This window comes from Oculina patagonica, chromosome 6 (genome assembly GCF_052425735.1).
Source record: "Oculina patagonica isolate OP01 chromosome 6, crgOcupat, whole genome shotgun sequence".
Lineage (NCBI taxonomy): Eukaryota > Metazoa > Cnidaria > Anthozoa > Scleractinia > Oculinidae > Oculina > Oculina patagonica.
In genome coordinates, this window is record NC_135763.1 from 35,310,660 (window position 1) to 35,382,081 (window position 71,422).

The 71,422-nt window shown below is 37.7% G+C and overlaps 5 protein-coding genes and 2 pseudogenes across 8 annotated transcripts in view; 5 read left to right on the forward strand and 2 right to left on the reverse strand.

The window, feature by feature from the left end:
* The first annotated feature begins 5,244 nt into the window (after positions 1-5,244).
* LOC144657415 (uncharacterized) lies at positions 5,245-6,168 on the forward strand (annotated as a pseudogene).
* A 1,749-nt stretch (positions 6,169-7,917) lies between these two features.
* LOC144658851 (uncharacterized) lies at positions 7,918-9,046 on the reverse strand. Its single transcript, XM_078519331.1, has one exon. The coding sequence runs from the start codon at positions 8,630-8,632 to the stop codon at positions 7,931-7,933; it is 702 nt and encodes a 233-aa protein (XP_078375457.1). The 5' UTR covers positions 8,633-9,046; the 3' UTR covers positions 7,918-7,930.
* Positions 9,047-13,703: 4,657 nt separating this feature from the next.
* LOC144655869 (uncharacterized) lies at positions 13,704-14,908 on the forward strand. The gene is made up of 2 exons (XM_078516042.1): positions 13,704-13,751; positions 13,942-14,908. Exon 2 carries the CDS (start codon positions 13,957-13,959, stop codon positions 14,803-14,805), a length of 849 nt encoding a protein of 282 aa, XP_078372168.1. The 5' UTR covers positions 13,704-13,751; positions 13,942-13,956; the 3' UTR covers positions 14,806-14,908.
* A 4,610-nt stretch (positions 14,909-19,518) lies between these two features.
* LOC144657100 (uncharacterized) lies at positions 19,519-28,466 on the reverse strand. 3 transcript variants are annotated; one of them, XM_078517395.1, is made up of 10 exons: positions 28,303-28,466; positions 26,380-26,593; positions 25,757-25,795; positions 24,059-24,170; positions 23,275-23,426; positions 23,012-23,128; positions 22,517-22,601; positions 21,642-21,785; positions 21,089-21,334; positions 19,519-20,716 (listed from the first exon to the last, which is right to left on the reverse strand). In XM_078517395.1, the coding sequence occupies exons 2-10, from the start codon at positions 26,590-26,592 to the stop codon at positions 20,676-20,678; spliced, it is 1,149 nt and encodes a 382-aa protein (XP_078373521.1). In that variant the 5' UTR covers position 26,593; positions 28,303-28,466; the 3' UTR covers positions 19,519-20,675. The 3 variants fall into 3 exon arrangements, with proteins under 3 accessions (XP_078373521.1, XP_078373522.1, XP_078373520.1); XM_078517396.1 differs by having other exon boundaries at positions 23,275-23,423; positions 26,380-26,622; XM_078517394.1 differs by having other exon boundaries at positions 26,380-26,622.
* A 5,995-nt stretch (positions 28,467-34,461) lies between these two features.
* On the forward strand, positions 34,462-41,280 carry LOC144658058 (uncharacterized; annotated as a pseudogene). Its single transcript, XR_013571638.1, has 8 exons — positions 34,462-34,555; positions 34,822-34,959; positions 35,300-35,501; positions 37,657-38,969; positions 39,536-39,676; positions 39,913-40,049; positions 40,605-40,767; positions 41,114-41,280. The product of XR_013571638.1 is annotated as an uncharacterized LOC144658058 (transcript).
* Positions 41,281-45,574: 4,294 nt separating this feature from the next.
* On the forward strand, positions 45,575-57,057 carry LOC144657237 (uncharacterized). Its single transcript, XM_078517547.1, has 9 exons — positions 45,575-46,651; positions 48,686-48,788; positions 49,478-49,618; positions 50,022-50,226; positions 50,629-51,908; positions 52,720-52,854; positions 53,849-53,985; positions 54,782-54,944; positions 55,518-57,057. Exons 1-9 carry the CDS (start codon positions 46,568-46,570, stop codon positions 55,661-55,663), a joined length of 2,394 nt encoding a protein of 797 aa, XP_078373673.1. The 5' UTR covers positions 45,575-46,567; the 3' UTR covers positions 55,664-57,057.
* Positions 57,058-68,184: 11,127 nt separating this feature from the next.
* Positions 68,185-71,422, forward strand: part of LOC144657242 (uncharacterized) — a 9,743-nt gene continuing 6,505 nt past the window's right edge. Inside the window, exons 1-4 of the mRNA XM_078517555.1 lie at positions 68,185-68,318; positions 69,550-69,653; positions 70,381-70,455; positions 71,156-71,369. Coding sequence (XP_078373681.1) covers positions 69,563-69,653; positions 70,381-70,455; positions 71,156-71,369 — 380 coding nt within the window. The 5' untranslated portion in view covers positions 68,185-68,318; positions 69,550-69,562. The remainder of the gene's footprint in view (positions 68,319-69,549; positions 69,654-70,380; positions 70,456-71,155; positions 71,370-71,422) is intronic.

Genomic DNA, 71,422 nt, shown 5'->3' on the forward strand with positions numbered 1-71,422 from the left:
CGACTGTTTCAAATGGTTCTCAAATCTATCAGAGTTACTTTCATCCCTATAAATAGGATCGAAGTGTAAATAATATAAACGGGTTCGGGACCGGAAGGTATCGATTTTTTTGGATTGAAATAGCCGAGTCAGAGAGCACGTCAAATTAAGTTGATCAGTCGTGCACCAAGTGGTGGCGACTATGTATAACAGAAAGGTCATCAGTCAGGCATGTAGATACCGGAACGTGCACTCTTTCAGCCACTCCAATAGCCCCCTAAAGGTAAATACGAATCAACAGAGTACATGGAATAAACTCTTTGTCGGTGCGCTGTCTGCTAGAAAAGAGTCTGGCGGAAACAAGCAAAGAAATACTAGTAAACTGTATTCGGAATAATTTCCACAATTTCAGGAGTGATTCTAGTTGCAGTTACAGAGGTGCAATTTTGCCAAGCGAGAGTTGGAGTGCCCTAGACTTGCCTATAAGTCGAGCTCACAGAGCGCGAAGCGCGGGGTCTACTACCACCAAACCGGAAACGAGAAGCAAACGACTTTGAGAAAGTCTAGGACTGCCCATGATTGCGAGTCCCCAACTTGAATGAAAGATTCCTTGTACCGGCTATCGTGCACTCCGAAGTTGCATAATTGTGTATCGCGAGTGAAGCTGTGCAGGTTTTGAGATATCTAGAACGGCTGTAGTCCCCGAACGTGTATCATTGCCATTCAATATCTCAGGCTGCTTAGACTGCTTAAGATCACGTTCCAAGCCTCTAGAGAAAGCTTGAAACTTTCTCTCTTCTTGAGTTCTAAAACTCCCATACGTCGCCTTATTAAACACAGGCGCGGCTACATCGGCACCCTTATTTCCCAGTATATAAGGAAGGTATTGACTTGGCGTAGTTCGTCGTTCCATGGGAGTCGCACTTTTATTTTTGATGCTGTTTCCATCGTGAATTGTCTTTGTTTGAATTATGTCGACAGAGTTAACTCTCGTCAATCGCAGAACCTCCCGTGATGCCAGCCTTTCGGGTTCGCGCAAACTTGGGTTGATTATTTTGTCTGCATTTACCGCCTGTGCGTTTATGACCTTTATCCTGTCATTGTAGCAAAGTCTATAAGGTGTTCTTTTCTCGTTATTATCAAAATCAACAGCACATTCTTGGTCAAACTTTAAACTTGAATCCATGGTCCGAGTGATATTTTCTTCGTCGTTCAAAATTTTGATCGTTCATTAATATAAAGCAATGCCTTGGCGAATTAAACGAGACACCTATTCAGTGTTATTCTAATTAACCGAACTGATTTTTTTTATTGAGTGCACTTGATTGGTCGGCTAGGGACAATTGACAGTTAAGTCATAGCCGCAAGCTTTAATTGGCTTTTAAGAGTACGTAATGGCAAAGGTCTTGGGTTAGTCTACATGCAAATTGAACATTTTTTGCAACATATTTCTACTGCTATTTTAAATTGCCTCGGATTGAGAGAAAAATTGTTGTCTTTAATTTATGATCATGCAGGGATAGTTTAATTAATTACTCCAGCGAGAGCAAGAGTGAAGTTAATAAACTTAACTGCTGTTAAAGAATTAATGTATCAGGAGATTAGTCTCCAAAGAAACTATTATCCTGCGCCGGCAGGCAAAAGAAAACATTTAGTTTATTATCGATCAACTATATGAAATTGTAATCACCACCGTCTGAAATTCACAGGTGAATTTTTGACATGTAGCTTTTGGAAGATTGTTCACCGTATGAAGGGAGCTTCTTTTTTAATCGAAAACTACACAAGATGATTACCTTTAGTAATCAACTAAACTTCATACACTTGAGAGATTACATTCGTTACGATGTTAGTATAACAGTAGTCTTCTGAAAATCGACCTACTCGGACTTTGTGCGAAAAACCCAGCCGTGTTAACTTTAACAAGTTTATCACTGCTATGAAGGGAGTTTTAATTTTCTGCTAGTATCGTTGCTTATTTTTAGATTAACACTTAGCTTTAGTACTCTTGTTTTTTTATCTTCACCGAGACGTAAAGAGAATAAAAGATTTGATGACACTTTGAAAAGGAGTAATCCAGATTTTACCATATACATTGATACCAAGCAAACGACCGCCACTCAATAAATGCATCGTTCTGTGAATATAAGAAGGGAAGGGATATGGTAATAACGTTAACCGTGGACACTGAACACAGGAGCTTTAGAGGTTAATTAAGTTATAACTCTATGCCTCTCTTTTACAGATCACAAACAAATAAATGAACTTTTGTTTAGAGCCTTTATTGTTTGGCCACTTGATAAGTATGGACCCAAGGGAGCAGAACTGAGGTAGGAATTAACAATGTTTTGGCTTTGCTGAGAGATATGCAAACACCAAAGCTTCACCGGGTCGGTGCAGGCAAACTCTATTGTACACTATTATCTTCTTGCAAAAGAAATCAGGCATAGTTTTATTCCAAAAACTAACCTTTATCTAACCTGCCCAGATATAGGGACAACGTTCAATTTTGTTGTTTTATGATATTATTAATTGGAAGCTTAGAGAAAATCCGTTTTCAATCATTCAACCACTTAACTAGCACAGTAAGTTTTAGGAGAATTTGCCTAGAGAAAGTACAACTAAACGCAATGTTTTCAGGGTTTTATTTCTATATTACACTATTACAATTGATCAAGCACCTAGTGAGACTATCCTGTTGCCAGTCTATTTAAATAAAGGCCCAGCTGGTTTAAAAGATAATTGTGCTAGATTCACTCAGTTGTTACTCTCCCGTGCATATCGGTGACACTGGAACCAAAACGAATAACTTGAAGCCCCGGTCTTGAAGAATTAAAAGTTCACACTGTATCATATACTCTATTAAACTCAATCATTTCTGTCAGCTGCCACTACTCCGCTATACTAACACGGACAGGTTTACTTTATCCTCGTGGAAGACGTAAAACTTAATTATACGTGGCGTAGAAAGGACGGAGAAGAGAGGTAAACGAACGCGAAGCGCAGAAAATGATAGCGCGTTTTGCGTGGATCATTTTCCTCCTTTTCTCACGGCCTTTCGGCACCAGCCACGTGCCCATTGACAGTTCAATTGGTGTACGCGTTAATAAGAGTCGAGGTTGATAAAGTTTTATACGGCCACTTTACCTTGTTGAAACTGAGTAGCCTTTATACTGCCTAAAATTCGCAGAAACACACTGAGTGTGTTTCTGTGAATCTTAGGAAAAAAAAGAAAAACTAACCAGACTTTGAGCTGGCAGTTCTATGATTCACATCTAAAATAACAACCTTTGGCTTAATTAACTGTACATGAACGTAGGTTAAAACATTTACATATAGTTATAGTCTCTGATTAACAACGTTAAGGTTTGTCAACTTTGGCAGTTTTAATCTCACAGATTGTGACTCTGTCTCTCTTCTAGGTTCACTGCGTTCACTGTTCGTAAATCCATTCTCTTCGCCTTCCAGATTATCGTTTCTGAGCGCTAAAGAACATCCGTAATGGTGAGAAGTTGCTTTGTTCTCTTCGCCAGAACGACCATTGTTGGTACGAATTTCGTCTGATAACAATTCACTACCTCCAGTATTGTACATTGCTCTATGTGCTTCTGGATTCGTAATGCAAGGAAGTTCGTAAATTGGCGGGAATAGAAGTTTGTTGGTTGCGTTATTTGGGCGTTTGTTGGCAGCTATGTCTTCATTCCGTTCGCTAAATGGAGCAATATCTCTCCAAGTACACATTTGTCTTTGTCGATTCTTCTGTAAGCGCTCCAATTTTTTCGGCTCGATTTTACCATAAGAGATGCAATGGCAAAATTTCTCACTTCTCTTCTTGTTTCTCATCGTTTTCAACCTGATAATATTAAATTGTCAATAAATCTTAGCTTGGTCTCTGCGTTTTCGCTTAGTGTTTTTACTTATTATGCAACCATGCGGTCGAAGGATGTCTTTTTGCTTTGCGGAATCAACTCTCTGAATAAGAGACAGTAATGTTCACTGTTTCTCTTTCTACGTTAAACTGAGCACTGTGACGCTGTCAAATTGATAAGCAGTTTTGTCTATGGTTCTTGTAACAAACGCTTCCCTTTTTCGACGAGATTTGGTCAGCTGGTTAATCCTTTCGCTGCAGTCATCCAAAAATGCGAGTAACTAAAACTTGCGTTTTAAGGCTTCATAATATGTCTGAGACCAAAGTAAACGGATTGAATGATGAGTGAACTATTACACGTTTGGTAGCCAGTGCCTCAGATTCTTCGATCGACTTCACTACTTCATGATTTTCATGTACATTCGTGCCACAGATGACGATATATGGATCAGCAGGTCGGTGCCAATTTAAAGTGGAATAGTGGTTTGTTTGTGCGCAATTGTTTGTACATTCATATACACCAGATAAAAGAGTGGAGGCCTCATTTGTCCAAACTGCGTCAGTAGAATTAAAACTAATCCCGCGTGATCATCAATTCTCGCTGATGTCTTTGTTTCACTCGTAACCAAGAAAACATACCTGACCGAATCACATTAAATTTTAATTTTGCGTTAAATCTGCAAAGCGGAAGACATTAAACGAAACACAATGATAATGAACCAAATACATCACGGAAGTATAAACTACAGATTTCTAAAGACGGATATCGTCCAGACTGACATTGGCTCCAGCTTAAGTTAAATCGATGAATTGTTGGTTATGAAATTTGTCATAACTTATTATAAAATTTGTCATAACTTGGAAGGCAATTTTCAATATATATGGATAGAAATTATGTTTTTTTCTTCAAAGAGAACTTTGCCGCCGACATATGCATAGATAAGTTGAATTGGCATATTTTCAACGTATACGTCAAGGGAAAATTAAATAATTATTCCGCTTTTCAGCTAGCCTGCGAGAGCATCCGACTTTTTATTGCTTTTGTCCGAAAAAAACAGGATGGTCTCACAGGCTACTTTTCAGCACGATGTCATCATGATTCAAAATAAAAATATTTTTTTAGGGTTTTAAAAACTTTAAATCTTAATTGCTTTTGATTTTTGTTTCTAAACAACGACAAAGTTCTTAGCAGGCATTTATCTGAAAGCAAATGAAACCAATGTCAGGTTTAAACTAATCTTAATTTCAAATTTGGATACAATTCTGCCGAAAAATAGTTTAAACAATGAACTGGAAAATTATTGGTTAAAAATTGCAAGAGCAAGACAAACGAAATACCGCAAAGCAAATGTTCAGGAGATTCTAGAAAAAAATGTCAGGTAAATGGAAAAAAATAATAACAGTAACAATCAAGACAAGAACTTCAAATGACATAATTCATTAGAAAACTTTTATGACCAGAGGAAGAAAAAATTGATACCAGATTATTGCCTTGACCTGAGTGGGTTTTTCTCTTTCGTGAAAATGATGGTTTCTCATTTGATGACGCCAGAAGCTTTCTGTAATCATGGAAACCGGTTTTTGTAAATCAAAGTTGACAATGAACGTTCGCCACGCGTAACTACTTATAAGCGTCAATTTTCAAGGAATTAACGGGAAAAAGGTTTTGTAAAGGCGTTCATGGAGAATAAATCGTCAAGGAAATTGCCGGATAAACATGGCGGAAGGCACGAATTCGAAAGTGAGAATTATCACAGCGAAAACAAAACTACTACTGTTGATAATAACCACAAGAGCGATCAAACAAGCTCCCAGCATACGTCTGGCCGCGCAATCTCAAATTTTCGACACTTAGTTAATGTTTATCACACCATTGAGAAGAATGGTTTCACAGTTGATAGTAAACCATCCCAAGATGCTCCAGACAATTCTGACACGGAATGCGAGTCTAATGATGAAACACAAGATCACAAGAGACGAGTTGTGTTAAAGGGAGCCGATTCAAGCGAAAGGGACTCTTGTGTTCTCAGCGAATCTGTCAACGTCGTTCGTATTTTTATGAAAGGAATCCATTACTCGATCCGAGATTTACCCGCCTTATCGAGCAACTTGTTCCTGTGAGGAATGGGATACAAGTAGACAAGAAGAAGTTTTCCTCTGTAAGGAAAGAAAACGTTTCTGATAATAGCGACGGAATATGCTTCAAAGACCTCTGCCTTAACGAAACTTGTCGGTTAGTGTTTAAAATCATGAATAAGGGGAATGATGATCATCCCAAGAAATGAAATGTGCATGCGACAAAATTATTAATTTTAGTGAAATGTTTAAGCTTGCTATATGTTAATCAAGTTCATAATGCACGCGGGAAACAAGGAGAGCACGAGAGATACCCTGGAGGGAAGTACTCCCATAAATTTTGGATAGGGGTGGGTCGCGAAGGTTCTTAAACCCTGACCCTATTTAAGGATAAAGAAAAGAAAAATTGATACCCTTTTTAAGGCCCAAAACCGAAAAATGACACCTTATTCAAGGGGAGGAGAAGCGTTCCATGACGACCCAAATAACGGCTAACCGCGCACGACAAAACACAAATCTTTATAAAATTGCTTTACTAATACTCGTACGGATAGTTCAGTGTTAAGATACCTGTTTTTTCGTTCGGGGCGTTTATTTTAGCTGATAGAATTTAGGTACCCTATCTAAGGATCACACCGGGAGCACAACGCCAAATGGAGCAAAAACCATACCCTATCCCGGCCAGACGCACATACCTATATAGCCCATATATGGGAGTACCCCCTCCCCCGGGGGAATCAGTCTCGAACTGATTGCCATGAAAGTGAAAATTTAAAGTTTCTGTGTTTCTAATTTAACGAAATAGTCCGCAAAATTAGCACACGTTAGTCACCAACACTGAGCCGTTAGACGAACGAACGAAGTTGCAGAAGAGACCAAGGTTGTTTATCATTTACAAAAACAAAAACAAAAACAAAAAATTCTGGAAATTTCTGCTCGGAATTTCCGTTCGGTCCTCTTTAAAGATTCCCCGGAGAACCCGCCTTTTTTGTTGAGGCACAAAACTTAACATGGCCGTTAATAGCAGTTTACGAATTTCCATTTGGAACGTCCCAACTAGGAAAACAGAATACCTGTTCTCGATAATTTAAAAAAGCTGAGTACATTGATTTTTATTCACTAGCCCTTTATTCGTTAGTTATTGTTTAATCAGAAATTGCATCACTTGTAACATATTGTATAACTATAAGGTTCAGTTGCAAGAGATCTTTGAGTTTTTCAAAGATCCCACACATTACTAATAAAAAAATTACAATAAATGGGCGCTTTTTCAAGTTACATTTGCCATCCTTAATATTACAGTCTTGTGCACATCTATGTAAATGATGCTGTATTTGCTGTATATTTATCTTAAGCAAGTTTTTATGCCTATAATAAAATGTTTTATTTGTTAGATTTTCTGATAGATTGTTTCTTATTTGTGCTCCTCTGTATCTTTCCTGCAATTTTAGCGCCAGGATACTGGCGATGCAAAGTTTTTGCTTAAAATCGGGGACTCGGTGACTCTAGATAAACGCTAGATTGCAATTCGACCGAAACGTATTAACAGACTAATTCCGCTGAGTGAGGTAAATAAATGATCACGGAATTTCTAATGAGCCATTAACCGAGGTGGGAATATGACGTAATCTTCAAGAGCCAATTGATATGTATGTATTAACACATTTCGACTGTTTTGTGGGAGCCCTGGTAGCCTAATGCTTAGTTGGTTGGACTTCGTATATTGAGAGTTGGTTGTTCGAGCCTTACTAGGGCCCGAGTCACCCGAGTGTTGTGTTCTCACAGTACTCTATCTACCGAGAGGTATAAATAGGCACCGACGAAATGACAGTGCCGGCAACCTGACAGAATGCTGCGTGTCGACGTCTGTGATAGAGCAACATCCCATCCGGAGGGAGTAACTTGAGTTTGGCCGCGACAACTTCATACTACTTGAGTTAAGCGTCCACGTTTTGAGCTACCATGTTCCGTAAAAGAATGCAGACACGGTATTTTTAACATGCATGTTTAGCAATCAATAGGTGCCATAGGTGTCAGTGAGCGTAACAGGCTTTGAAATCTTGGGTCAAGTTTTGCATCCAATGATGAAAGTTGACTCTTTACTTCGACAGCCTTTGATATTGTACTGGGCCGTACATTGGAATGATTGGATCTTCCTCTTGCAGGAATCGAGTCCGCACCTCTACGGCTCATTACGCTAGCTACTCCATTTGAGGACTCCTTCAGTTTGAATTCTTTTACCGTTTGGTGAGTTTCTAAGTTTTTCATCCAAATGAAACTCTCAGACTTCTTTTCTCTCGTGTTAAAGAGTTTAAGCTTTCCAATGCTTAATACTTTTCTCGTCGGTTCGTTTTTCCAATAACTTATGCTAACGGGACTCATTCTCTCTAAGTATTCTAAATATCGTAACTTTTCTCTGTGAAACTTCCAGCCATTCAGCTTCCTTTCTTCAGCTCCGTCCTTCTTGAGTTTAGCAAGACCCTTTACTTTCTCTAATCGTTCCTCCTTCGTTAGATTTTTGTCAGCACAATCCTTACGCTGTTCACTTATCTCATACATTAATGGACGATTCCTCGCTATTTGCACGAACCTCAGAACTTTGAGAAGTTTGTTCACAACATGTTGAAACGATTTTCTTCTCTTTGGTTTCGGCCAAACAGGCGAAACATGCACAACAGATTTAGAATTTGAACTTAATAACTCTGCCATATTAAAAGCTTTTTCGTACACGGCGAGGTCGAGTAATGAAAACACGACTACTTATCACGAAGGCCCTTTTATTTACCAGATGTACGTGTATTGGACTGACATCATAAATTTGGCTTAATCCTTTGTAGCATTATGTTTTGGTAATCCTCATTAAATATGCTGTTGTCTTCTAATGTTTTAACGCTCATTTAAATAAAAAATATTGGTGACGCAAATGAAGTAAGCACGTAATATGATTTAGACATTTATGAGTCAAACTGGCAAACAATTTCGCACGACTTTATCAGTATATATTGCATCTTATCAAAGACCTTTGGTAATAAGGCTTACCTCTTGCGTTTGTTTGATCTTAAAACATCAAAGTTAGTTTCAATATCCACAAATGAAGGGTCTAATTGTAAAGACCAAAACAGGTCATATGAGGAGCACATGCTCATATTTCACCGGAATTACTAGACTTTTGCGGAATGCAGATAACTAATAGCCCTTGTATAAGGCTTTTACAGAAGACTAAAAACTCAGTTAAGTTAGTATGATAGGAATACAAAACATTTTGTATTTTGGATTGTAAATTCAGCACTGTACTCGCCTCTTCCAAAAGTAAATGTACCTTTGCATAACAATCTCGTGTAAGTCCAAAGAGAATAATAGGTCAGGTGACTTAAACTGGTTCCCAGGGCCTTCGAGTCTCTTATTCGTCCCAGAGGCTGTTTGGTGTGGGGACCAGGGGTAGGGGTGGAATGAAAAGGGGCCTAAGGGAGCTGCGGTCATAAGTTTAGCTGTTTATAATCGATCTATGCCAATTTTGGAATACGTCACAATTTGAATTTTTAAATGAAAATACTCTTTTATTATATCACGTACAGCACGTTTTTGTAATAAAATTGCGTCAAACAAAGTTATAACTATGTCAGCAATTACACAGTTCATTTTGGCATTTTTGACAGGTGTTTTAGTAACCACGGCTAAGCTTAGCAACAATCTTTCTTTGGTTCACTTGTTAAATGTAAAAGGTAGTTGGAACATTTTTCTCGTTGTACTTTGGCTCCATGGTTTCCAGCCATTTCTCATGCAAACTCTTCCCACTTAATCTGCTTTGTAAAGTTCTTTCTCTCCCTTTAGTCGAACTAATGTTTCGACCCGTACCTATGTTTCTGAATTCTGTTTCACTTCTGTTTGACGGGGGTACAAGAGATGTCAGCAATCGTTCGAAGCGAGGGTCATTAACTGGCCGTTTAGCTTCTTTGTCGTTTCTGTATATTTGTGGCAAATAAATCGCATCATTTCTTTGTGGAAAACCAACCTCGTCCTCATTACTTCGTCTGGGCGTATGAGCCTTGCTAAGGTTTCTATGTTGATCTTTCGTTGATGTACTATCCTCAATTTTCAAAGTATCTCGGAGTTTCTCGGTGGTCATTTGCAAGTCTCTTATGAGCGTTTGGCTTGCGAAATTGTTTGAATTTCCCTTGGTGACGACCATGCTCGTTCTAGGTAGTTTTTGCCATTCTCGTAACTTGCACCAAGCGTTTTTCTTTCTTTCTTCCCTGAGAAAGGCCTCCATTTGAATCTCGTAAATGCGCTGATGTTTTTTCCTTTGTTCCTCGTGAAAATTTCTGGTGAGAGTTACGATATTGTCTTCATCGTCCACCTTCTCGGCCACTTCCGACACGAAATCTTTGAAAGTCGGATTTATACTTTGTAGAAATTTAAAAAGGATCATTTTATTTCGCACGAGCCGCCGGAAATTTGCTCGTCTCGCTTTCACATTTTCAATTCTCTTCTCTGGAGGCCAAATCGGAGTAACATGTGGAATTAAAGGGAAAATGACTTCTTCTGTGCTGTTCAAGTTCATTGCAATTATTTCCCTTCTTGATTGCACCGCCATATTTCTTAATATACTTTTCACTTCGCGGGAGAGAGATTAATATATTTGCGTCCAGAAGCTATTGTTCAAAATCTGCTTAGAAACAAAAGCCCCATTATAAAGACAATAATTTAGCAAAGACCAGCTAGGTCAATATGAATTTACACTGTTTGGCGTCCAATAATTTTTTCCTAAGATTATAGGTTTTTGTCGGTGTTGTATTTTGTTGTGTTCGTTAACAGCAATTACTTTAACAGATTTCGATTAACGTAGTATCAATAAAACTAACGAACAAACTCATGTGATTGGCGGAAAGCAAACTTTAGACCATGGTTCACTTATCTGGTGTCGCAAAAGCAAATAAAACTTTAATAATATTTTCTTGGTAGGCGCATTATTTCAGAACTGTTATTTGCACGTCTAACAATTAATTACAATAATTCACGGACGAAATTCAATAACACTCTTGTGCGAACAAATTTTGTTGTGAAATTAATGTTATGGCGAGCTTCCAAAAAATGAAAACAGTATTTTTCAGTAAGAAATTTTGTTATTTTATCTATCTCACAATTTTAGCACAAGCTTAATTCAGAGCCTTTCAGTGTTAAAAACGCCTTTCAATGTTAACATGATCGGACTACTGAACAATGGATTAAATTATTTATATTCTGTCAAGTTCCGCTCATTTACTTTCGTCTGTTCTGGGTCGCCTCTGTGTCGCTCTGCTAACTAAAATTTTCCTTAAACTTAAATTCAGTTCGATGCTTTTAAATTGCCCAAATTACCGGCCAAAAACTATAATGCGTGGATTGCAGGTGGCATGCACTGAATAAAATAGCTTTCGTGCATGGAAGAGACAGAATTTTAAATTTTGACAGTATCTTTAAAAAAGTTTGACAGTACCCTTTTTGACAGTATCTTTAAAAGGGGCTTTATCACGAATTTTAACAGATTTTTGAACAGCTAAAATTTATATTTGTGTCGTAGAAACATAAAAATAACATGAAAATATTAAAGGACCGCAGCCACCACACCTTCACACTCGGAATATTTTATCTTTTTACATTTTTACCCGTCGAAGGCTGTAGTTCAAACAGCCGAAAGCTTGTATTTTTAAAGTTTTTAAGCCAGAGATCGTTTTCAAAATTTTATAATAAAAATAACAGTCCATTTCTATTGACAACTGCTTTATTAGAGCACTGAAACTGTAGTTAATAAGCGTCTTTGGCTGCAGATGGCTAGGATAGAAATGAATTACAACTTGAAAAATTGAGGCTAAATGTTCAAGTTAAAATCAATAATATTACATTCTACTAAAATTAAAATAAAAAGTTGGATAATCTAATAATCTTAATCCTAATAATCTTAGACATCATGTAACACAGCGTTGAATTTCCCAACTCGGTTTTTTAAAATCACCGCTTTGTCATAGCGAATAAGCTGGACTGTGAGTCCACACGAAACATTCTTGGAAAAACGATTCTAATTAACTGAGAAATGCATTCCCAACGCCATGGATACTTTTTATTTTGCTGCAAGGTCGTTTGTTTTTATTTTCTATAACAATGCACTCGACGTAAACCTTGAGAACATTAGTAAGGGAACCTTCCCCCAGCTATGTGGTTTTGACACACTTATAAAGTTTTTCATTCATTAGCGAATCTCCACAATAAGAAATAAAACGAAATGTAGTGGATCAAGGGATCAACCGTCTTCTTGTTTATAAAGTGTACTGTCTTGACAATGAGCTCCACATAGTTGCATGGGAGGTGGGGGTTAACGAAAAATTAAATTTCTAGAAGGTATGCATGGATTTGCGATTGTTATTTAGCAACCCTTTGCTCACGAAATGCCCTATAACCTCCTGAGAGAAGCCCTTTGACCTCTACGCGAGGCGGGGCTTTTGGCTGAAGCAAATTTTGCGGTGGCTTTGGGGTGGCTTTAGTTAATTGTCCGTGTTTAAAAGAAATTTGTTCTAATTGGTAAGAAAACGATTTTGATTAAAAACATACTGAGTAAATCACCTGGAAGCTATATACTGTATACAAGGGTCAAGTGTAAAATACTCAGAGATTATGTGCTCTTATTGGTCTATTCATTTCATCACTGAAGCAATAGACTACGCATTTCAAAAGAGACAATTACTTTATTTCACATAATCAGTAAAAGAATACACATATCGATAAAAAGATTAAGAGCTTAAAAAAACACAGATGTTATCCTTATATAAAAAAGTAAATAAAATATCTTTGTGTTGGCGAGAATGGCGTCTTAAAATCATTTCATCTAGGTAGCCTTTGCTCTAAATCATTTCAATGATCCCTCATCGTTGCTAAAACCTATTTAGGATGTTGAAATGACTCACGAAAATCTCTCTTATCTTACTAGCCTATGGCTCGTCATTTAACACTAAACTCCGCTTATCTAGTGTTTTTAAGCTAACATCACTCATAATCACGGTGTGGATAAATCATAAATTACGTAATCTAATACTTAAACTAATTTGGGGACACATCAATAGACAGATATAAACACTAAGCAGCGTTCTTCATTTGTTCCGTACTGTTGTATTGGTTTTTTGTTGTTTCACTAGGAGACCAAGCAAAGTATAGAAGAGCTTTAAAAAAGAACGTTAAGCATAGTTATATGTTAATGAACGGTTGCCTCCCTTTCCACACTTTGAAATCCCATATATGGCAACCTATCTGGCTGCCAGGTTATTCTTAGACTACGTATAAATAGAAATGCTGTTTTCCGGGCATCATTTTGAATTATATTTCTTCTGTTTTGCTGCATCGTAAAACAATGCTTTTAAAAACATAGAACGGTTTTTCTTAATTTATTTTTCAAATATACCGACCACCCACAGCTGTTTTCGTATGCCAACAATTGTTTCGATTTAATAACGAATCCTAATCCCTGTGTTTTCCGATTATCAAAACACGATAATCTGCTGAAACAGAACCAGCTAGACGTTTATCTGTCTGGCGTTCTCCCGTAGCGTTTTTATAAAAGTTTGCGGTGAAAACAACATTGCATAATAAAATAATGATGTCTTGAATGAAAGCTTGAAATTGGAAGTCGTGCAGCGCGCATGCGTCGTCATTCATGCAACAACATCTGCCGTTTTAAAATAGATTTCCTTAGTGTTGTTTACAAGAAATTACGACGGGGGAAGCAATACAAATTTAAGCAAAACTCGGCTGTGTTTAGTCCTGTTTCGCGTAAATTACGAAGAGAAACCGTTTGCGTGAGGTAGGTTTAATAGCATAAATGGAAGATAATTATATCTGTTGAGGTGTCAAAGATAGGTTATGTATATTGTCTAATTTTTAAATAGCGCCTTGAAAATTGATACATTCAAATCACACATAGCATTATTTGCATGGTGTAACAGCGCCGGTCAATAGCCTTATGTATATTTGCATTTATGATCTTTTGAAAGGAAGTTTTTGCAAGTATGGGCAAGAAAAAAACAAAGGGACATCGAAAGGCATCTCGCAGTGACAAGCGAATGCAAAAACTTTACAACGATGCGATAAAAGAAGTAAAGAAAAGAAATATTAACTTGGACGACTTGCCGGCTAAAAACGCTGACGATGTCGATGAAGCCAGCGAGGAACGTGAGGAGGACGAGCACCTTGACACACAGAAGACGAGAAAAAAGCCAAAACAAGTCCTCAAAGAAACACTGACGAAACAAGAACAGTTAAGAAAGCCTAGAGTTTCACTTTCTGTACCGGTGTCAAAGCTCGTTCCTTTCAAACCAGATGAAAAAGGATTAGAATTTCCTAGAGACTTCCGCCGAGACCCAACATCTCTATCGTGGATTCCGCGTAATTCGCCGGGATTCCCGCTGTTTGCACCTGAACAATACAATGCAAGACGATCACCCAGTTCTGAATATGGTGATGAATTTGAGAAAACTATTTCTTGCAATGATCTCCCTGCACAAAGCAATGATCTAAGCGTCGACGAAATTTTGCAGGTGTTGCCTCTTCGTATTGGGGACGAAGACAGTGAGTGCCTGCCAGAGGCGAGCACCCGCTCATCACAGCTCCCGCCAATTTACCGTCAAGATTTATGGCAGGAAACTATGCGCCGAGCGTCAACGTCTTCGCGCTCAATTCCCGCCAAACAGGACGCGTGGAGCATTCGTGATCCAGCGTCATTGATGGTTGGGAGACAAGAGCTTTATTCAAGAGAAAAATTCAGGTCAACCATCAGTCTCGCTGAGAGACGATTCCGCTTGAGAGCTGCAAGCTCCAGCGCCGTGTTGCCTTCAAGGGACGAATGTTTTAACCTATAAAAGATACCGGCTGTAGTGTAATTATGGGCGAATTTTACTTAGGAGTTCCTCTATTTGTAACCAAACGTCTACCCTACAAATGGTGATGCATACTGTCCCATGCCACTACTGGAACAACGCAATCACAGTATGCAACACTGGTACTGACAAGAAAATAAAAGACAACGGTCGCTTCCAGTGGATTCACGGAGTGATTCTAAAATTTTTACTTTTAACTCATAACGTTTTTAAATCCAGCTATGTTCATCTGATAAACAACTCCTTTCAGATTTTTACAGTGTGTACAGCAACATATATAGCCAACCTTCTTTCTCATTTTACTGATAACTCGGAACTCTGGAACTCTCTACCAAAGGCTTATTTTAATTTTTTCTAGTCTATAAAACGTTGTATATGTTATTTACTATTGTAATATTTACTTCTGTTATATATTAGTTTATTTGAAAGGGCAATGGGAATTTTGATTTAAAAATTTTCAACATCATCATCATCATCATCATCATCATCATCATCATCATCATCATCATCATCAGTCAACACTGTTCCAACTCAGTGATGATTTCTTATCTTCAATCTTCAAGGTCAATATTGACTTAAAATTCCGGTAGAAAAAAGTCGTATTTACTTGGGCGTTTCTTAGTCTTCACAATAATTGACAGAATAATGTTAATAACAAGCAATCAATCTCTAAAATTCGGAAAGTTTCTTAACTTAATGTAACTAACTCACGGATTGAAGGCAAATTTAGACATACGAAACGGCCACCGAATTGAGTGATATATAAATAAAACCAGTAAAAACATTGAAAGAACATTTCAATATAACGCAGCAAATACAAATAAAGGGCACAACGGCAAACATTTAAGAAGATTAAAGCACATTGCAATATGGGCTTTTGTAAAACTGCTAGGCTTTGGACCTATTTGTTTGTAATGAAGCTATGGTTTTGCCATTTAGATACGTAGGAGCAATTTCTAATAAAACTGGGCGTGTGATAAAACAATACATCTCCATTCAAGACCTTGGAGAAAACTGATAGGACTCCGTATGGACTCAAGATGAAGAAATACTAGTGGCTTCATCTTTAGTAAAAAGTGTGTGGGGGTTTATTAAAGATGACCCTTTTTTAATAATACTCAGACTTGTTTTTAAATAAAAAAATAAATAAGTATAAGTACCTGATTACTGCAGTACGTTTCTGAGCAAGCTTGGATAAAATTGCGGAAAGCGGAAAGGATGAAAAGAACGGTGTGCTGACAGAGGACCCACTGGGTGTTTCGGTCGGAAAAGAATTCCCTTACGTTGTTTTACAAACCAGTTAAAAGTACGAGAGGATTTTTATGCAAGTCAAGTTTATTAGTTTATAAGGTTTTTGTTCTATTAAGATGACACAATTTCTGTTAGTAAAGACGTCATATGACGTTGTTAAATCCGCCATCTTGGATTTCACTATTTTCTCTCAGTCTGAAAATAGTGGAAACTGATACAAAATCAAGCCAGAATGCTAAATGAAATATATAAAATGTGCTTATTCTGCACTCCTTCATAAGAAGACTGGAAAAATTAAAGAATTATGTCAAAAAAGGCGAAATTTGGCCAAACTTGCAGCCTTAATGCGGTTGCCAAGACAGCGTCAAAAATCAATAACACACAGAGGGATTTGTGAACATTGAAAATTGCAAAAAAAAACCTAGAAAGAGGGGGCGTCCAAAGTCAGTATAACGGTAATTCCTCATACCCATAGCTTTAAGAGCACCTCAAATAACGGCTGTTTCTAAGTTTTTTCAAATTGATGGCAGTTACGGTCACACCAGGAAATTAGATTTTAAAACAGTGCTATGGAGAAAGAGTGCATTTTACTACCGAGTTGAATTATTGAAATACAATATCAAATGCAAAATATTTGGAGGGAATGCTTCTTTTTGCCCCATGCTGGGCAAGTTAGTTTCTACAATATGTGACTGGATTGTTTCGACAGTCTGCGCAGTTGATCTTTAAAAAATGCCCGAATACAAATACAGAAGCATAAAGAATTAGGAAGATATTTTTAAATCTGATCGATCAATTAATTACTGCAATAATAAATTTACTTACAAAGACTGATTCAATCTGAAAACGATGTCAACAATGTTTATTACTGCTTTTGAAGTATTCCCTTAAGACCATTCCTTAACTTATTGCATGCCTCCAGTTGCGTCAGTGGGTGGTTAGTTCAAAGTGAATCTTTCTGGTTTTCTTGCTGCAATCCTTCACAGAATTCCTTTCCCCGTCGCCATCTCGCGTGCCATTCACGTCTACGGGACGATCAAATAACATTTTCTTCTTGATCAACACTGGTGCCCAATAAACTTGGTATTTTTTGCCGGCAACTGTACCAGTCTTCTTGTCTCTGCATTCATAAACGCTTTTACCGAATCTTGATTGCAGATAATTGTTAAACTTTTTGCTTGAGTTGGCGTAAGCGGACTTAACGCGATATTCAGTTTTGTTAATTGACGGAAACGAATCTTCGTATGAGTCTCCATGGAAACGCTCTTTCACGAGGTCAACGGCACTTTGTTTGGTTAATTTCTTCGTTTGGACATCGCTGTGGTCTTCAATGACAACTTTTATGTGGCTTTTTGGCAAATCGTTACTGTCATCGCTTGAATCTGGCCTAGAACCCTGTTCACCTGTCGATGCTAGCTTCTTTCCTTCCACGACAAGAGTTTTAATTGGCTGGTCTTCAGTGATTGACAGTGCTTGTAAATCAGGAATGCAAGGAAGTCGAAACTTGTGTTTTGTCACCCTCGCTTGTACGTAGGTACATCCAGGTGCCGAGCTTGATCGCTTTCTCGTCAAAATGCTGTTTTCAATTTCGTTGACCTTTACGACATCTTTATCCATCGCTATGAGTTTGGGAAATGCGCTCGACTCAGCCGGCGAGTTGGTTGCCAATGGCAACATCTCTGTCAATGACTTGAGTCTGCTGTTTTGTCCCTTCCGCGGCGGTCGCCAAATCTTTTCATCGATTACTGCTTGAGATTTCTTTTGTTTCTCGGCGTTTTCTTTTCCATACTCTCCTATGATTTTCTCATTTATTGAGCTAGAAATGCCTTCCGAGTCTTCGGGATCTTTAGGCTGTGGTAGTTTCACTTGTAAACACTCTTTAGAATCCAGACGAACCTTTCTAATTGACAAGAAACTCATTTGAATGGTTTCCTGCAAAGAAATGAAGCATTTGCGGTTATGCGGTTTCCAGGCGGCCACTATATTACATTGTTAAAAATATTCTACACAATTTCGGATTAATATAAAGAAAAATTGATTTCTTAAAAATCAACCATAACTAACGAGAAAACAAATGGAAAATGTAAACAAAAACAATCTGAATATTAGGCCATTCACTAAGAACCAATCTAAAATAATTATTTGTTTTCCACTCCATAACAACATTGCCCGCAGTGCTCGCTGAAAGTCGATGACCATGACGATGTGGTAATAATCATTTAAAAAGACTCCGTTTGACTCCGTGAAATAACAAATCCAAAAAAGCTTCGATGTTGTTCTCAGTCACCAACGATTTTTTTTCATAAAAGTTATTTTTGCAGACCATCGAAAGCGTCTGTAATTTAGGGCTACGTTTGAAGCGTGCACACAGACAAGAACATAACATCATAAAAGCATAACAAGAAAGTTTACCTTTTCTTGAAAACTTCACTTCCAGCCACAAATTGAAATTCAGTCGCCCAGTTTTCGTATGCTTCGGGCAATTAAAGCGAGTTCTTACTCCAGCTATCCAAAGACGCCAACTCTTTAGTATCGGTACTTTCACCGTCGCGAACCCAGCGCCTCCGTTAACTCCACGCTTTAATTTGTCGACATGTAACTGAAAGTGGTTATAGCTACGACTGAAAGCTTTGATGGCCAGCGAACACTGATAATTCTGTTGCAGATGAGCCTCATTAAGTTCATTTAAATTTGTTTCATCTGCTCGACAAGTAGATAATTAGTACTGAACACCTTTGAATGAGTTGCTGCCAAAATTCAACTCCTGTTTATTATTTCTACGAATTTCTAATAAACGCATTTCAGGAAAAGACTTTAAAATTGAAGATCGGTTTTCTTCGTCTTTGCATTGAAGAGTCAATTGATTTAGACTAAATTCAAACATATTAGTTAAAAATGTCAATCAAATGCTCTTTTAGTGTGTGTTTTTGCTGCGTTTTTACCCATATTTCATCTATATTTACCGAGCAGGTGGCATTGGTGCGAGATTTGATTGGCTCAGAGTGTTTTGCAGTGAACAACGCTGTTATTACAAGAAACAATTACTGCAGTTTGTTAGCAGTGTTTGAGCGTGGGTTATTGAATCCGATTGACCGAACGGTAAACTTCAAAGAGACATCAAATTATCACAAAACAAATACCGTCCGTTTCATGTAATGAGTGTGTTTTTTTCTCTAGAATGAGACTAACAACGGAAGGCTGTCCTTCTAAGATTGTTGTTCCACCTAAATCAACTTCACGAAAAATCCCCTTCACATAAATTTGTTCTCCATCTATATATAGGAGTCCTCCCTACTTGTAAGTTTAATATCAAAAGGTAGAAAGAGAAGAAAAGGAAAATGCGAATCTTAAACAAATATTTAAATACTTACAAATACTCGACTTTAAAGAAAGGACTTTTAAAGTACATGATTGTTGGAAGTAAATTAACCATGGGCACATATGTTCGTTTGTATTTTTTTATTTCAATTTTATTGGCCGTTTAAAGGCGAATATAAAAGCTGCTTTGGCTATTAAAAACAATATAGGTTATGGTTATTTTCAGATTAAACAAGGCAAATAAAAGATTTAACCTAGGCTACAACGTTTTGATTAATAAGTCGCGCTTGTTCAAATAAAATCACGGTACAATTTTGGCCGGTTTCGGCGATAAATTAATATAGATAGCTACAGAGCATGCGTAATTTTGTCAATAGACCTCTTCAGCTTCGTTTGTTTGTTGTCCTATTTCAGACCTCGTGATGTTACCCTTGAGAATTGTTTTTTTTCAAATTCAAACAACTTTACGTGAAACTGAATGAATGATTTCCAGATAGACAAAGGAAAATTCTCTGAAGAGCATCACAAGATCTGAAATGAGGGGGTGAATCTGTAACCTGAATTTCAGACGTCCCTCTCTGGGCGACCAGCTAGTTAATGTGCAGATCCGTTATTTTTTTGGGCAAATTCCTCAATCCGCTACTATTTTCTTTCAAATCAAAATCTATATTACTTGAAAACTAAATGTTGTATATTTTCAATGCAACTGACGGAAGCTGTTTTTTCTGCCAATCTGTTTAAAAATGTTTCGTTTTATTGCCTGTTTTTGCGACAATTCCGCCAACAAACCGACGAAGACCGATCCGAATTTCGTTTAGAATCCACGGTCAGAGCTTCCTGACATGAAAAGTCCGGAATCCGGGCCAAAATTCTCAGCTAATTAGCGTTCCACCGTACTGCACTGAAATCTGCGAATCCACTAGTCTCCCCAAAAAACGGCTGCAAAGGAGACTACGAATCCGCTCAAGTTTGAAGGATTGTTGACTCGTGGCCAGTCTGTTCAGACTTTTTTCAGTGCTACTCTTGATAATGTGTTTGCATTTTATTACAAAAAGCTACCAAAATAGCGAATATTACAAAAACACCTCTTTGAGCCGAGGTAGCTATATTTGATGTTTTTTTAGTTATATTAGATGTCGTTCTTTCATAGCAGCTTTGTACTAGAACAGAGCGCTGCGCTAGTTGTTGTGCCCAGTCCCACTTCTGTATCAGTGTCAGCGAGATACTCGAGCGACCAACTCATTTCTCAACACCAGAACCTCTGGTCCACTAAGTCCACTGGTCTAATAAAGTGTCAACGACGGGAGAAGTAGTCTTTCAAAATCTGAAAAGGTAACATAGAACCTCCGTTTAAAATATATTCACTCGAATTTATATGTTGCGAACAATGTCATGGATTGTTGCGTGGGTAAGGCAGTAGGGTATCAAAAAGATGATTCCAACTTTTGTTGTTTGCTACTATAATCTATGGCAGACCCAATACCTAATGGCTGCTTAAGCCAAAATTTAAACTGACATGTATCGTGCAACTGGTATGGCTGTCGTGCAGAAGGTTAAAAATAACTTATTATGCAGAGAGCCGTATACATGGGGAGACTCTTTCTAACACGTGGCCTCTTTGAGGTTGCGATTGAAGATGTTTTCCTGAAAGAAACATTGTTAAAGTTTTAAAAAGACTAAAGTGTAGCACAAGTACCTTCGTCTTTGACAAAACCATTATTATCGTGGTCTGCAAAATCCACTATTTCCTGTACTTCCTCCTCAGTTATTTTCTTCCCATACCATATGTGCAGCGCCTCCTGTATTTCACTGACGGGCACGTGACCTTTCTGTTCCGGATCGAACACGTTGTAGACACAGGTTACCTCGGTTTTCTCCTGTTGGTCTGCTACAATCTCCTCCAGGAACTTGATAACCTCACTGAAGGTTATTGTTGGTTTGTCTAAAAAAGTATAAAATTTATTTTGAGTAGGTGATGTTCAAAAAGGCTGGTTGATCCTGCAGGTTTGCCTAAGGCTTGCATTTGGTCGATTGCCGTACGCATAGATCACTTCACTTATAATTAAATACCTGAAGAAGAATTGACGTGAATTCAATATTTTCTTCTCTCTATTTCAAACTAAAAACAAGTCTTCAAAACAAATTTTTAAAATACAACAAAGAAAATTGTACCGCTATTACTACCACAGAAGCATGCATGCGCGTATGCCATAGCCCGTATTATAATTCTAGTGATGTCTTTTCTGTACCTGCTAACTCCAGTTCATTCAGGTAGTCCCAAGCCTCTGCTTTGTGAATGTTGTAGCCCAAATTTCTGAGTAGCGGGAACAAAAACTTGAATTGTATCTTACCAGTGGCATTCACGTCAAACATGGAAAACGCTTCTTCGAATACTGTACGAAAGAAAAGATAACAACAACGAAAAAAAAGTAAGTAACCGTCAAGCTCTGAGCTGAGAAAGCCGTCACAGACTCAAGCCGAGGTCAATACCCTCCTTTCTTTTATACATAATCTGCATTTTTCTTTGGACTTTCTTTGGGAGAACTGAAATCACGAATTGATTGCGTTCTATTAATTTAATTTCATCACTAAGATGCGATTCAGGCGTTTAATTCTAATCTCGATGACATTTTTGTACTTCAATCACTGTCTAGTGCATGGAACGGCAAACCGTTATAATTCAAACTAGAGTGAATTTATTTATTTTCCGAGGAACATAAGAGAGTGGAACGCACTTCCTGCGGCGATTGTTGAGTCTGACTCTCTTGCGTGTTTCCAGTCTGGACTGCGCGATTACCTAGGTAGCGATTAAAAAAGTACGTGCGGCGTGTTTGCTCATTTATTTTTATTTATTTAGTTGTTTACCCATAGTTATCAATTTAGCTTTCCTATTTTAGAATTTTTCATTTATTATATATGTATATATTGTATTTTACCTATTTTAACTGACTGTTAGGGCTTTGGCAATAAGTCAAATCATTATGTTGAGACGTTGGTGTGATATTCGAATGGACTTTTACCGACTTAATAAAATGTAGATGTAGATGTAGAAAAAGTAAGATTTTTTTTTCTAGTTTAGAGGAGAATTGAAGAGGGTTGCTTTATATATGTCATTTCGGCATACCTTCCATGTGCTCTTTTGTGAATACCACTTTCTTCCCCGTGTCTTCATCATCACAATACATTGAGAATGCCTCGTTTACTCTTTGCTGAAAGGCAATATTTCAGTAGTATACATAAGGGAGTATTTTTATATTCTGATATATTACCGTTACTTCAATCTTTTCCAGTTGAGAGTACACATCCGTTTTCTGGCTCAATCGTATTATACGAATTTTCTAAATGGTATACCAACCAATCTTACTTCCTAACATAAAGCACCGCACCGGCTAACATAAAACAACCACGGGCACCTTTTAACGGGGTATTGACAAATTTAAGGGTTCCTTATTGATCTTTCAAGAACTTGAAGACGGTAATAAAAAATATTTTAAACTTTAGGAGGTGAACTTTAAGTCTGCCATCTTCTTTCTCACTCGGCTCGCGATAGCTGTTGACATACGTACTCTTATTGGACTCACTGTTAATAAAGGCAACCGCTACTTTATCTGTAAATTACCTCTCTTTGTTGAGCTCTCTTGACGGAAAATTTCAGATGTCCTTCTGCTTGCTTTAGGGCATGCATCACTTCCATTGCGTATTTCAGAGAAGCTTTACCCAGGTAGAAATCGTTGATCTAAAGTAAATCATTGACATGTATCTTTTCATCATAGCAGGCCACGACGGAGGGGAACTTTGAACGAATAATTTTTTTTCATTATTTATTAAAGTGCGGAATAAAAGTTTCTAGATAATGTATGAATTGAAATATTTTTATTCTACCGCCAATATCTTATCGCCAGGGAATAGCTTTCCTTCTGCAATACTTTTGCGTCTGACATTTGCCACAAATATTCCCGGAACACCTTCACTGTTGCCGTCGGTTTTCTGTCCTTCTACTAACTGGATCCCAAGCTTGGTGGAGTTTTCTCCTGCTGTAACACAGATTGAGAAGGAAATAAGAGATAACTACAAATGAGGTCCACAGGTAGCGTGGTGTTTAATTAATTTCTGGTTCATCATCTCTTGGCGTTTAAATTTTTGGTTAGTCGTCCTACGGGAGATTTACACTTACAATTTTTTTAATACTGGCTTCAGCCGACAGCAGCCACGAAGTAATGTCTCACAATGTCTTTTCTTAAGTTTAGTCCATAGCCATAGGTTTGCAGCTTTTTCATGAAAATATTCAGCTTGGCGAGGTTTTTATGCGAGTGATGCGCATGTTTAACTAATCATATCATAGCTTTCAAGAAACCTAGGCTAGCTTCGGGGTTAATGTCCAGATAAAACAAAAAAAAAAACAAAAACAAAAAAACAAACAAACAAACAAACATAAAAACGAAAAAAATAACAATTTTAATTGTTGTTTAACTTTTCCAATGGTCGTATTTTACAGAAAAAGCCATTAAAGATTTGTCCATAAATTTGCATGCATTCAATGCATGATTCCAACTCAGTGCTTAACAGATTTATAACTTAAAACCTTAGAAATGTTCACAATTAATTAAACTAAAGATTAAAAAAAAAAAACCTTTAATGTGTTATAGAAACCTCTAATACCCCAGACCTGATCCTGGTGTAGTGATTATTTCGACAGTCTCAATCTCCGCTCGCTGCTCACTCTGACGGCGTCGCAGATTATTTAGAATTTTCTTTCTAACTTGAAGATCCAATGTGGTCTGCGGAAATAAAATAGATGATAAAACGGTGATATAAAAATACACGCTCATAGTCTGTTTACAGACCCGCAATTTTCTCTCAAGTTCGTCGAGAGTTTGGAAGCAAGATATACTGAACCGCGGGGAATCTGAACGATTGCCAACGCAAAGGCAGAAGGAGACACGATCATAAACGAAGGGCCTAAACCAGACGTTTGCCATACATGAAGCAAGATCTTGCAAGGGGGTTCTGGGAGCGGTGATCAGAGAATCAATGTGACTGTTTCACTATACAGAACGACAACAAATACGCCAAGTTTTCAATATGTAGAATATTTAACTTAATATAGAGCTATCTACTCGCCGATGTTCAGCGGCGAGGTAGTCCTGTCTGTATAATAAGGAAATTCAAAACTCGTCGATGTTCAGCGGCGAGGTAGTCCTGTCTGTATAATAACAATATCCTTATTATACAGACAGGACTACCTCGCCGATGATCATCGGCGAGTGTTCCGTTCTGTATATCAGTGAAATGTAGTAATCACAGATTATTACATTCACATAAAATACAATTTCTCTATAGATATAAACATTCACATAATATGTGACTGTATGTACACCCTTCTGGGAGCATACCCTCGAGAAAATTTAAAATCAAGAAGCTCTGGAACTCTTTCTTCGACATTTTTCATAAGGTATTTCTTGAGAAAAATCAATCTAGTTCAACTTGGGATTTTTTCCCAACAGAACATATTTTGTTTTTAATTTGGGGTTAAAATGAAGACGAGACGAGTGCCTCGTCTTGCCTATTGCTAGTTACGGCCCTGATAAAAGCCAGCAGAGCTGATGAAGTTGCGTTAATATGTCTGAAATGTTATTTACAATTATAAATTTGTAAACGTATTTTAAACAGTTATTGGATGAGGTTTTTGTGATATCCGGAATAATCAAGGTCGAGATAAGTGTTATCAGCCGAAGCCGAAGGCTGAGGCTGATAACACTTACAGAGACCTTGATTATTACGGATATCACAAAAACCGAATTTAATAATTGTTTTATTATACATTGTTTTTCTGGAAAAAATAAGGACAAAACGACTACAACCGTTCTACTAATTCCTACTTGCCGTCTTGCTTTTGAATGCTTTTCTCTCAAAGTATTCGTGGAATAGTTCCTCCGCAATCTTTGTCGGTCATTTTGTGTTTTCCGAGAATTATATTGTCCAGCAATTTTTCAATTTAGGTTAATGTTTTCCTCGGTTGAAGAAGCGAATCGACGAACTATGAATTTCCTTCGCTGTCAGATGTGTCCCACATTCCTCTCGGAAATCATGCATTGCGCGCCCAACCTACAGATTAGTGAATAATCTGCTAGCAGATTATTCACTAATCTGTAGGTTGCGCTGATTCTCAGAATTAACTGTAGGCTCTTAGCCAATGAGAAGACAGATAGTGACTACAATGTATAATAAACTTAGTAATTTAGTTTAGAAAGAGCATCAAAAAGCTAAAATTAGGCAACTTGTAATTAAAAGTTTCGATTAAGTTTGCTCCTAGTCTTTGCCACTTTTTTAATTGTAATCATGAGCATCCATCAATTTATGGTACCCGAAGAATCTTCTTCCCCAGTTGAAGGTCCAATGTGCTCTGCAGAAATAAACACGATCAATCAGTACATTAGCTGTTTGAGTTGTTATTTTTCTTACTCTGACTTTGTAAATGTTTTTTCCTCAAGGTAAGGAAGAATATCGCAGAGCAAAAATGGAGCAATTTGCATCTTGAATTTCTTCCTACAGTCTACAGAATTTAAAAGCCGTGGGGAAAACCCTATTTATACGAATAGTCACAGTTGTTACGGCCCACGTCTACAGTTAGCCTAATTCGACTGCGGCTCATCCTAGTTGTACTTAAAGGGGCCCGTGTGTTATATCCAATTCGGATAAAGGCGGTGTTACACGGGACAACTTGCAATAACGATTTTTTGCGCACAATGTTGTGCGAAAAATCGAACTGAGGACGATTTTTCGCACAATTTTTGACTCAGCAACACGATGCGAATTTTTAAACCCAAGTCAAAAACTCGCAACGTGTTGCCAACATTCAGTGTTGCGCCAAAAATAAAATCGTTGTTCCAAGTTGTACCGTGTAACACAATCTTAAGTCGAGGTGTAATTTAAATCACATCGGCCCTAAATGCACATTAAAATAATTTATATGCAGGACGCTCTTACCTTGGTTTCTGTTTCACAATCTTTCGATCTTCTTTTACGCTTTTTGTAAATTCTAACGGTGGTCAAAATGGCAATAACAATCCACAGCAACAAGACACATGCTATGAACCCGAAGAACAGTGTGTAGGCTACAATGTTGTGTGGGTTTTTGAGTGATTCTGCGGCTTCCTTTTCGTCATTGTGGCCTGCAAGTTTGGCAAGGAAGGAACCCATGCTGAAATGAGGTACAACACATGGACATTACTGCAAGAAGATACAAAACCAAAAATGACATAAAAAACCAAGTTTGAAAGTTTGAAAGCAGCACGCCAGCAAGAATAGTCTTGACGTGGGTCTCAATATTGGACCTCACACGTTAGTACGGTACACTAAGGAACGTCACTATTTGTCATACAACCTGTTAAAATACTATAAGTAAAAAGGTAAATGACTACCAGATATGGAAAAAGGCCAACATTAATGGCTGGACTGAAGATTTTTAGACCATTATAATTTTAAGGGTGAAGTTTTTCTGGGATGGCGTTGCTCTGGATGGGAGAGATGACGCGTAGCCATCCAAAGACGTTTCTATAAACAATCCTTAACACCGGTTGTTGGTGTTTACATTTTTTATAGAGCAATGCAACGACATTGGCCTAAAAATGTAGTTTAACCACATAGTTAAAATTTTTAAATGTAGTGAGAAATACGGCGCAACAGGAATTAGATTTCTTTTGCATTTATAGTAATAAGTTTAGTTAGTCTATTATTTAATGGCAGGTCCACACCAGCCTTATGGTTGCCTTACCGGACCTGCCTCGACAAAAAATTATGTATGTATGTAGGAAATTGTGGCGCTGTTTTTATGCCGGGGGTCAGTAGTCACCGGAGATGCAGGAAAATATACAAGGCAATTTAGTTTTCTAGTACTATGGGAAGAAAACTGATCATTTATTCCGCACCTGGGTGCATTTTCTATTGCAAAATATTATGCAGTGTTTTGAAATTTTTTCTTTCACCTCTCTTGTTTTGCTTTTTTGGAAACCTCGTTTCTTACCCTCCCTTCTCCCGTTCTCCTAGACCTCTCACCTCGCCTCCTCCACGCCACTTTTGACAGTTATTTGTCTAATTCCATCAGAAACGTTTTTCAAGTTGGTGTTTCTATTGTGCTGGGATATTCCGCAAATAATTTAACATTTCAATGATTAACAGTTTTTCTAAATGGCACGGAACAAATGTGATAATCATTTCAGTTTAATTTTGTCTTTTGAATGGAAACATACCATGGAAACGTTATATATGTAAAAATAAAACGTAAAAACCTTGTTTATCATAATAATTGTTTGTTTTTGTTATCACGATAATTTCAGTTTTTCTGTGAATAAAAACTTTTTAAGACACATAGGCATTCTCTGTAATTTTGTAGTCTTTCCCCGGTGCAATTTGCGGAACATTTTTCGCTCTACGCACTTTTAAATTTTAGCAAAATTTTTCAATGTACATCACTTTGTAATTAAAAAAAAATATCGATTTTTTTTTTTACAAAAAGATATTTTGTGATTATTGGTGACACTGTCGTTTGACACTGTGTGGTCAATAGCAGTCAATTTCTTATTTAAGGGCAGACAGTTCTATATTATAGATACGTACAACTTAGTGTTATCAAGATCACGTGTTCGGGCTGACAGTTATTAATTTGCAAACGATAATTTGAATTTTCTGCCCTCATCACGTAAATTTACATTTTCTGAAAAAGAATCGTAAATGCTTCCAACGTACTCAAAATTAATGAAGAAAGTTTAAGCTTAAACAAAACTTTCACTAATAACTGTGAAGCAAAGATAATAATATTCGACGCGCAAAATCAAAGTATTGTTACAAATCACATGTTGTCAGACTGGTCACTATTCGTGAGTACCTCGGACGAGTTTTTATGTTAAGTACCTTTTGTCAACCTTTTAGTTATGAGAGCCTTCGTGAGAAGTGTTTATCAGGGAGGTCCAAAGTTGGCGTTACAATTTCTTGGCCACCGAATTCGGCATTTACTTGCGACAATTCTTTGTCCCGCTTATTGCGAAGTCCTCCTGAAAATATTGTCACTTGCTTGACTTCCCGTCATAAGGAATTTCTGACGTAAGGTAAATAACGCAAACGTTTCATTGTTTGCATTTGCCCTATAGGCACACCGTCACAGAGACAAAAATACCGTGCTTGTGATTGGCTCTCAAGTTTGTAAGCCATTTCAAGTCAATGTCACGAGATTGTATCTTAGCAACGTTCATCCTCTGCAAAAATGAACTCCTACATAAGCGCTATTAGCTTTGGCTAAAGTACATATCGACAAGATACGCACTTGCGTTCGGCTTATCGGCGGCTTGTAGATTCATCTTTTTCTTTCTTTTTCGCTCCAACAACCGATTAAAAAGCGACAAGGTAAACGACAAAAAATTGGTTGAGCACAATAAGCGTGAGTGGCCATATTAAAAGTGAATTGAATTGCTTTTAGCAATGACAATTATGTATCTTTAATTGAAATGAAATTCAAAACAAAAATTCACACTTGCGTTTACCACGCATTTATAAACTTTCTCACAATTGGTTAGATCAGTTTTTGTAAATAGCAGTTTAAACAGCCGGAAAGAAAAAATCCAAAGGCGAGCCGACGTTAAGTAATATTATCACAACCAATATCGAGCAATCAAACGCATTTTCACTTTCTAAATGCATTTTAAACTGCCACTTGCATAGATTTAACCGATATAAATTCAATTCGAATATGATATACTTATATTTAGCGTTCAGAGCCAGAAATTAGTTACAGCCTAAAAAATAAAAAGTAATGCAATTCATTCATATTCATGTACGGGAAAGTTGGGAAATTTACAAAAAAATCAAATAGGTACCGCGGTATCTTCGCCATACATATTGAAAGATTCTTGAAATTACAGGTTGTTTAAGGGTCAGAATGGATTCTCATTTTCGTAAATACTAAAGCGTACCGAAACACTCACGTGAAATGTGTGGTAACGTCAGGAAACTGTGCTCATAGGATTGAAATTGTTTCAAGGCTGGGTTAATATAGTGTCTTTAATCCATTTTTTTGCTTCAAAAGAGAGGGAGCTCATAACCCGCAGGACCTTTTCAATTCCGGGGTCCTTCTCCAAACCTAGGGCAAAAGAGGTAGGCAATATGAAGCATGTAGTCACAGGCAGATATGTGCAAATTGGAAAATATGTGAATGTTCAGTTTTGTCTGCTTCAATAATTTTATTATACGTGTTGTCAAAAGTTTATCTGGCGCAGGGGTGAGAGCGCTCGTCTCCCACCAATGTGGCCCGAGTTCGATTCCCGACCTGGCGTCATATGTGGGTCGAGTTTGTTGTTGCTTCTCGTCCTTGCATCGGGGGTTTTTCTCCGGGTCCTTCAGTTTTCCTCCCTCCACAAAAAACCGACACTTCTAAATTCCAATTCGATCGGGAATCCGAGGGCCACAGGTTTGTTAGTCCCAAGACTATTAAGTGCTAATAATTTATTATTAGCACTTAATAGTATTTAAATCGGCATATATATTTAAACGGCTTGGTGATAATAACTATCGGTAGTGCTTTCAGCATTATGCAATGCCAAATTACAATATTGTTATTCAAAGCACCAGCACACTGGTAAACACCGGACACATGATCGCAACTAAACAAATAAACATTAACAATCATCGTAAGTTAACAAAGGAATACTTTTCAAAGCAGGTTTGTTATAGAGCAGTAGACCGAGTATATACAAGTGGGTCAAAGGATTTACCAAAAGTCGGGAATATTTCGCGATAGCTTAAGATTGGGTGCTCGTGCTTGTTTCAGTGTGTATCACGCGACGTAACCTCTTTGAAGAGCTAGCTATAGGTGTCTAGTACATGTATTCCAGGGAGTAAAATTGGAAATAACTTTTACAGTTGTCAAAGAGAAAGACGTGTACTGGGAATAAAGCCAGGCTGACTTGTAAGTATATAATGCAGTAACTTTAGAGCACTTAATACATGGGTCCTCTTGATTTGTGGAAAATCCTAAGTCGGCGACAACTATCATGGGTGGTCGAAAAAAGGCCTGAGGAGATAAGTTTTTGTTCCCACTGGATTTTATTTTTTAGCTTATATTCACAATTATGCTAATCAGAAAGTTCACCATAATTGGCTATCTTTAAAACCTACTATTACCAACGAGATTCTCATTGGGTGAAAATGTGTCAGAGGAAATTACTTTCAGACAGCTGTTACTCTTAGGAATAAACACTGTATCATTATTTACGAGACTGAAGTAAAAAAAAAAAGTCTCTCTTAGACAATGAACTGGCTTCGGCTCACTTCGGCAAGTGATGGGAATACGGCGCTGAACAAACTAGAACAACCAGCTATGTATACAGAGCAGGAGTGGATAATAGCATCGTTTTTGCGTCAACCAAGTATAAAGGACTATTTATTGTAGAGCTCTTACTGATAATATTCCTCCAAGAAAGGCCCACATTCAGAAAATGCAATGTCCTAAAACATACATATTGTTCAAGTTTAAACAGAAATATTCAGAAAAATAACAGCTTGAGAATAAGATTGCGCCACATCTTATATTTTAAGTGTAAGTTGCGATTACTGAAAACGATATCATATTGGAAATAAATAACTCGCCGTCCCAGCTGAATGGACTAGTATCTTAACGAAGGAATCATGTTTATGAAAACTTTACTTTTCGAATAGTTAATATTTCAATGATTTCACATTTAAATTAAAAGACATGAGTGCTATTTTTGCTAAATTAGAGGTTTTCACAAAAATAAGATCTTGATGCTTGCATGAAAACATCAAAACATTTATAATAGTGAATGTGTGTCCAGCAGTAGCAGTGAAATATATATATGATAAGTGCAAATGCGGCCTTACACTACTGAAGACCTGAAAAAAATTTTCAGGCTCTGAGCGGGAGTCGAACCCACGACCTTTGCGTTGCCAGTGCAATGCTCTACCACTGGTAGAGCATTGCACTGGCAACGCAAAGGTCGTGGGTTCGACTCCCGCTCAGAGCCTGAAAATTTTTTTTCAGGTCTTCAGTAGTGTAAGGCCGCATTTGCACTTATCATATATATATTTCACTGCTACTGCTGGACACACATTCATTTATTTCACATATACTTGGGCCGAGTATCATGTCCACCATAAAGGGATTACCCATATACGACCGCTCTCATGTGGCTTTGATAGCTCAGTGGTAGAGCATTGCACTGGCAACGCAAAGGTCGTGGGTTCGACTCCCGCTCAGAGCCTGAAAATTTTTTTTTCAGGTCTTCAGTAGTGTAAGGCCGCATTTGCACTTATCATATATATATTTCACTGCTACTGCTGGACACACATTCATTTATTTCACATATACTTGGGCCGAGTATCATGTCCACCATAAAGGGATTACCCATATACGACCGCTCTCATGTGGCTTTGATAGCTCAGTGGTAGAGCATTGCACTGGCAATTTTTTTTCAGGTCTATACTCTATACGCAATGCTCTATACTGGTAGAGCATTGCACTGGCAACGCAAAGGTCGTGGGTTCGACTCCCGCTCAGAGCCTGAAAATTTTTTTTCAGGTCTTCAGTAGTGTAAGGCCGCATTTGCACTTATCATATATATATTTCACTGCTACTGCTGGACACACATTCATTTATTTCACATATACTTGGGCCGAGTATCATGTCCACCATAAAGGGATTACCCATATACGACCGCTCTCATGTGGCTTTGATAGCTCAGTGGTAGAGCATTGCACTGGCAATTTTTTTTCAGGTCTTCAGTAGTGTAAGGCCGCATTTGCACTTATCATATATATATTTATAATAGTGCAGATGGAAAGAAATAAATTACCCAAATTTTAACATGACAATGCACTACTTTTTCTACTGTATCTATCTCGAATCTATCTATAATCAAGTTACTGGAAAAAGAATATTGGGAACATTGCAGAACTTGGTTCACCAATTTATAGTAGCAAAAATGCTGTGTAAGAAAGAAATCAGTTTTTTCTACCAATGCAACGAATTTTGACTTCGGAAAGCTTAATGGTTATTATGCATTTTTACTTATTAGCATATCTGTAGCTCTTAAAATAAAAATACCGGTTTTTGCTAGTAATGTTAGAGAACACGTTGAACCAGGCTTTATCAAAAGTCACAACGCTTTAATTTATCGTCAAAGCGAACCGACACACAAATGTTGCCAGCAATTAGTGCAGCACTCATGTCTAGAATAATTTTTTTATGCATGATGACGTCACCAGATATCAATCTGTATTCTATACTCAGACATTAACTGCAGGCAGCAAATGTTGTATACCAAACTTTATCGGAAGTCAGCCCAGACGTCAGGACCAGTATTTCACGTCGCATTTTGTCAGCGGGATTGTTTGGTTGGTACTGAGATTATTTCTTTTTAAAATGTGAAGGAAAATCGTATAATCATCATAAACGAATTTTGCTAAAATAATTTTATTAGCTGCTAAACGTAATAATAGCTGGTTCGTGTCGTTCTGTTCTATATACAGATCTAGCAATTGTAACTTGGTAAACTTGCAACTTAATAGTACTTTAGTAGACACTTTAGTGACATAGTAAATGGTTTGAACGCAGGAGTAGTGCGCATTGTGTGATCGTCCGGGTGAGAGTAGTTCTGCAAAGAACTGTTGTTGGTAAATGACTTAATAGTACTGTATTCATCAGGGTTTAGACTAACTGGGAATATTGCAATTTAAATTCAACGCACCTTAAATTTTCTTAGACGTAAATAACTTTAATTTTAAGAAAAGACCCACAGAAAACGTAACTCTGCCAAATTGCCCCAGAGAAGAAATTACAGACAAAATGCAGATATGATAATGCAAATTTAGCTATCGTATCGATCGTTAATTTTAAACAAAAGGTGAACGAAACCTGCTTTTAAAGCTACATGCAACACAGTCTTGTGCGTCTGTGAATTTGTCTTTTAAAGAGAGACATTTCAATAATTCATCGTATAATATTTGCCATAATAACTACTTGGCATACACCTGTCTAGCCAGCCTGAATGTAAAACGTCTAATGAGGACATCAAAAAGCGCCGACGCGTAAACGTTGGTCAAAAAACTGTTACTGTTAAGCTCTTTATTGTAAACATTTAATTCGTTACTGGCTGCATTTGAAACAAAGCCAAGAAGAAATGTCGATTCTTGCACATCCCATTGAAGTAAAATAAGTAGTACTCTTTTATTTTTGAAGTAGACAAGCCATTCTGCAGATTGCCGTGCAGACATCGCAGGATGCCACGAATCGTTCTCGAAAAATTTTATATCTAGCATCTCGCTCTCAGTCAAATAAGTGACAAGAAACGTCAAGTAGAATTCATTTTCCTTTGTTCTGGACGGGCGGTGAGTAAGCAGCAGACTGGAGAGGTAATACAAAATCACAATTGGAATGCCAAGAATTATTACCTGTCCAAGAATTGAGAACAAAATGCAAAATGATGTACTTATTACTAGCTGTTTAATCATTTATAGCTTATGCTTCAGCATTAAAGGATTACTGAAAGTTACGTTTCAGGGGAGTGTTAAGGTATAAATGGCCATCATTTTTCTTAAGCTTCAGCTAACGCTTATACTTACACGTGAAATTTTAAAACGAAGCAAATGAACAGAATCAGCTTCAAATACGTCGCCTTTAAAAAAATTTGCCCATAACGCTATAGTTATAAGACAAAACGCTATTAATAATAATGATTGTTCCTTGATGACCTCAGTCATAGCTTCTCGCTAACTTCGTTGTTTGTTTGTTAAACACATTTTTTCCCTTTAAACTTAGAGGACTATCCTGTTTTAACCCAGTTTCCTTCTAGGTAACAATATTTGCCAATGTGCTTTTAGTAATACCGCCTTCTCTTTAAAAGTGAATACATAAGTTTTTCCGACTGTCAATTTTGCATTTCATGATTACAGCTGGTTACCGACAAACTGACGGGGCAACATCTATCACTCTTGGCATCGAAACAGTAATGTAAGAGAGCTTATCTGTGTTCTGTATGGTGCATTTTCAGGAGTATGCAGAAAATGGTGTTATTTCTTCACCATATTACAATTATACCACTGCTTGTTGTATTTTTCAACACAGGATCTTGGAAAGGAATCGAAGGGGAAAGCGCAGGTTAGTCATTAAACAACATAATCTCACACATTAATTTACACTACTCTTAACGCAAATGGGAACTGGGATTTGGGCAAATGTTCACTGGGAAAATAAGATTTGGGTCACTGGGACTGGGAATCACAAACAATTCGGGACACAATAGGCTGGAAAATGGGAATTAGGCAAAATTTTGGGTGGGAAATGGGATTTTCCCCCCCTCACCCCCCCCCCCCCCGCCTTTTTTCAGGACCCTCTTTTAACTAAACTAATCCACCTTTTTTCAGGTAGAAGTGACTCCCTGATGACCACTGCCAGTCCTGATGCATTCGGAAGTGTTCCCACCCCTACTGGACCTGCTCCTGACTCTTTTTTCCTTAGCACTTTGCACCGAAACTGCAGCCCACATGGGATCCCAAATAATGGTAAAGTAATCAATACCTCGATCGTTTTGCAAGTCTCTTACTTGGAAGCCGGGAACTAGGCAATTGCCATTCCCAAGGGAAATTCAAGTGTAGGCATGTTCAACAGTGAAACCGGAATATAAGTGAAAATACTTACTTTCGAAGAAATGTTAGCAGGGAAAGAGAAATTGTAGGCATTATACTTAACGTTCAGTGCAAAAGTACTAAAAAGAGTATGTCATGGTCATCTTTGAGCCTTATGTTTTGTTCATATTAGTTAACATTTTCCTTGTTTGCTTTCAGAGCTGCTCGCCTGTATCAAAAGTATTATAAGTAAGATAAAATTTTCTTATCTATCTAGGACCCCGATGGAAAGACGAAATCCATACTTTAACACAGCGCTTTATGAGCCCAAGTAACTCCCAGAAGTACAGTTGTAAAAATCGGTGTGGAGTGGAACAAAGGAACGCTTCAGTTTCGTTAGCAGATGAACGTTCACCCAGATGTTTTTGTGACAAACTATGCGATGAATTCGGTGACTGCTGTTTTGACTTCGATGTAGTGTAAGTGTTTTTTGTGCATTACTTTGCTATTAATGCATGTGAGCCACTTTAAAATAATTGGAGCCATTGCAGCTAGGTCGCATCAAACAGCTGCAATTGCAGCAGCAGCAGCATCGTCATCATCATCATCATCATCATCATCATCATCATCATCAGCAAAAAAATAGTAGGAAATGTATTTACGTATTTCCGGTATTTCGCAAAATACGACAATCACCACATAAAAACACACCTTCCAATGTAAACTCCCATTGTACCTGAAGAAGGCTGGTTTGGCCAGCCGAAATATAGTTAAAAGATTCTATCATTCTATGTTGTATCGGTTTCTACTTTTAAATTCAGTTTTAAGGAAATGTAGTTGCAAGTTTCTTTCTTGAAAGGAACTGGAGTCCGTTTAATTGTCCTGCGTTGTCCCTCCAAACAACTTGATAAACTCGATTTCGCCAATTTGCATGAATAAAATAACATAAACTATATTTTCTCTCAAATTTTAGAGTAGCTAATAGCTTATATGATTAATATTAGTTGCTAATATCTTCGAGAATACAATAAAATAGATTGAAATACGTTTCAAAAATACGTTACACATTTAGAAGAAACTATAATAACAATTATATTTTTCCGCCAGTTAGTTGTCAGGTTTTTGCAAGTGCGTGCGGTCCTTGGTTCACGAAACAATTCGCGCACGTGGTCGTTTATCCGGTCTCGCGCGTCTCCCGAACTGATATGATGAAAATTTTGAATTTGGACAATTTTCTTAACAATTTATGTGTAGTACTTGGGTGGTTGTATGTCCTGAATAAAATTTTTTGATGAATTTAATTTGTTTAGTATTTCTTTTCAAGTCCCGGCTTTCCCCGATTTTTTTCTTACTAACAGGTGCCTTGTTTTGAATTATTTCTTTTCTTTTACCTCAAAGTTTTGGATTTGAATTGGAAGGTTATGAATATATATCCAACTAATTTTCATCAGGACCTCCTTCATGGGCTGATGACTTGTTTAATTAAGGATTAAAATGCGCATGCGTACTTTGTATTGTGTTTCTAATGCTTCCCACAATGATGACACTATCATCATTGAACGTTATATATATTGCTTTTAGTCGTAAACGTTTATCGTCTCGTGATGACAGGCCTAGCGTGACTTCGCCGATGCGCATGTCACGTCTTGTACGTGAGTTTCAGGCTCTCTGAAGCTTTTGCTTGGTTTTGTCGCATTAATTTTTTTGGTGCAGTTATTTTAAGGGCCGAAAAGGATCAGTCGATCGCAGACATCATTCCTTCTGTCTTGCTTGCGATGCGGCAAAATACTATTTGACTCGCTTTTTGTCTTTACGCGAAAAGAAAGAAAAAAATCCTGCCGGACCAAGAAAGTGAATTACAGCCGATTTTGCAGAATAAACTTAAGTTCAGTATAACCAAATTGGAGTTTGCAGACTTTGAAGACCCTTTTATTCGCCCAGTTTCATCATCAGTTTTCCTGAAAAAGAAGGCGCTTGTTTGTTGGATGTTCTGTCAGGACTGAGGCCCTGTCCACATTAACCCGGAGGGTAAATTTGAAAACGATACGCTTCATCGCACGCAGAGTTACGCTGTTTTTGCAGAGAATAGTCCCGGATTCGCCCGTTTTCGCCGTCCACACTACACCACCTAGCCGGCGTTTTCAAATTTACCCACTTTGGAGAGCTTTTTGAAAAGTACCGTTTTCGGTGACCGAAAACGCCGTTTCAGTGTGGACGGTTGGCCTATCGGGGTAAACAAAGATGCGTTTTCAAATTTACCCGGGTCAGCTTCGACAGGGGCTAAAAGCAAAGTGTTCTGAGAGCACACGCATCCTGATGAAATTCCCGCGTGTTAATATATTCAACAATGCACTCAAGTGCGTTTTTTATTTCTTTAATATATCAGATAGCGAAAAAATGTATCAGTATATAAGCAAAAAGTGTCTAAACAAAAGTACGGTAATACCCTGAATGTTCCTCTTAAACTCTGTAAAATCACTTGTTCGGTTAGAGTCTGGCAGCGCATTCCATTGCTTATCTGAGAAGGTAAATAAATGAATTGAGGCCATAGCTAGTTGTTCTAGGCTTACTGAGTGAGAAAATGAATATAAACACGCTCTATCTTATAATTATGTCATTCCTTTTGATTTGCAGATGCAGAAAACATGTTAATTCTCAAACAAGCCTTCGAAATTCAAATAGAATATGCTATGAATTAGGTGCATCGTATCATGGTTACGTATTTTTGAACAAGTGCCCGAAGAAATGGAAAGAAATAAGCGTACGGCAGAAATGCCAGGATGAAGATCAAAATGACCTTTTGAGGAAATTACCTGTGTTTGATGTAGACAAACACGTAACCTACAAAAATATATTCTGCGCGAGGTGCAATGGTGCGGAAAATACAAGGTACTGGAAGATAAAGTTTAACTGCAAGACTTGGTTCAATGTAACAACGTATGATCTGAGAAATAATTTTGGCCTTCTACACAAGAAGTGTTCGGTAGATAAAAAGCCTCAAGACCTCCAGCTCAACTTTTTAAAACGATGCATCCCTCGGTTTCAAGACTGTTTGAAAATCAGCGAAGAGAAAAATGAAAGTTACTGTCAAACAGAATGCCTGAGATACGCTTTCCCAGTATGTAGTTTTTACAAGGCGACACGATTTCGAAATCCACAGTGTGCTTTGTGCAATGGGTTTAAGCCAAGAGATCTCATTAGTGATTGCACTACTGGGATAGGAGGACTAAACCCTTCTCTCACTATCCTCTTTGATTTTAGTTCCACATCTAAGTATAGCATCACAGTGGATGACAAACAAGAGGGTGTTGTTAAAAGCTCTGAGCAAACTTGGTCTTGTTCCAATGATGAAGTGTATGACCCCTATGCTGGTAGCTGTAAAAAGATCATGTCATCTGGATCACATAATGGTCAGATACCGAGCAAATACAACGAAAGCCAGGAATGGAGTCCAAATTGCACTGCTATAGCGTTTAATAAAACAGACTATGTACAGTTGTCTAACGGCTCTGTCTACTTGAAACCTCACAACAAGGTATACAACAATATAAGTTACACGATTCGTGACAACAGACTACTATTGTGCGTGAATTTTTCAAGAAATGTAACAAGATTAGAAAAAGAAGAAGGGAAATATGTGATCTCAAAAACTCCAGCATCTCTCCAACTTATTTCTTCAATCGGATGTATAGTGTCAATGGTTTCCTTAGTTCTTCTGCTGATTACATATTTCCTGTTTGCTGAACTGCGAAACTTACCTGGGAAGATCATAATAAACTTGGCATTGTCTCTGTTGCTGTACCAAAGCGTCTTCTTTTCCGCGGTAAAACATCACGATCAAGACACATGCCTGGCAGTCGCTGTTCTTCTTCATTTCTTTGTTCTCACCTCATTTACGTGGATGAACGTTATGGCTTATGACGTACATCGCATTTTCACTATTTCAGGTGATATAGCTTAGGTATTATTATAGTTTTTCACGTGACCAAGATGGGAATTTTAAAAATTCTAGAATTTTTACCAATTAGCCATAAAAGCCTTAGTTGTTTTGTGTGTGTTTGTAAATCTACATTGGCTTGGAAGCGTTTTTGCCTACGAACTGCCAGATACTCTCCGAAACGGTCTCGCATTGTGTTTTGCCAGAAAGAAATACGTGAAGTTCCACGTATCTTCTCGTACACTGCACGTGTTTAAAATGAAAGCCTTCAAGGTGCCGGATTTAAGTATTTACCGGCTAGACCGGACTATGCTTGGAACGAAGGGCGGGAGAGAAGGGGGGCTTTTCAGAGAGGTCGTATATATGTCTATTGAGTGAATGGGGTGATGTAACCACATGTTATCTTCATTAAAGTGTCTAAACAGTCTACAGGGTTTTTCGCTGCAAAATCGAGCTTTAAAGTTCCCCCCTTCGGCCACGCCCAAACAATTTGTTTATCGTTTTTAAAGTGGCACTTAGAGTGGCCTAAAGCAATCGCGACACTAACGCAAGTCCTAATCTGTTAATCATTTTCAGATGGCCTACGCGCAGTAAATCAACAAGAAAACTACAACAGGCGTCTCATGAAATATTGCCTCTATGCTTGGGGATCTCCAGCAGTTGTCGTCTTCGTGTGTGTTATAGTTGATCATGTCAAAAAAGGATCTATTGGATATGGTACGTGTAATTTATGCAACGAAAAGTAACAATATGACATAATTTTCGAATCCTTATAATCCTTATAATCCTTATACAATAGAAAGTAAAACCTAAAATAACGTACAACTTCTTTATTTCAAGTCAGAATATTTTTTATTTATCACAAGTGTTATTATAGGTTAAATTTACATGGCATGAGCCAAAAAGTACCAAACTTAAACATTTTATCCTTCGTGTTTTGCTGATATGAACAGGGCAAGGAGAAGAGGAATGTTTCATATCTCAGCCTCAAGCAATTCTTTATTCGTTTGTTTTGCCCGTTGCACTGCTAATGATCTTCGATATGTTTGCACTTGGACACACAGTGATCTGTATCGTCAAAACTCGAAAGGTAACGGCAATAATGTAATGATTATAGGTTCGTTTATCTAAGGAATTTAAACTTACTGACTGCATGATGAACTGAATTACTAACTTCTGATTGATTAAATACCCGAAAAACTGACTACTACACGTGCACTGAGTTAATTACAAAGGTCTAAGATTCTAAGTAAATTTACCTATTTTGGTTTTAATATATGTTTGAATCGAAAATCGTATTTATTCTTTTGGTAATAAAGCGTCTGTTGTTGTTGTAGTTTAAGTGATTTCTCCTTAATATAATTGACTATTGAGAGGACCTAGCGGAGGGGCCTGAAAGGGTTAAATAGGAACTGGGATTTCCTCTTTTTTTACTGGGAAAGGGATTTGGGTCACAAGGATTAGGAATAACAAACAAAAAATTTGATGGGACTTGGATTTGGGAAAAACTTAGGCTGGAAAATGGGATTTATACCCCCCCCACCCCCACCTTACGACCCTCCTAACAAGTTACCAATCAACAACACAGCACCACCGTAGCTTATATTTTTGTTAAAATGGCTTATGAGTTTTCTTTTCATTTCAGAGAACCCAACAACTAACCAACTAGCAACATGGTACCAGCGTAGCTGTGATTTGTGTTAAAATGGCTTCAGTGATGGGTGCCACATGGATTCTTGGAATTGCTGCAAACTTAAAAGCTTTGTCATTCTTGTGGTATCCGTATGTGGTTTTAAACAGTCTTCAAGGTACGTTTCCGTTTAGAAATAACTCAAATATTTTACTTGAGAGCCTAAATTAAGTTTATTAAAGTACAGATACTTAACTGGTTTTTTTCCCTAATAGAATACGAAAATTTTAATTGTTGACTTAATTAAGTGTCTGGTTTATCCCTGTTACCACATTCTTCCGGTAAATAGATCTGAACTTCCCTGTGAAGGTAATGGAACTCTCTTAAACTGCAAAGTGCAATTCATGCTTCTTTAAAATAGTGTAATTGTAGTCAGGGGATGACATAGTTTATCAATGGTTTGACGCTGACTGTTTTTTGATGCTATTTTCCATTCATGCTTTTGGTTTCTTTTTTCTCTACAGGCCTGTTTATTTTCCTTTCTTTCGCTGTCAGTGGTAGAGCTTTGGAGTTGTACAAAAGTAAACTGACAGGATTCCAAATGAATTTGACAAGCCGGAGGGAACGCACTTGCACGATAGCTGACTCTTGTGATATTCAGGATACCAGCTTGTAAATGACACCGTAAAATACCGAAAATAAGCCTCCCCACCCCCCCCCCCCCGCCCCCCTCCCCCCAAAAAAGTCCTCAACAAATCTCAGATGCAAAAACCCTTCCGGAATATAACTCAATGGGAATATAAGCTCTCCGGAATATAAGGGAATATGGGAACATAAGCTCTCCGGAATATTTAACAATTATCCTGCGAAATCGCGCGGAATATCACCTGATACTTAGCCGACGAGGCCGTAGGCCGAGTGGGCTAAAATCAGATGATATTCCGCAAGATTGACCAGGATAATTGTTTTATTATTCAACAAATTGTCAACAAAACAAAGTTTGCAGATAGAAAAACTGTAATTATGCAGCGCTTTACAAGATTTCGGACAAATTTTCGCAACCTACGTATATCGCAGGATATCTATGTACGGATGACAGATAACGTTAGCATGTTGACCATATATGGGCAGCGCGCGCATGTGTTGAAAAATAAAAGGGAATATGGGAATATAAGCTCTCCGGAATATAAGCTCGTGGACTTTTATTTTTCTTGAAACACAACCTTGTACAGCTTTAGTCATTAAGTCTAGCTTCATCACCAATTGTGTAACATTGATCGTTTTGTGAAACCGGTTTCAAGGGTAACACAAAATAAAAAATAAGTTCTGTGAGATAGACGAACTATCACTGCGAGTTTGTTATTTATTGGTAAGGCTTTTTAATTTTCTTTAATTTCAGGTTACAAAAAACTACATAAGATAGTATAAAAATTTGTTTTCTACAGATTTTCATCATCATCATTTATTTGCCACTTCAGAATTAAACATGCAAATTAAAATAACTTAAAAAGATAGGGCGAGGAGACCTCCAAGAAACCACAAGGCTTATGGGGGAGGCCACCTCGGGTTAGCAATAAGTTAGTAATTTCGCTGTGAATGTGCAGCTGGGCCAATTTCAGACTCATTTTATTAGAAATTTAATCATTTTTTTCTTAAAAGAAGAGAAGCTACTCGAACCAGTGATCGATTCTGGTAGAGAATTCCAAATTTTAGGACACTGGAAAAGTATTGTAAACTGCTTTAGATTTGTACGACAGTGATGTGGTCGATAACACTTGGCTATTCTTGTATCATAACTGTGTATTTGACTACTAGTAGAAACCAAATTGAGAAACATCGGGGGCAATAATTGGTTATGATAGTAAAACATAAATTTAGCTATTTGCAATGCATTGACTTGGAAGATATCTAAGATGCCCAGTTTAGCAAATAAGGGGGCAGAATGTTCTCGATAGTCTGAGTTGGTAATAGCTCGCACAGCACGTTTTTATAAATAAAAAATTATATTTAAATTAGTTATATATGTAGAAGACCAGGCTGAATTACAGTAAGTGATATAAGGGTAAATTAAGGTGTAGTACAGAGCAAGATTTATCAAGTAACAAACAATTTTTTGATGCCCCCGATATCTTTTCTTACTTTTGTGAAAATTTTTCAAAGCCCACTCACCCCACCCCGCCCCCCCCCCCCCCAAAAAAAAAACGTACCGAAATAAATGTGACCCCACTTCTCAAAATCATCATACCCCTCTTCTAGGTAAATTTTCAACGCTCCCTTCGCTCTATTTGAAAAACCGTCTATTTGATTTCATTTTAAGGAATAACCATATATTTGGGACCCTGCCGCTGCCTAGCATGACCCGCCAGTCCGAAACATTTACAGAATTTGCACCGATATTCTTAAGTAAATCTCCTGATAGCAGATTCTATCTTTGTTTAGAAGTGCCAAGCGATTAAAAACATTATTGTTGTTTTCTCGAAGTTGGAAACACAGTAGAATAACCTATATTCTTGACCCTAAAAATCAGAGTCGACAGGAAAATTAATTATAAGTAGCTGTTAAGCGAATGTCGATTACCCATGTATTTTAGCGTCAATATTCGCATTTCAGCGTTGTGTAAAATTAGGATTAGCGTAACAGTTTCAAAGCCAAAAATTCAAAGGTTGCCATGTAAGCACCTAAAAAACGAAAGAATGTGAAAGTTGTTTCGTGGAAACAATCCTTGGCTTCTGTTTGGGTCTGTTTGGACAATCTGCCCGAAAGAATGTGAATTAATAAAATATAGTTAGACTTTCAGGCTCCTTGTAGTAAATCAACATATTTTTTAATTAAAAAAAGATACAGAAAACGAATTTTTAACAAAATACGACACTTTTTAGTTCTACTGACATGTTTCGGCGGAAACATCTGCCATCTTCAGTGCGATTTGAAGAAGGTTACATTAAAGTATAAATAGTAAGGAAAATTACAATAATCATAGTAATAATTAGCACAGTAACAATAATGAGAAATGAAATTATACAAAAAGCGGTAACTCAAACTTAACTCAAACTTAACTCAACCTCTAATTCGGTCACTATCCAATCTCGCCGAAATATCTTGATATTTTTTTTACAATGTTTGCCAAACACCAATCACTGCGTATAAAATGAATAATAAAAATAAATAAATAATAAAAGACGCGATGTAAACCAATCAACCGCGAGTACGCTGTTTGCCAAATATCTCTTTTTTGATATGCGTTGGTCGAATTCACTAGCTCAAGGCCAAGTATCCAGAGACGTTTAATTTGTTCTTCCGATGGGTGAAAATGAATTTTAAACAAAACACGACACGTTTTAGTTTTGCAGAGATGTTTCGGCAGAAACATCGCCATCTTCAGTGTGATTTGAAGAAGGTTACAATAAACCATAAAAAGTAAGGAAAATTACAATAATAATAATAGTAATAATTAGCACAGTAACAATAATGAGAAAACTACACAGAATCCTATCTTGCTGAAATTACGTGATATTTTTTTCAATGTTTGCCAAACATTAATCACAGCGTACAAAATAAATAATAAAAATAAATAAATAATAAAAGACGAGATGTTAACCAATCAACCGACCTTTTCACGAGTACACTGTTTGCCAAATGTCTCCTTTATTGATATGTTTTTGATACGAATTTTAATACAAACTCATTTTAACACTGGCCAAGTATCCAGAGACGTTTGTTCTGGGAGGGGTGAAAACAAGCGTGCGGGGGAAAACGTATGTATTCTGATCTCAGTGCTACTTTTGTCAATTCCTCAGTTTTCTTCGTGTTTGTTGTCAACAGTAATCAAATGTGCATTGCATGTGGGGAGGAAATATACATATAATGATGTTTTCTTTGTTTTTGTGAGTAAATCGGTGAGAAATTACAGCCGAATTCAGTGCAGTGTGTAGATCCAGGTTTTTCAAAATATTATTCGACCATAGATCATTCGACCCAAGGTGAACACGAAAGTGGCGATAAATAAACTTTATGCCTGGACAAATTTTATCAAATTTAACCTTTTTATATAGCAAAGGCTTTTTTTCTTAAAAAAAAATTGCTAGACATGAACTTCAATTTCAAGCCTTCTGCGTTTGTCAAGCGGAAGAAACTGAACCGTTTGCAGATCTTTAGGAAAATTAATTTCATTCGAAATCGCGATAGCTAGGCAACAGTTGCGCTACATGTTCACGGCCGGTATACACTCTTTTTTTTTTATACAAAAACGTCTAAATTTCGACCAAGTCTGAACGTTCTTAACTTCTTTGAAGATTTGAACCTAAAATGTTTCTAAAATGTTCTAATTTTTTAAATTTTAAAAACAAAGTGGTATATTGCAGTAAATTCATTCCTAACCGATATGTACATGTTCACATCACCAATGAGTGATGGCAATTTTGAATTAAAGGTCAGGATTGAATAAAGATTTATTCATTTAGTGCGTATATTTGTCCCTCACAACAAATAAGAAAAAATAAAATTCGTTCTTAACCAAATTTCAGCCTTAGGCACGTTCTTTAAGATGTTTTTAAATTTTGGCCTTTTTCTGCCTTGGCGTTCTTATAAAAAGGTTATTCAGTATTGTTTTATGATTAAAAGATATTTATTAAAATATATTTTTATTTTATAATTAATTCTGTAGATATGTTTTCAACTGGAAATTTTATACGATAAATGTTTTCCGCCATAAGAGGTGTTTCTAAGTGATTATCTGTGAACAGTATACGTTTCTTGATTGATTATTTCTCTGATGACGATATTTATTACAGCTTCGCTTTTAACTAAACGCTGAACTCATAGAAAAAGTTTTATTCCTCCCGAATACGTACTTTTGCTGCAAAATAGCAGTCTTATTCTATATTTAAAGGAAGGATTTTGTCGAGAAACAGGTAAGTATTAAACCAAGTTTTAATTAAGAAATTTGTCACCGGACTTACACAAGAGACACATGTCTGCAGAAAACGTCTTCGTTTTAATCATTTTATTTGCTCAAAGAGAGAGATTTACTCATTTCTCGCGCAGGTGTTTTGGGAAGTTTTTGTTATACATGCAAAGAACAATATTGCCAGCTAAAAACAAGCGAAAAAATAAACCAACAGCAACAACAACAACAACAAAAAAACACAATCTTATACCGGCGGCAGCTAACTGGAATTGAGTGCCTTTTTTAAGCACATGGTATTTTCACGAGATGCCTAAAACTGACGCTGTGTAAAACTCAAGTTAGAATTCTCAAAGATGGTCTACGTTTGCGCAGAAATTTAGAAAACAATAGCTTTCTTCGAAATGATGTTTTATGTATCTTTGAGTATGATCACTTTAAAATTGACTTAAATATTTTTTAATCAGAAATATAAAAGTTGGAGAGAAAAGTCTTCGCCTTCGCAGCCGTTTCTGAACAGTAATGTCATAAGGTGGCTCGTCATGGTTTAGACAGTTTCTCCGAGACATCAGTTAAGGGTCGTGGGGAAACGAAACTCTCTGTTTTCCTTGGGGGCCAATTACTTATAATTTTTGTATTTTAAGTGTTAACTCCGTGCGTGTACAAATACTTTTGCTGCCTCGTACACAGACGCCTCGTTCTTTTTGAAATGGGTGCGCAACGTCGCCTTTTATCGCAGCGCCGGAAATACACGATGCGCCTGAGGAGGAGGCTGTATTTTTTGTATTTTAACTGTTAACTCGCAAGTAAGAAAAAAGAATGGATAATAGCGAATTGCTTCGCGTTCATACTGTGGTTTCGAGCCGCACGACCTGATCAAGTGCTACTGCAAGTGTTAATGTTGTTGATTGTATTACTTTGATTTCGTTACCTGAGTGCGTTACTTTGATTTCCGATTGATTGCGTCATTTTTGACATTGACATTTGATCGCGTTTACCTACTGAGTGTATTGTTAGCTAAGTTCTTTAAACATGCATTAGGGAAGATAGTGTCATTCGAGCGCTATTATTGTGGATGAAAGTTAGTTGTGTAAACCACTTTCAAGATAAGTTTCCTTCTTTTGAGCAAGCCATCAGCGTTGTATTGTGGGACCGATATGTAAGTCTTGTTGTTCTTTCCTTATGCATGTGCTCATGATTTCGCTATAGTTTAGTTTTTTCCTCGAAGAATATTTTATGCCAAAGCCTGGTATTGTGTAATTTGGATCGTGGTTTCATAGGCATTTCATTTGACGTTTCTTCGTTTTTTACTCACAAGTTTATAGACGTTTGGTAATTGAGTTTATGCGTATTTCCCGTTGTGTTACGCTGCCGTGGCTCACAGTTCGCCTTTGTAGTAGTTTTCGTGAAAGGTTTCCTCGTTTAGTCGTTTTCTGTTTGCCACGTACTTAGTAGAGTTACGCATTCCTTAATCGTCAGAAGTCTTAGATTGTAATTAGGTTTTTTACTTTATCTATTTTACAGTTTACGTGTAATCAGCCAATCATTCCTAATAGTGGAATTGTTCGTAATAAATATGGAATCGTTTGGTTGGTCCAGTAATCTATCCCCACATTAGTGAGTTTTATCGCTTTGGTCGCGAATTTCCTGGCACTCCATTTGGCCTTGATTCCGCTACCGCTACAGCAAGGTTCAAGCTGTTGTTAGTGCAAAGAGTTAGTGAGTTGTGTTCGCCCTAGGAAGTTAAACAGTTTTGCTGTGCATCACGTGATAAATCCTCTTCTTATTGAAAATTGCATTCTCTTGTGGGGTATAACAAATAAATGACCATTTTGATATAATGGCGGCTAAATTAGTTTTCCATTAGAAAATCTTTGTTATCTCTATAAATACTGCAGTCATTGCTCTTCAATTAAGGGTCTGTCCATTCATGAGTTCGAGTTCGAGTAAGAATTTCGAGTTGAGTTCGAGTTCGAGTTAGATTCGAGTTCGACTTGAAATATCGAGTGAGAGTTGTTTGCGGTTAGCTCCACTCTGTTTGCTTGCGGTTAGTTCCACTCCTATTTGCTTGCGGTTAGTTCCACTCGACGCGTACTCCTATGCTTGCGGTTAGCTTTATTTGGTGATAAGGACGACACTGTGGTGACCAATGGGAACAGTTACCCCATAACTCGAACCGAAATTTCAACTCAAACCGAATCAACCGAACCGAAACTAACTCGAACTCATAAATTCGATACACTCTTCAATTAATAACTTAAAATATCAAATTACTTAGTGATGTTTCCTTGAAATGCATGTAAGCAAAACTAATCTTCTCTTCGCCCTTAATTACTTTAGACTGCGTATTGCCAGATTGAGTGTAGGCGAAAAGAACGTTTAGAATGGGCTGAGGTTGACGATCTTGAGCTTAATTAGCAATTATTGGATGACACCCTCCGAATCTGCATCCGAAATCCGAATTCAATAATTGTTTTATTATTCATTCAAAATTTTTCCATAAATAAGCTTTAAAAATCAAGTGACTTCGTTTCGAAACTCTTTTTGTGTTTTCGCTATCTTTATCATCTAATATTTTAGAAAATTGTTCGTCGTAATTTTCAAACCTGGCGACCATTTTCGCGCGTTTCTAGCTCTGCACTATCAAAGCCGCTGTTAAGTGACGTCAATCGTCCAGTAATTGTTCTATTATTGGACGTTTCTTCCAAATTTGGTCGGTGCTAGCCGGTTAGCTGGAATCACTCAGAAACGCATTCAAATCTGTACAAAACATTCGCGTGATTCTCAGGTTACGAATACAGTGACCATTTTGGTTCATATTAATGAAAAAAGAAATATAAAGAAGTGTAAAAGCACTTACCCAAAATTTATCCTTGAGTACTTTATTAGCTTTTTTAAAATCTTTTTGTAATTTTTCTGTCTTTTTTATAAAAAAAAGTTCTTATAAAAGGGTGTATATGTTTAAATGATACGTTTAAGTGGTCACAGAAATACTTATAGTTATATTTGAGTTAAGTCAATGTATGTATACTAACCAAGTTTGACGTGAAAATAAAGTCATCAATTGTTGCACAATTTTTTCAGACTAAAATAAAAGAGACACATTTTATAAGCATAAATTACTCCTTTAGGGGGTGTTATTCAGTGAGCATTATTTTTTATAAAATCGTGCCCTTTACGTTACAATTTTCAGGTGTATGCAGAAATGTTCTTTCTTCGCCATTTCACAATGATTTTCTTTCTTGTGGTATTTTTCCACTCGGTTGTTTGGAGAGGAATTGAAGGACAGATAAAAGGTAATTCAGTTACGATCGCGCCAATACAATATCATTGCACAATTGAAGAAAGATCTTGCACGTTATAACTGATAAAACACTTGTGCGTACTCAGGAGCCCTTACTTTTAAGAATAGTTTTATTTTTTCACTTTAAGACCTTTAGGTGAACGAAAAAGGAATTATAATTTTTGTTATCAACGAAGCTAAGTATTCCATGTGCTAGTCAGTGTTAAGCTGGGTTTACACGGGCAATTTTTATGCGACAAAAATTTGCGACAAATATATTTGATCGTGTAGATGACACAACAATTATTTGTCGGCAGTTCAAAGTTTAGCGCGCCATAAATGACCTTGGACTGCAGAAGTATGCACAGTGATACGCGTTCGCATGTGCCCATTAAGAGATTGGGGACCACTTTGCTGACGCAATATTTGCCACATTTTATGTGACGAGTTGTCTACACGAGCAATTTTCCTATATGACAACTTTTATTTGTCAAATAAAAGCTAACACACCAGCTTGTCAACAAATATATTTGTCACATAAGAATTGACCAATTTTTCTCATCTACACGAGCAAATAAAAAGTTGTCACATAAAAACATAAAAATCGCCACATTAAAATTGCGCGTGTAAACTTCCCTTAATTGAAGGTAGATAAGTTGTAGGTATTACCAAGCTATGAGCTAATTATCTACCATTTTTCAGGAGAAGCAGCAGATTCTTTAATGACCACTGCCAGTCCTACTGTATTCACATCTATTTCATCCTCTACGGAACCCGCTCCTTACTCTTTCCTCCTTCGTACTTTGCGCCGCAACTGCAGCTCAGATGTGTTCCCAACAAATGGTAATGTGTTTGATACATTTCATATAATATTAATCTGGATGGATCAAAAGAACGTATACTATGGCAACGCTATCCAGATCTTCTCCCCACAATGGTGAATAGACACTTTTACCCCTGCGTCTGCTTCAAATTTTAAGTTCTTTTGTGAAGATCTTGAAATTAAGGCAAAAACGTATGTTGACGTATTCCATTATATAAGAAGAAATCTGGTCTATCTAAGGTTGCCCTCTTTCATTGTTATAGAGTTTTTGCAAACCTGCATGTGGCACTTAATGCATGACTGGATTGAAGGCTCGTCCTGATTCTTTGCACAACAATATACAGGGGCTAAGGTGGAGAGAAGCCCAGAGAGGAGTTGGAAAAGCATGTCACGGTTTGTGTTCTTTTTTATTGATGTTCCTAGGATTTCTGCAGTGGGAAGAAGAAATCCGTGTTTTACTACATCTCAGTTTTATGGAAAACTCTAGCAGAGTCGCGAGGTACAGTTGTAAAGCAAGGTGTGGACTGGAACAACGAAATACATCGGCACATGATAAATATTTACCCAGATGTTACTGTGATAACCTCTGTGAAGACTTCGGCGACTGTTGTTTTGACTTCGATGAATTGTAAGTGTTTCTATAACATGGCTGTCAAATGTATACGGAGTGTGGACCCTTTGTTAAGAGGTGATGGGTAATTCATAGGGGTGGCTGAAAGTATCCTTTTGTTCATTGCATTTAACTTTGTTAAGAGGTGATGTGTAATTCATAGGGGTGACTGAAAATATCCTTTTGTTCATTGCATATAACTTAGAATCTCATTAAAGTTTGATTGTTAAGAATTGCTGATGTTTTGTTGCAGGATTCAACGCGAAATAATCCGTGTTTGGAAATCGCTGTATTTAATGGCGAGTGAAGAACGCCTGTACCCTTTTTCGGCCCCCTCCACTCAGACACCTTCAAAAGATAATAATAAAAAACTATCTATGTATGTCAAAACTTCAATGTACTTATTCTTTGTATTAATAGATGTAGAAAAAAGGTTCATCCTGAGGCTTCGAATCAAACATGCTTTGGTACAAAACATGAACTTCATTCACAGTACCCTGGTTATGCAGTCTGGAACACGTGCCCGAAGAATTGGAAAGAAAAAAGCGTGCTGCAGAGATGTCAGGATGAAGATGAAAATGACCTTTTAAGGAATTTGCCGGTATTCGACGAAGAAAGTCACGTGACGTACAAAAATATATTCTGCGCGAGGTGCAATAGAGCGAGAAATACGACATACTGGAAGATTATTTTCGATTGTAAACCATGGTTTAACGTAACAACTTTTAATTTTAGCAGTAACTTGGGATTTTTGCACCAGAGGTGTTTGGTTGACACAAAGCCAAAGGACTCTCAGCTAAGGTTTTTGAAACGATGCATTCCTCGGTTTCAGGACTGCAGCAATACCACCCAAGGGAAAAATTTAACTTACTGTCAAGCAGAATGTCTGAGATATGCTTTTCCGGTTTGTGTTCTTGGTGGGGACCATTTCGTGCGATTTAGGAACCCACAGTGTGCTTTGTGCAATGGGTTTACACCAAGCTTTACTGAAACTGAATGTCCTGGAGAAACACCTGATATTCCTCCTCCTCTCACCATCCTCTTTGATTTTAGTTCCGCGTCTAAACATATTGAAGTACAAGACCGAAAAAAGCGGGTGGTTCAAAGCCTTAAGAAAACTTGGTCCTGCTCGCTCGATCAGGTGTATGATCCTTACGCTGGCTGCTGCAAAAAGATTGTCGCAATGGATGAATGGAAACCCAACTGTACTGTCATAGCGTTTAATAAAACAGATTACGAACGTCTGCCTAACGGAACTGTTTATTTGAAACTTCGTGGCAAGATATATAGCAACATCACTTACGCGATACGTGACAACAGATTACTGCTGTGTGTAAATTTTTCAAGAAACTTTTCTGGACAAGTAAAAGAACCCGGGATCTCATATAAGATTGCAAAAACGCCACCACCTCTCCATGTACTTTCTTTAATTGGATGTATATTGTCGATGGTTTCTCTAGTTCTTCTGCTGATGACGTACATCCTGTTTGCTGAACTGCGTAACTTGCCTGGGAAGATCATAATAAACTTGGCATTGTCGCTATTGCTGTACCAAAGCGTCTTCTTTTCAGCGGCTAAAACTGACGATCAAGACACATGCCTGGCAGTCGCGGTTCTTCTCCATTTCTTTGCTCTTTCCTCTTTTATGTGGATGAACGTTATGGCTTATGATGTGCATCGGACTTTTACGAACGTTTCAAGTAAGTTTGCCATTATATAGTTATTATGTTATAATATGATGCAGGGTAACTACAAACAGAAAGAATGCCCCAAAGCGAAAGTACTGTAAGAAGGCGAGTTCGGTAAGGGTGTAGGTAGGAGGTGACAGGCTACAAAAGCTTCAGAACCGCGCCGCTCACGTGTTAACTTCCTCTAGTTATGATACTGATGCCAAGGGTCTAATACGAAAGATTTGGAAAGATTTGTGTACCCAGCGTCAAATTCAGAAAGCCTTAATGGTATAAAAATCTTTAAATGGCTTGGTTCCTGAATACCTATCGTCTAAATTTCTAAAATGTAGTGGAATGCACTATTCTCTAAGGGATTCCGAAAACAAACTGGTTGTACCTCATCCACGAACTAATTATATGAAAAATAGCTTTAGTTACAGTGGTGCAACTCTCTGGAACAGCCTACCCTGCAATCTCAGGATTATAAAATCCTTTAATCAATTTAAAAGCAATGTTAGACATGACACGGCATTCATGGAAAACATGATTAGTTTAATTGGTTTACTACTTCAGTTTTTATTAATTAGTATTGATTAATAGTTTATTTGTATTAATTTTTATTATAGCTGTAATTACTAGTATTTACCTGATAATTTTAACCGTGTATAAAGAAATGTTAAATAAATAAATAAATTGGGGGGGGGGGGGGGGGGGGGGGGGGATTGCGCACGGTTTTTAAAGAGGTAGTATGGAATGGAGCTGTTGGGAAGAATTCTGGCTGAATTTATAGTCTTGCAGATATTTCGTCAGTTCACTGTTGCTTTTTGCTCATTGTTGACAGGCATTCCAGCAAATCAGCAAGGAGACTTCAAGAAACGTCTCATGAAGTACTGTGCGTATGCCTGGGGAACTCCTGCCATTGTTGTGCTCATTTGCGTTACAGTTGATCATGTCAAGAAAGGAATTATTGGATATGGTGAGTGCTCAGGTACATTTAAGTGCTTGTTTCCGAGGCGTTGGAGCGAAAAGTTGGGGATCGAGCCCTTGCGGGGGTCATTGGCAAGATTTTGTTCAACACGGCCTCCAAGAAAAGCAGCGTCTATTGTTTTGAATTTTCATTCGGTTATAGTTGAAGTTAGGTAGGTATACGTAGTTAGTTAGTTGGTCACACTTTTAACATGGGCTGATGGAAACACAGTGTAGAAATAAAGTTATCTATTCTATTTTACACTTTGGCTATACAGGAGTCGGTATAAATGGGTAAGTAATAAAGATTTTATCATTTGGAAATGTTTTGGCGTCCTTCTAATAAGCTAGACTAGTTCTTAAACTAGCTGTGTATCATTTCTCGTCCAATTTTTTGCTCAAAGCACATGTTTCGGTCGTTATGCCTTCTCGATGTCGGCGCGAAATGAGTTATGATTTAAAGCTTTTATTTACTTGGCAAAAATTTTCATCTTTTAAAATAAGTTCACAAGGTGGATGATCAAACGTCTTAGTTTAGTAAACCAGTCGATAGTTTGAACGTTTTAGTTGTTTATGTTGTTTAGCCAATTCGTTAGTTCGCTCGTTAGAGTCGTTTTAAAAAGTCGTTAGGCACTTCGTTAGAATGTTCTCGCAAATCGTTAGATATTTTTGCTTGAGCGTTCAACTCGTTAGAAAAGTCGTTAGAGCGTTAGGAAAAGTCGTTAGTTACTCGTTCGTTAGACGTTAGTTTTTGCCCGTTTAACGAATTATCGTTAAAGTACGTTTTCCCGTGCAAGGTCACAATTGTTAAAACAGCGGTGCCTCCTAAATGCAAAGATCTTGCGCAGTTCATGACTATGTGGGAAAAGCGGATCTTAGCAAGGGCTATTTTAATCCAAAACGAAAATTAGGGTTAACATACATACATAGATACTGAGTAACCACTTGGCAGTTAAAAAAAAATGTTATATATTCTTAACAGATATGATTTTGTTAACAAACAGGGCAAGGAGACGAGGAATGTTTCATATCTCAGCCTCAAGCCATACTTTATTCGTTTGTTTTGCCTGTTACACTGCTGATGATCTTCAATCTGTATGCACTGGGACACACTGTGATTCATATCATCAAAACTCGTAAGGTAATGGAAATAATTGGTTGATTTGTTGTATTCAAACCTGGAGGAGACGTAAATTGGAATTCATCATAGTCAACCAAGGAATCGAAGAAGGATGTGTTCTTTGTAAATGAAAGTGTAATTTTATTTTATTTTTTCAAAAGTAATACGACTTTTTTAATTTTCACAAACATGTTTCGACGGTACATCCGTCATCGTCAGTGGATGTACCGTCGAAACATGTTTGTGAAAATTAAAAAAGTCGTATTACTTTTGAAAATTTCTACATTTTTGCTGCTGTCTCGACCATTTTATTTTTTCAATTTACTATCTTGAGTGACTAGGTGGCTAGTTGATTAAAAAGTTGACTACATTTTGTAAGTTAATTATTAAACGACTGACTAAGTAAAAAAAAACTTACAGACTGATTGACGATTGGCTGACTGATTGGAAAGCTGCATAGATTGACAAATAAATTTGTCTTGGTTCACGGCTGTGGATAATCATTTAATAAGAAGAATAGTATAAGAAGAATACATCACGTCTTCTATGCACGTTAGACGCACTCAAAATAATTTTAAACACAATATATAACTATTAAATAGCTGTAGTTCGAAATATTTTCGCTCTTCTAGCCTCTTTTAGTAGTCTGCGATGGAAAATTATTTTAAGTGCGTCGAACTTGTATAGTAGTCGTACGTCAGCGATGTCTTCTTCTTATGGTTAATATTCTTCTCGCTATTCAAACATATTCAAACATATTCCTGGCTTTGGCGTTTAAATTTCTCAAATTTTTTATGTTTCTGTCATTCTATTTCAGAGGACCCAACAAGTGACCAACCAGCAACATGGCAGAAGCGTAGCTGTGATCTGTGTTAAAATGGCTTCAGTGATGGGTGTCACATGGATTCTTGGAATTGCTGCAAACTTGAAAGCTTTGTCATTCTTGTGGTACCCGTATGTGCTTTTAAACAGTCTTCAAGGCACGATTCATTTTTATTACTTCAATGATTTTGTAACTGGGAAGGAAACCAGATGTTTTGTTTTTCCTTCTGCGTGTACACAAAATTTCATAATTTGACTTGAAGAAGTAAAATGTACAGTACTTGCAACATTCACTGTACTTTGGCTCTTGCATGTGTGGTATATCCCAAACGTTAAGTTATTAGATAAATTAATATATTACAGTCAGAGAAAAGTGCCTTAGAAAACAAACAAACAAACAAACAAACAAAACAGACAAATATTTTCTGGCCTTTCAGAATCAGCTTCAAGGTGGTTTAATACTACGAATGCCTAGGGAGAGGCAGAGTACAAATTTCTACTAATAGAACACATGAGTGAAATCCACGATTACAATATCGGTACGAGTTTGCTTTCTCGTCAAACATCTCACAACGTTCGATTCCACTTATATGTAATTTTTGTTGTTCCTCTCATAGTTGAGAATAACGCCTTTGGTTAATAAGCGGATGGTACATTGATTACATTAGTTACATTAACTTAGCTTGCTATTATTTGAACTTAAGGTGAAACTAGCGCTTTTGGTTTTACAGGGCTCTTCATTTTCCTATCTTTCGCTGCGAGTGGAAAGGCTTTGGAGTTGTACAGACAAAAATTGGCCGGCATCCTGAGGAATCGTGTAACACAGAGCAAAGTAGATGTCGACAACGGAAGAAACCATATTAAGCAAATCATTTAATTTGCCTCACAGATGAAGACTAAGTTACGCAAGAAATCAACTTGTAAATAACTGCCTGTTTTAAGAAAAGAAGCGTTCACGAGATAGTAATCTGTACAGTGGGCGCTTGCTTTACTGAGTCCCGTGGACACGAGAGTTGAGTTACTGGACATGCGAGTCTGCAGGCGAGGAAGCGCAGCACTAGACCGAATGTATATACCTTAATCCCGGGGAAAGAAGGGAGGGAAGGAAGAACAGAGGCATGAAAGAACACGACTGCTATCCGATACCGAGTCTTCGTCCCAATCATGTACATAAATAACATACAATTTTTAATTCTTTTGTTGCAAGTTGTCCCGTATATACTGCCTTCATGAATGGTCAAAATCAAGGCCTATGTTACGCGAGCGATTGCTTAGAATAGAGTGTAAATTCTATTGCTTTCATGGGAACATGCGAACTCACAAAATGGCCAGCTTCTAATATAGCTCAGCTCGTATAATTAAACATCGTCGCTACGGTAGCGGGAAAATCGTGGATACAAATCCCGTTGAATCCCTGTATTTTTTGCAGCGCGCTGTCCACTTCTCGGACACGAGTAAATAATTGTTACCCAACTGTTACATTTGGTTTATTATCGTGAAGATATGAGGCAACTTGCAAAACGTAATTATAACTTACGTGACGGTAAAATTAACCCGCCTCATTGTATGCAGTGAATTTCCCTCAAAGATCACTGGCTTTCTCTGTATCCTGATTCCATTTAGGTACGACTTTAAAGGAGGTTGAGCGAGGAGTAATGTGTTTCATCCAACTTAGACAGTGAATATACTAGTTGCATCAATGCATTGTACATACATTCTGTTCTATTTTATTTGCTATATTTTAACCTGTATATTTATATTTTATTCACACGAACCCACAAGCTTTACGCTTTAAATATCATCTTCTCTAAATAAAGGTTTTGCTACCGTGCTTACTCAAATATTTCTTCCTTTTCATACATGAAATCGCCTTGCTTGGAGCAAACTAAATGTTCATTATCATCCAGTAGATTTAAATCAGTTATAACTTAGAAAACAAATACAGAAGTAAAAAAGTGCAGAATCTATCAAAACAGTTGTTTCATTTGACATGTGCTTTTCGGATGCGAAATGATTATCTGGGGTCCGAGTTATTCATCACCTCGCATCCAAAGCGCGCTCTTGATATAATAGTCGTATCTATAAAAAATTCTCGATTTTGATTGGTTCTGCGCACGCCCATTTGTTGCGTAATTGGCGCGTGATCACGCGGGTTTCCAATTACAGGTATCCAATTTGAGCAACTTCAAATTGGATACCTGTAATTGAACACCTACGCCATTCGCGCGTCAATCACGCGCATTCTTGCTGTTTTCCAGCTGTTTGCACAACCAATTGTTTACCATTCTCACTCATTAATTATGCCGCTCATTGTCCGGCGTGGATAAGATATGGGAAAAGATTGTGGCCGAGGCAATGAGCGACTGGGTGAGAAAGCACTCTAGCTGTGTATTACGTCGCCGAAGGGGAGGTGGGAGGGTCGAAAATTTGTCCGGACTTCCCGGCTTGCGTATCTCTTTCGAAATGTCCCGAAACTAAGCAAAGAGATCTTTAAATACCGCGATTGTCCACAGGCTGATTAGGCATTACATAATACAACTATCTATAAACAAACAGGGTTATGTAATCCACGCACTTGTGAATTCCGCGTCATGATTATGAATGAGAATAGTTTACCATTCTCACTCATTAATTATGCCGCTCATTGTCCGGCGTGGATAAGATATGGGAAAAGATTGTGGCCTACGGCTGCTCACGCACCTTGCTGCTTCAGTATAAACGCCAAAAGATCTCCACATTTACAGGAAATAATCCACAAAATACACCTTCTCCCCAAAACTCAGAAAACCCCTAAAACCCCAACCGGTATATCCAACCACGAGAGAGGCCCAACCCAGCTAGTGGGGTTACTTCCCTACACCATATAATAGCATGTATTTAGATCGTGGCTTATAATGAGAGTGAAGAAAAGAGTAAAGAAAACGCCAAGACCTAGGGCGGGCAGAATAACACCAGTGATGTCTGCGGAGAAAGGAAAACGTAAGACAAAAACGAAAAAAGAACAAAAGGGAAAAAACCCCACTAGCCAAGCCGGACCAGGAATCCGTCGTAAACGGATTATAGGGTGTAAATTAGAATACCCTTCTGATCGCGACAAGGCCAGTGGAGGGGGTGGACTGACTATTTTTATTTTATTTTTTTTATTATTTTTTTATTATTATTATTAGTTTTAAATGACATAATATTTAAAATTGTTAAAATTCTAGCTAAGGGAGAAGTTAAGGATAAACATAATTCCCGTATAAGCCAGGTTGTAGCGTCTAAACGTGGATAAAATGCTAAACTCCATGGATAAAAACGGCCGACCGGCGAGCTTTTAATAATTACAAACTAAACCTACAGAGATATACAATTGTCTATTTAAAGTTCCGCACAGGGATGTGTTAGGTAACAAACCTTACGTTAACCCAACTTGTTAACACTTTAACCTAAGCTCATTAACAATCAAACAGCAGTAAGCTCTTAAACAAAAGTCCACACATGGCAACTTCTGTATTTTTCTAGACATGAAAGCTTATCAATTCCAGACCGATAAACCATAACTAAGCACCTAACACACCAACACTTAAAAGGGCCGACACATGACTGTTGCCAAATACCCTCGATACCCAATTCAAACTTTAAACAAAGACGACGCATGGCTCTTGCCAACTGAAACAAATTGTGCTCAACAAAGGAGCGAACATTGCGTGATTTCATGCCGCGCGGGGGCCTGGCACTACCGGATTTTCCCGGACTTTTTTAAAATCCAGTTTCAAGATGGCGGAAAGTGAGGAGAAAAAATTCGAAGCAAAGCATGTCTCTTTCGAAGAAATATTTAGCAATATTGACTCGGAGAATCTGCCTAAACTTAGCAAGGAAAAGCTACACTATTTTTGCAATGCCCTGAAACTAAAAGTATCCGGCGAGAAGAAAGAACTTGTACAAAGATTAGAGCCACTCGGTAAGTGCAAGCAGTTGTTCGATAAAAAAGTCGCTCGAATCCAAGAAGATTATAAGTTCTCTACTGCACTGGATCCTCTCTCGATTCCATCTCCATCTGCGAAGTGGAGAGTCATTGGCAAGAACACAGATGTAGCCGTACCGATCGTTACCGAAAGTACCATTAAAGAATACCAAAAAGCTAAGTATGCAGGGGGAAAAGGCCAATACAGGAAGGCTTACCGTTTGTTTTCTTCGAGGAGAATAATGTCCGTGAAAGCTGCTGAGTGTAGTGAGCATTCTGGCGCTCTGTATGTAAAAGCTAGTATTCTTAAGTCGTATACAGGGAGTGTCACTAGACCTGCGACCATCCTTTTTACTAACAATATACCTGTCAAAGCATATTGTGGATGTGCAGTTGGGAAAAGTGGACTGTGTTGTCATGTGATAGCCCTCTTGATTGAACTAAATTACTACCATGATAACAAGAAACTCTATCTTAACATGTCATGCACTGAGAAACTTCAGAAATGTCATAAGAAGGGAACTTCAGTGACCGAAAGGGCGGCAACACAAATCAAGTTAAAATACTTGAGAAATATACGTGGAGCAAGAAGAGATATCAAGAAGGTCAGGGCAAAGAAAAAGGTTCTAAATCCAACTAATGATACCAGTGACTTCAGTGACTGGTATAAGAGAGACGTTTCAGAAATGGAAGAGAAAATAAAGGCCAAACTTGATACAATGAACCCTAGCCAGCCAAGCATTGAAAGTCATTTTTTCTCAGTTTTGTCACAGCACAAAAAAAAGTCAGGCCTATTCCTACATCTAAGGTACAAGACTGAATTTGAAAACAAACAAAATGGCAAGAAATATGATGAAGACGTATTGAAACCAAGGTTCGGAGAGAGTACAGAGGCTGTTTGGAGACCAAAACGTGTCGAGCCTGAATCAAACACTCCCTCTTCAGAGGTTGATCAAAGTGTAACTAAACAGCAACCTAGCCTCTTGAAAAGAATTAATTATGTTCCGGTTAATCAGTGTACTAATGACTGGAGGGCTCTAAGAGTTGGAATAATTACTGCCAGCAAAGTTCCTGCATTGCTTGGCTTCTGTGGGATGAAAGAATTTGACACTGCCTGGTTTTCAATAAGGAATAATATCGATGAAAGTGTATTGAACCCCAAAAGATCTAGATTACCAAACTTTATCCGAGGCAAGCAAGAAGAAAGCAATGCTCTTGCCAAGTTTTGTGAAGACTCTGACTTTAACATCAGTGAGTGTGGATACTTCAAACACCCCAAGGATAAGAGGTTTGGTGCTAGCCCAGATGGAGTAAGCACTGGAGAAGTGGAATTTCTAGTTGAAATTAAAACTCGATCCCTGCCAAATAGAAGTCAGCTAGCAAAGTTGAAACAAGAAGAGGTTGAAGCAAAACTAAAAGCAGCTCAGACTCCCCTAACACAAGTTAGTAAAGTGAAATTCAATATTTTCCTGCTTTTATTTCTATTAACACCCATCTTCATAAAAGTGCCAATCCAAGGTCAGAAAATGGAATTTATGTTAGGAAAGTCTTTGATCTAAATCCCACTACTACATCTACTTAAACTCTGCAGTTTCAGAAAATATCCATACCCACCCCATTAAAGGTCATTGGAATTTCAGAGCTTTAATGGAACTTCTAAAGGGGTGGGGGTTTCAACCCAGAAAAACCTTCTTGGAAGGGGATGGATATTTTCTGAAACAACACATTCTGCAATGAAGGTAACATTTTGATTAATATGCTGCCACTTTCCCTTTATTTCAGATTACAGGGAGTCATCTTGTCCAGTGCCACTTACAAATGGAGTGCACAGAAACATCATTAGTTTACTTAATGTCCTATGTCCCAGAAAACAAAGCCACAACTTATTTTCCTGTTTCAAAAAATCATGTTTTAAGCGAGATCATGCTTGAGTTGTTGGTACACATGTTTGAAAATAAGCCCTTATCAGACCATTGGGCATATTTTGAGCATCCAAGCCTGGTGCAACTGGGAAAAAAGCTTGAAGGCTCGGTGCCTAGTTTTGAAAATACGCGGCATTTCAGGTCATGGGTTAACTCACAAGCAAAGCTGATAAGGTCTGTTAGTCTTCCAAAAAATAACTAGTGTGCTTCTACTTTGTTCAGTATGTTGAATGACCACTACCAGACCTTTGCCAGGAAAAGTCTAAATTTCAGGTCCAAGGTAGACCAGTTCATAGCTGTACACAATTTTTTGTCATATTTGTCATGATAATATCTGTGCACATAACACTAAGAGTTGTAATAAGTAATTTCAGGAAATATCTGTACCCCCTGCATGGTCATTATTCTAAATTTTAGAGTGTCGGTTTTATCAGATTTAAGGGATTTCCCAAATTTGGGGGAAGTTAACTTTTTTTCAATTAAGATATTTCCTGGAATAACCCAGTGCAAAAAAAAAAAAAACACTACAAATATACATTTTGCTCTCCATTGCAAAAAATAGAAACTGGACAGGTTTGTAATTGAAAGGTTATGACCTTATGAAGTAAGTTCACTGACTGTAAATGAAAATGTAACTAATGGACTTAAATGAAAAATGCAAGTGGTGCTGTGGCATCATGAGACAGTTCCCTTGACTTTGATTTAGTTGCCTCCTTTGCACAGATTGGGTCAAACAACATATTTACAATGTTAGCCAACACTTTGTACACACATCCTAAAATGTCACACCTGTTCTTTGGCCAGCAAGCATTCAAAATTGACCAATCCCGCATACGTCCAATGTAATTTTCATTATATATACGTAGGGTGGCCACATCAAAGTTCTTTGCTATATCGGTCTCCTCATACTGTGCATCAAACTTCATCGGAGGGCGATTGTGGGACAAGCCTTTGACGTGACATAAGTCTTCGATACCAAACCCTATATCTGTAAGCACTGTAGCACCTTTGTCTTGTATCATATCCAGCACCCCACAGTCTGCAGTTAACTCATTATCAGTGGTTGCCCCTGGATATGTGTCAGTGCACATCACAAGACTGCCAAAAGGTGTAATCCAAATTCCTGTTTTCCCAGTGTCGTGGTTTTTATATGTACTGAATGTTGCACTGCTGATGTCAAAGTTTTCTGGTGAAGCAATCCAATTCTCTGTGCAGTCTCCCAGCAACACTGTGTCCTGGAAACCCGATGCATAAAATTCCAGAGGTAAAAGAGAAAGAACCTCACCAGGGCAGGGACTCAGGTCTAATTGATCAAACAGAGTTGATAAAAAAAACAGCCCATGCTGTAAAGATTCTGGATTGAGTTGAAATACTGGTGCCTGTCATGTATCCAATTATACCAAGGTGAAGTGTATGCCGACATATTGTCATAAAGCACATCAATTCAGTTCTTTTTGTCAACTTTCTTTGTTGGTGAGTTTTACAATCAGGGTAAATTATGGCAGGTATGTAGGGCTCCACACAAGCAAATAGGCAATCAAAGTCTTCAACAGAAAGTCCAGTCATGTAGAAAAACTGCTCAGGATTCTTTTTCAAGCATTTGTATGAAAAAGTCGTTTTTTCAGCCCTGTGAGCAAATTGTTTCAACTGAGACTGATATGTCTCATTTTGAATTTCCAAGTTTTTGACCTGATCACTTAATTGGTTTACTTCGGTTGTCTTTGTTCTCAGCTTTTCTTTAAGATCATCTATTTCCTTTTGCAAAATTTCAATGTTCTGAGAAGGCTCATTACAGCTGGAATAGGAGAGAACCCTTCTTTTCTTTTTCTTGCTGCCCTCTGACTGTTGTTGTTGTATACATCGCTTGGCAGACTCTATTTTCTTGAGTGGGGTTGTTTTTTTAGTTACGTTTTTCTCAGCAAATTTAGGCTCGCAGGGCAAATCTGGGAGATGATTAATGTTCTCCCTCTCCCCTTTACTCCAGTGAGCTGAGCAAATAAAGTCCCGAGTAAAGTCAACTCCCTTGTTTTTTAAAATATTATTGTACTCACGCCGTTTCTCGGGGCAGCTTGCGATTTCCTTCAGTCTGTAATATTTTAATGATTTGTTTTTAGTGCGCCAAGAATTCGTGCAAAACGTAGCAGCACAGTACCAGTGTTCTCTCTTTACTTTTGGCGACTTTAGGTTCCCTGCCTCGGTAAACTTGATGTTTGGCAGGTCATCTAAATCAAGGCTTTCTCCTGACGACCAATGCTTCGAGCAGATGACCTGCTTCTTGAAATTCACTTCGTTTTTCCGCTTTCCGAGCACATCCAAATAAGCATCCTGAATCTTTTTTGAGGCGGAAGCCACTTTAGTTAAAGTGTAATAATGTACCTTTGCGCTTTTCCAAGAATTTTTACAGTAGTTACTAGCACAAGACCAGTGCCAGACGTCGCTCGCCGCCATCTTTACATTTACAGTTTGTAAATAAGTCCGCAAAAATCCGGTAGTACCAGGCCCCCGCGCGGCATGAAATCACGCAATAGCTATAGCCGACACACGGCATGTTCCAATTTCTACTCGACACACGAGCGAACGTTTTAGCTGCAACCGACACACGGCATCTGCCAATTTCTGCTCGACATATGAGCGAACGTTTTAGCTATAACAGCCGACACACGGCGTCTGCCAATCTCTGCTCGACACACGAGCGACGGAACGTTTTAGCTATTACAGCCGACACACGGCGTCTGCCAATCTCTGCTCGACACACGAGCGACGGAACGTTTTAGCTATTACAGCCGACACACGGCAACTGCCAATTTCTGCTCGACACTACAAGCTACTACAGCCAACACACGGCGTCTGCCAATCTCTGCTCGACACACGAGCGAACGTAATTAAGCTACTACAGCCATAATAAACGGCGTCTGCTAATAAATTGCCATAAACAGAACTAGATATAAAGCACTCTACGCGATAAACAAACGAGATTGCAAACGAAAAAGAAAGCACATAAATGTTTTAAAATACCGAGTAATTGTTGTATACGTTGTCCCGCTTCTCCGGAAAGCTGTGGAACTGGAAAAGCGGCAGAGACTGGATATAAGCTGAAATACAGTGTAGGTCCTGTAGTTAAACAGCAGCGGCAGGGTAGGTACATCCATTAACTTGCTTGGGCTTCGGCGACGTACGGCGAGAGTATAAGAAAATTGGTCCGGACTTCCCGGCTTGCGTATCTCTTTCGAAATGTCCCGAAACTAAGCAAAGAGATCTTTAAATACCGCGATTGTCCACATGCTGATTAGGCATTACATAATACAACTATCTATAAACAAACAGGGTTATGTAATCCACGCACTTGTGAATTCCGCGTCATGATTATGAATGAGAATAGAATTTACCTTTGAAAAGGTTCTCAAAGTCTTCCTATTAAACCTAGTTATTGATACGACTACAGTACAGTAATTAGTAATTGGACCTCGTGTTGTACAATTCAGAGAGTAATCGAGCTCGTAATCAATTTTAAATTACTCGCCCGATTACTACCTGAATATTGTACTTCACTCAATCCAATTTTTATTACTTATCGCTGAATTATTCCATATTATATAGTTTTATAATTAAGTTTTCACATAACGCGCGCTCTGATAGGCTGAAACAGTGTACTTTATCAGAGTCCAGATGCACGGAGGAAATTTCACGCCATCGACCCAATATGGCCGACCACTATTCCCGAAAGTCTCTCTCGGGTTTTGTTTTGACCCTGACATCTTCTTTGACCTGAAAAACTTTTAGCGTCAGTTAATTTAAAACGTCCTGTTCCTAACAGCACAAATTGCACGGCGATAGAAAGTGAAATTACGAAAAGTTACGGAAAAAAACACCGAGCCGAAAAGTAAGCTTAACAACAACAAACAACCAACCAAAGATTTGTAAACAACTCAAGGCCGAAATTGAAGACATTATAACGAAAGCAGAAACGAAAAACACGAAAGATAGTAAAAAATGGGCTATCTGAGTTTTGAATATGAGTTTCACATTATTTAAGTACGGAATTTTAGATAAAACACGCACAGCTACATTTTCGTGTAAAAAACAAAACAAACAAACAGCAATTCAAAAAACAGAAAACTAAATTAGCTAGCGAATACACACACAACTCAGACTTATCACAGACTGAATAATTTTTTCTGGCGTTTTCAAAACAGCTTGGTGCCGTGAAAGAAAAATTGCCAAAAGCCTTCAACAAAGAAGCTAGACAAAAACCTCGGTAAATTCTACGCCGAAGCTCGAACAAAAGACGGTGAACTTTACTCGAGGTCATCGCTTCTTGGATTTCGAAACGCTATCGAGAGACACCTAAACAATTCACCCCTAAACCGAGGAATTTTTATTGCAAAAGGGGTTGAATTTCAAGTTTCATGATCAAACAAGCTGCTGCAAAGTTAGAAAAAAATGAACAAGCGCGGAAACAAAGAAAACACCGAACACAAGTTTACCTGTCATTTCAGAAGCAGACGTCCAGTAATTAAAAACCTCCAATGCAATTCAGGAAGACAATCCTGTTCCTATATTCTTAACAGTGCAATGACTGGGAGGCCACAGCAATCACAGCAGCCGACTCTAATTTTTCCTTTGAATCCGATGGTTGTAAATGATTCGCGAAACACGCCGCACGGCCGCATTTTGTGAAGTACCTGCCACAAGCTTTGAGCAGTTTGTTTTTCTAGTTAACAAAATGCAAGTTTTCATGGGCCAGAATTCAGCCGGTTTTCACTGAACAACTTTTCTAACCTTTGTTGTACTAAAAGTCCTAAGAACTTCAAGGACTCGTGTTAAAATTCGGATTCAACTTGACGTTTTCAGCTTGTGGATTTCTGAACTTTGATGGTTTCAAACTTGATGGTTTGACAGCTGTTGACAGCTGTTGTCTTATTCAACCAATCAAATTCTTTTAACCATTCTAACAAGTTTTGTGATTGGCTAATTGTTGCGTACTTTATCAGCGAACAGATGTACGCTGACGCCACTTCTATTCGCTTGAAAAAAGTTTGTTTTGAAAATAATTGCGCGAATTCGTGGGGAAATTAACGAATTTCTTAATTATAAAACAAATGAAGAAGCCTGGACTGTGCTCTGTTCTGTTGTAAAGCACTTAGCAAGCGACTAGAGCACTCAAGAAGTAGGGAGAAACACTCGCCTACGGCTCGCGTTTCACCCTACACTTCTTTCGTGCTGTAGCCTCTTCCTGCGTGCTTTACAACAGAACAGAGCACAGTCGAGGCTTCTTTATTTGTTAATTATATTGACATTTTTAGGTAAGCTGATTAAACTTTGGGTTTGAAACGGAACTTAACCTGCGTCTAATATCGCTTCGTTGGTTTATTTTCAATCTGTATTAGTCTATAGGGCCTTTGAATTAAATTTGACTCAGAAAGGATGAAATGGTTTGAAGCCTTAAGCTTGCGTTTCTTGAAAATGAACAACAAGATTATCTCTCACAGTGCCTTGGGTGAACTAACATAAGTTCCAGCAGTGTGGCCATGTGGTTCGAGCGCGACCTTTTCATTGGAATTTCGTTACTCTTGTCTCTAGCCGTCCTTGAATATTGCGTTACACAATTTTGTTTTTGTCCTGACTAGCATAAAAAAGTACAAATTTCATGGGCTGAAATAAGGTGATATTGATCTTTCAATGTTTGCAATTGCTAGCCACTAGAACTGCATAAATAAATTATACAACACGTTCGCGACGTAAACCTATCAACCAACCTTTTCACGAGTGTATCGTGAAAATGTATGCCTCTTTTATAAAGTGATGGTCGACTTTTCTACCTCAATTTTATGAAGCCAAGCAGACATCTTTCTGGCGAGGGATGGAAATGAGCCTACCGGGGAAAACGTATGTATTCTGAACTCAATGCTACTCTCCTTGATTGCTATTTTCTTCGTTTCTCTGGTTTCTGTTGACACTGATGGTATGTCCATTGCGTGGAAGTATAATGTCTATAATCATAAAGGTATCCAGAAATAACATGTTGTCTTTGTTTTTGGGAATGAGGAGAAAGTAGTGCTGGTGGAGAGAGTAAGGTTATGAACTTTCTTCTTTCTGTGCCTTGGTTCTTTTTTCAAAATCTTATGCAGTGTAGTGAAATGTTTTCCTCCATGTCCCGTTTTTCGCTGTCCTGGATACCTCGCTTCCCGCCCTCTCATCTCCCGTTGCCACGTTTGACTTCTTTTGTCAATTTCCGTTCAACTTAACACCGGCCTGAAAGCAAGCCGTGAACTGTTCTTATTAAAATAATCTCACCACTAGCCTTAATAACCTCTGCCTTTTTTCTTGTATCTCACACCTGATGAGGGTTTGAATAAAACTGAAATATTGAGGATTCTCATCTCTTGAATTTTTATGATTGACTTAATGTTCAACTTTCCGTTAACCTTTATCGTTTGTCTCAACTTTCCAGAATATAGACGACTTTCGTGGAGGACTATTTTGAAAGACAATTATTCAGAGCGTCTCTCACCATTATCTCACACTCGCTCTAGACGATTTATAATTTCAAAAACAATCAGCCGGATAAAACTTAAAGTAGGAAAGTACATTTTAATAAACCTATTGCTCCATTTGCACTTTTTGGATGCAACATAATTATAGACCCTATGCAAATATGGCGGCTGTTAATTTTCGGCTCCCAGTAAAATCATCTGTCAACAAAATTAAATTACCCTAACTTAAAGATAAAGTCAAAGTTAATCAGTGTATGAAGTTTAAAGGCTATACTTTCATCTAATGGGAAGTTACAGGGGCATTTATATGGCCAAGAACATCAAAACGAGGCTAGGCAGGCCAGGGTGTTTTTTTCCATACAAATCTCTTAAATTTGAATGAGTCATAACTTTGCAGCCATTTAACCCAAAACAGTGAAACTTCTCAGAATATAATAATATTTCATATATATTTAAGTGCCACCATCAGCGTTTTAAGAAACTTGACCAAACAACAGAAATGAATGACAACCATTTTTGCATCGGCTCATATCCAACCTGCGCTAATGGAATAATTATCAGTTATTATTCCAAGAACACTAGAAGTTTCACGGAACCGATGATCTGCAGGCGAAACCTAACAAAACTGCTGGGGCTAACCTGCCGTGGACTAGCATCTCAGTCAGGAAGGGGGGGGGGGGGGGGGATTTGGCAATACACCCAGTGGCTTCATTCTTGGAAACCGGGTTAAGTTCCATCAGTGTGGCCCTGTAGTCCGCGTGCGACATTTTTATGATCATTACCAGCGGCCATTTTTAGTTAAGCTTTCTTTCATTTTCCTTGTCTCCAGTCTCGAATTTTGCGTTAAACAATTTTGTTTTCGTTCCTGTCGTGACTAGCTGTTAGGATTTTAATTTAAAATTTGTAAAAATACAAATTTCATGGGCTGATATTATGTGATATTTACCTTTCAATGTTTGTCAAACATCAATCACTGCCTGAATAAATAATAAAACACGCGATGGAAATCAATCAACCGAACTTTTCACAAGTACACTGTTCGCCAAATATCTGCCTCTTTGGAAATGCTTTTTGTAATGTGATAATCGATTTTTGTAGCACAATTTTATAAGGCCAAGTGTACATAGACGTTTGTGCTGCGAGGGGTGAAAACAAGCGTGCGAGGAGAACGTATGTATTCATCTGATCTCAATGCTCGTTCATTCCTGTTTTCTTCGTGTTTAATTTGTTGTTAACACTTATCATATATGCATTGCGTGTATGGAAGCACATATAATTTTTTTTAGAAATAACACTATGTTCTCTTTGTTTTTTATGAGTAAATGGATAAGAAATTAAGCACTTTGTTCAAAACCAGGTATAGAAAACAAAAGTAAATTGTATTTGCATTTTATTTGGCATCTATAGGGACTCTTTGCATGTAGATCGACTTGTGAAAAGAAAATCCACGCTTTTCATTACGCAAGCCCTGCTGCTAAATTATTAGATTACGAAAAATCTATCGCCCTGTATGTTCTCAATATTAGTATCTTTACAAGATTGCAAATTATGTAGAACTGTAGACATGTTTTCAATTGGAAAATTTATACGATAAATGTTATCTTTTCCTCTAAATAGGTGTTTCTAAGTGATTATCTGAACTAAGAATTTTTCGATTGAATATGATAATCTCTAAAGGCAATGTTTATAATACGGCTACACTTTTACTAATTGCTGAACGCATAGTTTTTATTCCACCGGAATACGCGTTCAAAATAGCAGTTTTATTCTGTGTTTTCAAGAAAGGGTATTGTCGAGAAGCAGGTAGGCGTTTAGCCAAGTTTTAATTAAGAAATTTCTCACACGACTTTCACGACAGTCACATGTCTACAGAAAACGTCTTCGTTTTAATTATTCTATTTGCTCAAAGTAAGATATACTTTAATTCCACTCGCAGGTGTTTTGTCAAATTTTTGATATACGTACACACGTAAGGCACAATGCCAGCCTAAAACGAGCGAAAACAAGATCGTCTTATACCAGCGGCAGCTAACTAATGAAAACTGCCTTATAAGCCCTTAGATTTTTATTATAAATACCGGCTAATAAGAAAAAGAATTTGAACAGCTGCAGGCGGACAAAGTAGTAGCACAAGATGTTTGATCAAAACTTTAACTCTGGGCAAGATGCGACGAGACACAGGAAATGTGCCAACGATGGACATTTTGAAATACTTCGTTGGAAAACTTCATAACCGTAGACGTGTTGCGTGGCATTAAAATTCACAGCTGCAACCTGTTTTCCAAATTTAAACAAACTAAAACGGAAGAATAAATTTTTAAAAGCATAAATTACGCTCTAAGTCAGTGTTATTCAGTAAACAATTTTACAAAACCGTGCCTTTTATGTTTCAATTTTTCAGGTGTATACAAGAAATGCTTTTTCTTCGCCATCTCTCAATAATTTTATTTCTTGTGGTGTTTTTCCACACGGGCTTTTGGAGAAGAATCGAAGGACAGATCGGAGGTAACTCAGGCCCCGTCCACACTGACCCGGGTAAATTTGAAAACGGAGAAATTTGAAAACGCCGCGTAAAATGTTCGCCGTCCACATTAACCCGGGTAAATTTGAAAACGATACGCTTCATTAGTAAGTAAAAGTAAAAGTAAAGTCTTTATTTAACGAGGGTAGCACTAAAATAACATAAAAATACTAACAAAAAATTAAACAATTAATAAAAAAAATTAATAAAATTATTTACAATAAAATATAAAAATACACTATTTCACGCTCCAAGTCCAAACGCTCATTGGTAAGCGTTTTTGAAAAGCTCCGTTTTCGGTGACCGAAAACGCCGTTTCAGTGTGGACGGTTGGCCTAACCGGAGAAAAAAAGATGCGTTTTCAAATTTACCCGGGTCAGTGTGGACGGGGCCTCAGTTAAGATCGCTGATACAGTGACATGACCTAATTGCACTTTTGAACAATGTAACTGATAAAACTTCTGTGTGCCTGCTCAGGAATTCTTAGCTACACGAATATTATATTTTTACTATAGCTAGGTGAATGAAGATGATATACGATTTTTGTTATCAACAGAGAAGCGTAATTTCCATGACCCAGACAGTAATAAAGCAGATAGGTTTTTAGTATTTATCTATGGCCCAATAGCCCATCTTTTCTCAGGCGAAGCAGCAAATTCTCTAACGGCTAGTTCCATTTCTACTGCTTCACAACTGTTCTTTTTTCTACAGGACCGGATCCTTTCTCTTTTCTCCTTCGTACCTTGCGCCGCACCTGCAGCCCAGATGTGCCGGTCCCAACAAATGGTAATGTATTGAATATACAGTAAAAACCCGTGGGTAAGAACCTAACAATTAAGAACCTGTAGGCTAAAAATTGTATGGTTTAGCCGTAAAAGTCGTCATTTTTAACATAATTCTTTAAGTTTTTAGTTTTATTTTTAAAAACCACTTTGCACGATTTGTATAATTTTGTATCCCATAAGCATTCTGGCTTGATTTTGTTTTAAGAGAAAAATGTTTGTTAACGTTGTCCCAGACAATAAAGGCATTCCGGTTCATCTAAGGTTGCCCCACTTCAGTTTTATAGGGGTTTACCAGACCTGGGCCGGGTTGTTCAAAGCACGATTAAAATCCAGGATGAGCGTGATTCTCATTTCAACGTGTACGTTCAATGAGTTTTTTTTATATTGTCTGTCTTCCAGTTTTGACGTCGACTAATCTCAAACTCCACAAAACATAAGTGTTAAAGACACTTTTTTTTACAAGAAAAATTGAACCCTCGATCAACCTTTTAATCCTGGGTTAGTGTTTACCAGCTTTCGAACAACCCGGCCCTGTTTGGGTACTTACTGTATGATTGGATGATTGCTTGCCCTGTCCTTCTCAAACAGTTTTATAAGGATTCAATTGCTGATCACTAACTAGGTGGAGAGAGAAAGTGAATGAAAGCCTGTCGTGAAGAGGCATTTCAAAGTTTGTTCTTTTTTTTTGTTGATGTTACTAGGATCCCAGTGGGAAGAACAAATCCATGTTTTACTGAAGTACAGTTTTGTGGAAAATTCTAGTCTCGCGAGGTACAGTTGTGAAAGTCGGTGTGGACGGGAAGAGAGAAATACATCTGTGTCGTTTATGACTGCACACGATGGATACTTACCCAGATGCTTTTGTGACAACGTTTGTGAAGACTTTGGCGACTGTTGTTTTGACTTCGATGAATTGTAAGTGCCAGCCAGAATAGCTGTAAGCTAGTTTACCGAGTGTAGACCCTTAA

Excerpts from the sequence above, each read along its gene's own strand:
- LOC144658851 (XM_078519331.1), bottom strand. The coding sequence starts at position 8,632 with ATGGCAGAGTTATTAAGTTCAAATTCTAAATCTGTTGTGCATGTTTCG.
- LOC144655869 (XM_078516042.1), top strand. The coding sequence starts at position 13,957 with ATGGGCAAGAAAAAAACAAAGGGACATCGAAAGGCATCTCGCAGTGAC.
- LOC144657100 (XM_078517395.1), bottom strand. The coding sequence starts at position 26,592 with ATGGGTTCCTTCCTTGCCAAACTTGCAGGCCACAATGACGAAAAGGAA. Across the intron at positions 23,129-23,274 it reads CTGGCGATAAGATATTGGCG|ATCAACGATTTCTACCTGGG; the intron begins GTAGAATAAAAA and ends GATTTACTTTAG. Across the intron at positions 21,335-21,641 it reads GAATGAACTGGAGTTAGCAG|ACAAACCAACAATAACCTTC; the intron begins GTACAGAAAAGA and ends ATACTTTTTTAG.
- LOC144657237 (XM_078517547.1), top strand. The coding sequence starts at position 46,568 with ATGAAAGTTAGTTGTGTAAACCACTTTCAAGATAAGTTTCCTTCTTTT. Across the intron at positions 49,619-50,021 it reads AGATGTGTTCCCAACAAATG|GATTTCTGCAGTGGGAAGAA; the intron begins GTAATGTGTTTG and ends TGATGTTCCTAG. Across the intron at positions 54,945-55,517 it reads GCTTTTAAACAGTCTTCAAG|GGCTCTTCATTTTCCTATCT; the intron begins GCACGATTCATT and ends TTGGTTTTACAG.